At 51.4% G+C, this 71,073-nt stretch overlaps 1 protein-coding gene across 1 annotated transcript; it reads left to right on the top strand.

The window, feature by feature from the left end:
- Positions 1-22,503: 22,503 nt before the first annotated feature.
- On the top strand, positions 22,504-49,501 carry LOC135564260 (uncharacterized). The gene is made up of 14 exons (XM_065008524.1): positions 22,504-22,549; positions 40,102-40,344; positions 40,450-40,717; positions 40,841-41,003; positions 41,118-41,200; positions 41,386-41,537; positions 41,755-41,822; positions 41,989-42,184; positions 42,287-42,586; positions 45,028-45,207; positions 45,335-45,510; positions 46,069-46,173; positions 47,029-47,094; positions 49,223-49,501. The coding sequence occupies exons 1-14, from the start codon at positions 22,504-22,506 to the stop codon at positions 49,499-49,501; spliced, it is 2,325 nt and encodes a 774-aa protein (XP_064864596.1).
- Positions 49,502-71,073: the final 21,572 nt, after the last annotated feature.

Genomic DNA, 71,073 nt, shown 5'->3' on the forward strand with positions numbered 1-71,073 from the left:
TATGGTGTTGAACGCTGAGCTGTAGTCAATGAATAGCATTCTCACATAGGTGTTCCTTTTGTCCAGGTGTGAAAGGGCAGTGTGGAGTGCAATAGAGATTGCATCATCTGTGGATCTGTTTGGGCGGTATGCAAATTGGAGTGGGTCTAGTGTTTCTGGGATAATGGTGTTGATGTGAACCATTACCAGCATTTCAAAGCACCTCATGGCTACGGACGTGAGTGCTACGGGTCTGTAGTCATTTAGGCAGGTTGCCTTTGTGTTCTTGGGCACAGGGACTATGGTGGTCTGTTTGAAACATGTTGGTAATACAGACTCAATCAGGGACATGTTGAAAATGTCAGTGAAGACACCTGCCAGTTGGTCAGCACATGCCCGGAGCACACGTCCTGGTAATCCGTCTGGCCCTGCAGCCTTGTGTATGTTGACCTGTTTAAAGGTCCTACTCTTGTCGGCTACGGAGAGCGTGATCACACAGTCGTCCGGAACAACTGATGCTCTCATGCATGCCTCAGTGTTGCTTGCCTCGAAGCGGGTATAGAAGTGATTTAGCTTGTCTGGTAGGCTCGTGTCACTGGGCAGCTCGCGGCTGTGCTTCCTATTGTAGTCTGTAATAGTTTGCAAGCCCTGCCACATCCGACGAGCATCGGAGCCAGTGTAGTATGATTCAATCTTAGCCCTGTATTGACACTTTGCCAGTTTTATGGTTTGTCGCAGGGCATAGCTGGATTTCTTATAAGCTTCCGGGTTAGAGTCCCGCACATTGAAAGCAGCAGCTCTACCCTTTAGCTCAGTGCGAATTTAGCCTGTAATCCATGGCTTCTGGTTGGGGTATGTACGTACAGTCACTGTGGGGACGACGTCCTCGATGCACTTATTGATAAAGCCAGTAACTGATGTGGTGTACTCCTCAATGCCATCGGAAGAATCCTGGAACATGTTCCAGTCTCTGATAGCAAAGCAATCCTGTAGTTTAGCATCTGCTTCATCTGACCACTTTTTTATAGACCGAGCCACTGGTGCTTCCTGCTTTAATTCATGCTTGCAAGTAGGAATCAGGAGGATAGAGTTGTGGTCGGATTTACCAAATGGAGGGTGAGGGAGAGCTTTGTACGCGTCTCTGTGTGTGGAGTACAGGTGATCTAGAATGTTTTTCCCTCTGGTTGCACATTTAACATGTTGATAGAGATTTGGTAGAACTGATTTAAAGTTTCCCTGCATTAAAGTCTCCGGCCACTAGGAGCACTCTGGGTAAGTGGTTTCCTTTTTGCTTATTTCAGCTGACTGAGTGTGGTCTTAGTACCAGCATCTGTCTGTGGTGGTAAATAAACAGCCACGAAAAGTATAGCTGAGAACTCTCTAGGCAAGTAGTGTGGCCTGCAATTTATCACAATATACTCTATTTCAAGCGAGCAAAATCTAGAGACTTAGATTTCGTGCACCAGCTGTTGTTTACAAATATGCACAGACCGCCCCCCTCATCTTACGACTTGTGCTGTTCTATCCTGCCGGTGCAGTGTGTATCCTTCTAGCTGAATATCCATGTCGTCATTCAGCCACGATTCTGTGAAACATAGGATATTACCGTTTTTGATGTCCCGTTGGTAGGATATTCGTGATTGTACCTCGTCTAATTTATTGTACAATGATTGCACGTTGACGAGAAATATTGACGGTTTCCTACTCGCCTTCTGCGGGTCCTGACGTGGCATCCGGCTCTTCGTCCTCTGTACCTGCATCGCTTCCTCTTGCGAATAACTGGGATGTCGACCCTGCCGGGTGTTTGGAGAATATCATGTGAGTCTTGCTTGTTGTTGAAAGTCTTTGTCTAATCCGAGGTGAGTGATCGCTGTCCTGATATCCAGAAGCTCTTTGTCTAATCCGAAGTGAGTGATCGCTGTCCTGATATCCAGAAGCTCTTTGTCTAATCCGAGGTGAGTGATCGCTGTCCTGATATCCAGAGCTCTTTGTCTAATCCGAGGTGAGTGATCGCTGTCCTGATATCCAGAAGCTCTTTGTCTAATCCGAGGTGAGTGATCGCTGTCCTGATATCCAGAAGCTCTTTTCTGCCGTAAGATACGGTTTCAGAAACATTACGCACAAAATAGGTTACAAATAACGCAAAACAAAACACATAATAGCACAATTAGTTGGGCGCCCATAAAACTGCTGCCATTTCTTCCGGCTCCATTTTAGAACAGAGTCAGAGTTACTAGTCAGAGTTACTAGCCATAGTTACTAGTCAGTGTTACTAGTCAGTGTTACTAGTCAGAGTTACTAGTCAGAGTTACTAGTCAGAGTTACCAGTCAGTTATCAGTCAGTTACCAGTCAGAGTTACCAGTCAGATAACAGTCAGAGTTACTAGTCAGAGTTACTAGTCAGAGTTACCAGTCAGTAATCAGTCAGAGTTACCAGTCAGAGTTACCAGTCAGTGTTACCAGTCAGTGTTACCAGTCAGTGTTACCAGTCAGTGTTACTAGTCAGAGTTACCAGTCAGTGTTACTAGTCAGAGTTACCAGTCAGAGTTACCAGTCAGAGTTACCAGTCAGTGTTAGCAGTCAGAGTTACCAGTCAGTTACCAGTCAGAGTTACCAGTCAGTTACCAGTCAGAGTTACCAGTCAGGGTTACTAGTCAGAGTAACCAGTCAGAGTTACCAGTCAGTGTTACCAGTCAGTGTTACCAGTCAGAGTTACCAGTCAGTTACCAGTCAGAGTTACCAGTCAGTGTTACCAGTCAGAGTTACTAGTCAGAGTTACTAGTCAGAGTTACCAGTCAGTAATCAGTCAGAGTTACCAGTCAGAGTTACCAGTCAGTGTTACCAGTCAGTGTTACTAGTCAGAGTTACCAGTCAGTGTTACTAGTCAGAGTTACCAGTCAGAGTTACCAGTCAGTGTTAGCAGTCAGAGTTACCAGTCAGTTACCAGTCAGAGTTACCAGTCAGTTACCAGTCAGAGTTACCAGTCAGGGTTACTAGTCAGAGTAACCAGTCAGAGTTACCAGTCAGTGTTACCAGTCAGTGTTACCAGTCAGAGTTACCAGTCAGTTACCAGTCAGAGTTACCAGTCAGTGTTACCAGTCAGAGTTACTAGTCAGTGTTACTAGTCAGAGTTACCAGTCAGTTACCAGTCAGAGTTACCAGTCAGTTACCAGTCAGTGTTACCAGTCAGTTACCAGTCAGAGTTACCAGTCAGTAATCAGTCAGAGTTACCAGTCAGTGTTACGTGTCAGTAATCAGTCAGAGTTACCAGTCAGTGTTACCAGTCAGAGTTACCAGTCAGTAATCAGTCAGAGTTAACAGTCAGTTATCAGTCAGAGTTACCAGTCAGTTACCAGTCAGTGTTACCAGTCAGTTACCAGTCAGAGTTACCAGTCAGTTACCAGTCAGTTACCAGTCAGAGTTACCAGTCAGTGTTACTAGTCAGTGTTACCAGTCAGAGTTACCAGTCAGAGTTACCAGTCAGTGTTACTAGTCAGTTACCAGTCAGTTACCAGTCAGTTACCAGTCAGTAATCAGTCAGAGTTACCAGTCAGGAACCAGTCAGTCAGTGTTACCAGTCAGAGTTACCAGTCAGTAATCAGTCAGTCAGTCAGTGTTACGTGTCAGTAATCAGTCAGAGTTACCAGTCAGTGTTACCAGTCAGAGTTACCAGTCAGTAATCAGTCAGAGTTAACAGTCAGTTATCAGTCAGAGTTACCAGTCAGTTACCAGTCAGTGTTACCAGTCAGAGTTACCAGTCAGTTACCAGTCAGTTACCAGTCAGAGTTACCAGTCAGTTACCAGTCAGTTACCAGTCAGAGTTACCAGTCAGTGTTACCAGTCAGAGTTACCAGTCAGTTACCAGTCAGAGTTACCAGTCAGTGTTACTAGTCAGTTACCAGTCAGTTACCAGTCAGTAATCAGTCAGAGTTACCAGTCAGTAATCAGTCAGAGTTACCAGTCAGTGTTACCAGTCAGTTACCAGTCAGTTACCAGTCAGAGTTACCAGTCAGTGTTACCAGTCAGAGTTACCAGTCAGTTACCAGTCAGAGTTACCAGTCAGTGTTACTAGTCAGTTACCAGTCAGTTACCAGTCAGTAATCAGTCAGAGTTACCAGTCAGTTATCAGTCAGAGTTACCAGTCAGTTACCAGTCAGTGTTACCAGTCAGAGTTACCAGTCAGAGTTACCAGTCAGTGTTACCAGTCAGTTACCAGTCAGAGTTACCAGTCAGTTACCAGTCAGAGTTACCAGTCAGTGTTACTAGTCAGTTACCAGTCAGTTACCAGTCAGAGTTACCAGTCAGTAATCAGTCAGAGTTACCAGTCAGTGTTACCAGTCGGAGTTACCAGTCAGTAATCAGTCAGAGTTACCAGTCAGAGTTACCAGTCAGAGTTACCAGTCAGTGTTACTAGTCAGAGTTACCATTCAGAGTTACCAGTCAGTTACTAGTCAGAGTTACCAGTCAGAGTTACCAGTCAGTGTTACTAGTCAGTTACCAGTCAGTTACCAGTCAGTTACCAGTCAGTTACCAGTCAGTATTCAGTCAGAGTTACCAGTCAGTGTTACCAGTCAGAGTTACCAGTCAGTAATCAGTCAGAGTTACCAGTCAGTTATCAGTCAGAGTTACCAGTCAGTTACCAGTCAGTGTTACCAGTCAGAGTTACCAGTCAGAGTTACCAGTCAGTTACCAGTCAGTGTTACCAGTCAGTGTTACCAGTCAGTGTTACCAGTCAGTTACCAGTCAGAGTTACCAGTCAGTTACCAGACAGAGATACCAGTCAGTGTTACTAGTCAGTGTTACCAGTCAGAGTTACCAGTCAGTTACCAGTCAGAGTTACCAGTCAGTGTTACCAGTCAGTTACCAGTCAGAGTTACCAGTCAGTAATCAGTCAGAGTTACCAGTCAGTGTTAGCAGTCGGAGTTACCAGTCAGTAATCAGTCAGAGTTACCAGTCAGTGTTACCAGTCGGAGTTACCAGTCAGTAATCAGTCAGAGTTACCAGTCAGTAATCAGTCAGATTTACCAGTCAGTAATCAGTCAGAGTTACCAGTCAGTGTTACCAGTCAGAGTTACCAGTCAGTAATCAGTCAGATTTACCAGTCAGTGTTACGTGTCAGTAATCAGTCAGAGTTACCAGTCAGTGTTACCAGTCAGAGTTACCAGTCAGTAATCAGTCAGAGTTAACAGTCAGTTATCAGTCAGAGTTACCAGTCAGTTACCAGTCAGTGTTACCAGTCAGAGTTACCAGTCAGTTACCAGTTAGTGTTACCAGTCAGTTACCAGTCAGTTACCAATCAGAGTTACCAGTCAGTGTTACTAGTCAGTTACCAGTCAGTTACCAGTCAGTTACCAGTCAGTAATCAGTCAGTGTTACCAGTCAGAGTTACCAGTCAGTAATCAGTCAGAGTTACCAGTCAGAGTTACCAGTCAGAGTTACCAGTCAGTGTTACTAGTCAGAGTTACCATTCAGAGTTACCAGTCAGTTACTAGTCAGAGTTACCAGTCAGAGTTACCAGTCAGTGTTACTAGTCAGTTACCAGTCAGTTACCAGTCAGTTACGAGTCAGTTACCAGTCAGTATTCGGTCAGAGTTACCAGGCAGTGTTACCAGTCAGTTACCAGTCAGAGTTACCAGTCAGTGTTACTAGTCAGAGTTACCAGTCAGTGTTACCAGTCAGGGTTACCAGTCAGAGTTACCAGTCAGAGTTACCAGTCAGATACCAGTCAGAGTTACTAGTCAGAGTTACTAGTCAGAGTTACCAGTCAGTAATCAGTCAGTGTTACCAGTCAGTTACCAGTCAGAGTTACCAGTCAGTTACCAGTCAGTAATCAGTGTTACCAGTCAGTAGTAATCAGTCAGAGTTACCAGTCAGAGTTACTAGTCAGAGTTACCAGTCAGTAATCAGTCAGTGTTACCAGTCAGTTACCAGTCAGAGTTACCAGTCAGTTACCAGTCAGTAATCAGTCAGAGTTAACAGTCAGTTATCAGTCAGAGTTACCAGTCAGTTACCAGTCAGTGTTACCAGTCAGAGTTACCAGTCAGTTACCAGTCAGTGTTACCAGTCAGTTACCAGTCAGAGTTACCAGTCAGTTACCAGTCAGTTACCAGTCAGAGTTACCAGTCAGTGTTACTAGTCAGTTACCAGTCAGTTACCAGTCAGTTACCAGTCAGTAATCAGTCAGAGTTACCAGTCAGTGTTACCAGTCAGAGTTACCAGTCAGTAATCAGTCAGAGTTACCAGTCAGTTATCAGTCAGAGTTACCAGTCAGTGTTACCAGTCAGAGTTACCAGTCAGAGTTACCAGTCAGTTACCAGTCAGTGTTACCAGTCAGTGTTACCAGTCAGTTACCAGTCAGAGTTACCAGTCAGTTACCAGTCAGTTACCAGTCAGTTACCAGTCAGTGTTACCAGTCAGTGTTACCAGTCAGTTACCAGTCAGAGTTACCAGTCAGTTACCAGTCAGTTACCAGTCAGAGTTACCAGTCAGAGTTACCAGTCAGAGTTACCAGTCAGTGTTACTAGTCAGAGTTACCATTCAGAGTTACCAGTCAGTTACTAGTCAGAGTTACCAGTCAGAGTTACCAGTCAGTGTTACTAGTCAGTTACCAGTCAGTTACCAGTCAGTTACCAGTCAGTTACCAGTCAGTATTCAGTCAGAGTTACCAGTCAGTAATCAGTCAGAGTTACCCGTCAGTGTTACCAGTCAGAGTTACCAGTCAGTAATCAGTCAGAGTTACCAGTCAGTTATCAGTCAGAGTTACCAGTCAGTTACCAGTCAGTGTTACCAGTCAGAGTTACCAGTCAGAGTTACCAGTCAGTTACCAGTCAGTGTTACCAGTCAGTGTTACCAGTCAGTTACCAGTCAGTGTTACCAGTCAGTGTTACCAGTCAGTTACCAGTCAGAGTTACCAGTCAGTAATCAGTCAGAGTTACCAGTCAGTAATCAGTCAGAGTTACCAGTCAGAGTTACCAGTCAGAGTTACCAGTCAGTGTTACTAGTCAGAGTTACCATTCAGAGTTACCAGTCAGTTACTAGTCAGAGTTACCAGTCAGAGTTACCAGTCAGTGTTACTAGTCAGTTACCAGTCAGTTACCAGTCAGTTACCAGTCAGTTACCAGTCAGTATTCAGTCAGAGTTACCAGTCATTAATCAGTCAGAGTTACCAGTCAGTGTTACCAGTCAGAGTTACCAGTCAGTAATCAGTCAGAGTTACCAGTCAGTTATCAGTCAGAGTTACCAGTCAGTTACCAGTCAGTGTTACCAGTCAGAGTTACCAGTCAGAGTTACCAGTCAGTTACCAGTCAGTGTTACCAGTCAGTTACCAGTCAGTGTTACCAGTCAGTGTTACCAGTCAGAGTTACCAGTCAGAGTTACCAGTCAGTTACCAGTCAGTTACCAGTCAGAGATACCAGTCAGTGTTACGTGTTAGTAATCAGTCAGAGTTACCAGTCAGTGTTACCAGTCAGAGTTACCAGTCAGTAATCAGTCAGAGTTAACAGTCAGTTATCAGTCAGAGTTACCAGTCAGTTACCAGTCAGTGTTACCAGTCAGAGTTACCAGTCAGTTACCAGTCAGTGTTACCAGTCAGTTACCAGTCAGAGTTACCAGTCAGTGTTACTAGTCAGTTACCAGTCAGTTACCAGTCAGTTACCAGTCAGTAATCAATCAGAGTTACCAGTCAGTAATCAGTCAGAGTTACCAGTCAGTAATCAGTCAGATTTACCAGTCAGTGTTACGTGTCAGTAATCAGTCAGAGTTACCAGTCAGTGTTACCAGTCAGAGTTACCAGTCAGTAATCAGTCAGAGTTAACAGTCAGTTATCAGTCAGAGTTACCAGTCAGTTACCAGTCAGTGTTACCAGTCAGAGTTACCAGTCAGTTACCAGTTAGTGTTACCAGTCAGTTACCAGTCAGTTACCAATCAGAGTTACCAGTCAGTGTTACTAGTCATTTACCAGTCAGTAATCAGTCAGTGTTACCAGTCAGAGTTACCAGTCAGTAATCAGTCAGAGTTACCAGTCAGTTATCAGTCAGAGTTACCAGTCAGTGTTAGCAGTCAGAGTTACCAGTCAGAGTTACCAGTCAGTTACCAGTCAGTGTTACCAGTCAGTGTTACCAGTCAGTTACCAGTCAGAGTTACCAGTCAGTGTTACTAGTCAGAGTTACCATTCAGAGTTACCAGTCAGTTACTAGTCAGAGTTACCAGTCAGAGTTACCAGTCAGTGTTACTAGTCAGTTACCAGTCAGTTACCAGTCAGAGTTACTAGTCAGAGTTACCATTCAGAGTTAACAGTCAGTTATCAGTCAGAGTTACCAGTCAGTTACCAGTCAGTGTTACCAGTCAGAGTTACCAGTCAGTTACCAGTCAGTGTTACCAGTCAGTTACCAGTCAGAGTTACCAGTCAGTGTTACTAGTCAGTTACCAGTCAGTTACCAGTCAGTTACCAGTCAGTAATCAATCAGAGTTACCAGTCAGTAATCAGTCAGAGTTACCAGTCAGTGTTACCAGTCAGAGTTACCAGTCAGTAATCAGTCAGAGTTACCAGTCAGTAATCAGTCAGATTTACCAGTCAGTGTTACGTGTCAGTAATCAGTCAGAGTTACCAGTCAGTGTTACCAGTCAGAGTTACCAGTCAGTAATCAGTCAGAGTTAACAGTCAGTTATCAGTCAGAGTTACCAGTCAGTTACCAGTCAGTGTTACCAGTCAGAGTTACCAGTCAGTTACCAGTTAGTGTTACCAGTCAGTTACCAGTCAGTTACCAATCAGAGTTACCAGTCAGTGTTACTAGTCAGTTACCAGTCAGTTACCAGTCAGTAATCAGTCAGTTCAGTTACCAGTCAGTAATCAGTCAAGTTACCAGTCAGTTATCAGTCAGAGTTACCAGTCAGTGTTACCAGTCAGTGTTAATCAGTCAGTGTTACCAGTCAGAGTTATCAGTCAGAGTTATCAGTCAGAGTTACCAGTCAGTGTTAGCAGTCAGAGTTACCAGTCAGAGTTACCAGTCAGTTACCAGTCAGTGTTACCAGTCAGTGTTACCAGTCAGTTACCAGTCAGAGTTACCAGTCAGTAATCAGTCGGAGTTACCAGTCAGTAATCAGTCAGAGTTACCAGTCAGAGTTACCAGTCAGAGTTACCAGTCAGTGTTACTAGTCAGAGTTACCATTCAGAGTTACCAGTCAGTTACTAGTCAGAGTTACCAGTCAGAGTTACCAGTCAGTGTTACTAGTCAGTTACCAGTCAGTTACCAGTCAGTTACCAGTCAGTTACCAGTCAGTATTCAGTCAGAGTTACCAGTCAGTAATCAGTCAGAGGTACCAGTCAGTGTTACCAGTCAGAGTTACCAGTCAGTAATCAGTCAGAGTTACCAGTCAGTTATCAGTCAGAGTTACCAGTCAGTTACCAGTCAGTGTTACCAGTCAGAGTTACCAGTCAGAGTTACCAGTCAGTTACCAGTCAGTTACCAGTCAGTGTTACCAGTCAGTTACCAGTCAGTGTTACCAGTCAGTGTTACCAGTCAGAGTTACCAGTCAGTTACCAGTCAGTGTTACCAGTCAGTTACCAGTCAGAGTTACCAGTCAGAGTTACCAGTCAGTTACCAGTCAGTTACCAGTCAGAGATACCAGTCAGTGTTACGTGTTAGTAATCAGTCAGAGTTACCAGTCAGTGTTACCAGTCAGAGTTACCAGTCAGTGTTAATAGTCACAGTTACTAGTCAGTGTTACCAGTCAGTGTTACCAGTCAGTTATCAGTCAGAGTTACCAGTCAGTGTTACCAGTCAGTGTTACCAGTCAGTCATCAGTCAGTGTTACCAGTCAGAGTTACCAGTCAGAGTTATCAGTCAGAGTTACCAGTCAGTGTTACTAGTCAGAGTTACCAGTCAGTGTTACTAGTCAGAGTTACCAGTCAGTTACCAGTCAGTGTTACTAGTCAGTGTTACTAGTCAGTGTTACCAGTCAGTATTACCAGTCAGTGTTACCAGTCAGAGTTACCAGTCAGTGTTACTAGTCAGAGTTACTAGTCAGTGTTACTAGTCAGAGTTACCAGTCAATTACCAGTCAGTGTTACTAGTCAGTGTTACTAGTCAGTGTTACTAGTCAGTGTTACCAGTCAGTGCTACCAGTCAGTGTTACCAGTCAGTTACCAGTCAGTGTTACTAGTCAGTGTTACTAGTCAGTGTTACCAGTCAGTTACCAGTCAGTGTTACTAGTCAGAGTTACTAGTCAGTGTTACCAGTCAGTTATCAGTCAGTTATTAGTCAGTGTTACTAGTCAGAGTTACTAGTCAGTGTTACTAGTCAGTGTTACTAGTCAGTGTTACCAGTCAGTTATCAGTCAGTTATCAGTCAGTGTTACTAGTCAGAGTTACTAGTCAGAGTTACTAGTCAGTGTTACTAGTCAGTGTTACCAGTCAGTGTTACCAGTCAGAGTTACCAGTCAGTTACCAGTCAGTGTTACTAGTCTGTGTTACTAGTCAGTGTTACCAGTCAGTGTTACCAGTCAGTTACCAGTCAGTGTTACTAGTCAGAGTTACTAGTCAGTGTTACTAGTCAGTTATCAGTCAGTTACCAGTCAGAGTTACCAGTCAGTGTTACCAGTCAATGTTACTAGTCAGAGTTACCAGTCAGAGTTATCAGTCAGAGTTACCAGTCAGAGTTACCAGTCAGAGTTATCAGTCAGAGTTACCAGTCAGTGTTACTAGTCAGAGTTACCAGTCAGTGTTACTAGTCAGAGTTACTAGTCAGTGTTACTAGTCAGAGTTACCAGTCAGCTACCAGTCAGTATTACTAGTCAGTGTTACTAGTCAGTGTTACTAGTCAGTGTTACCAGTCAGAGTTACCAGTCAGAGTTACCAGTCAGTTACCAGTCAGTATTACTAGTCAGTGTTACTAGTCAGTGTTACCAGTCAGTGTTACCAGTCAGTTGCCAGTCAGAGTTACTAGTCAGTGTTACTAGTCAGTTATCAGTCAGTTACCAGTCAGAGTTACCAGTCAGTTACCAGTCAGTGTTACCAGTCAGTTACCAGTCAGTGTTACTAGTCAGTGTTACTAGTCAGAGTTACCAGTCAGAGTTACCAGTCAGAGTTATCAGTCAGAGTTACCAGTCAGTGTTACCAGTCAGTGTTACCAGTCAGTGTTACCAGTCAGAGTTACCAGTCAGTTACCAGTCAGTGTTACTAGTCAGAGTTACTTGTCAGTGTTATCAGTCAGAGTTACCAGTCAGTTATCAGTTAGAGTTACCAGTCAGTTACCAGTCAGTGTTACTAGTCAGTGTTACTAGTCAGTGTTACTAGTCAGTGTTACCAGTCAGTGTTACCAGTCAGTGTTACCAGTCAGAGTTACCAGTCAGAGTTACCAGTCCGTGTTACTAGTCAGTGTTATCAGTCAGTTATCAGTCAGAGTTACTAGTCAGTGTTACTAGTCAGTGTTACTAGTCAGTGTTACCAGTCTGTTATCAGTCAGTTATCAGTCAGAGTTACTAGTCAGTGTTACTAGTCAGTGTTACCAGTCAGTTATCAGTCAGTTATCAGTCAGAGTTACTAGTCAGTGTTACTAGTCAGTGTTACTAGTCAGTGTTACCAGTCATTTACCAGTCAGTGTTACTAGTCAGTGTTACTAGTCAGTGTTACTAGTCAGTGTTACCAGTCAGTTATCAGTCAGTTACCAGTCAGAGTTACCAGTCAGTTACCAGTCAGTGTTACTAGTCAGTGTTACTAGTCAGTGTTACCAGTTAGTTTTACTAGTCAGTGTTACTAGTCAGTGTTACCAGTCAGTGTTACCAGTCAGAGTTACCAGTCAGTTACCAGTCAGTGTTACTAGTCAGTGTTACTAGTCAGTGTTACTAGTCAGTGTTACCAGTCAGTGTTACTAGTCAGTTACCAGTCAGAGTTACTAGTCAGTGTTACTAGTCAGTGTTACCAGTCAGTGTTACCAGTCAGAGTTACCAGTCAGTTACCAGTCAGTGTTACTAGTCAGTGTTACTAGTCAGTGTTACCAGTCAGTGTTACTAGTCAGTGTTACTAGTCAGTGTTACCAGTCAGTGTTACCAGTCAGTTACCATTCAGTGTTACTAGTCAGTGTTACTAGTCAGTGTTACCAGTCAGTGTTACCAGTCAGTTACCATTCAGTGTTACTAGTCAGTGTTACTAGTCAGTGTTACAAGTCAGTGTTACCAGTCAGTGTTACCAGTCAGTTATCAGTCAGAGTTACCAGTCAGTTATCAGTCAGTTACCAGTCAGAGTTACCAGTCAGTGTTACTAGTCAGAGTTACTAATCAGTGTTACCAGTCAGTGTTACCAGTCAGTGTTACCAGTCAGTTATCAGTCAGTTATCAGTTAGAGTTATCAGTCAGTGTTACCAGTCAGTGTTACCAGTCAGTTATCAGTCAGTTACTAGTCAGTGTTACCAGTCAGTGTTACCAGTCAGTTATCAGTCAGTTATCAGTCAGAGTTATCAGTCAGTTATCAGTCAGAGTTACCAGTCAGTAATCAGTCACTCCTAATGAGACAACAGCACAGGACACTGTGCTGTACTGCTTTCCTTTCTCTTGTTACAGGTGCTCTGCTTCTATCTCTAGAATTATACAACAGGTTGCTGTTTAGACAACACACACATTACTGAAGCATTGCCAGCTACATGGCCACCTTTCTAAAATAGAAACACCTATCATACTGTACACTGAGTCTGATGTAAGAACAGAGGGAGAGGAGGAGAGAGAGGAATGGAGAAGGAGTAGGAGAGAGGGCAGGAGGGAGGGAAGGAAGGAAGGAGGAAAGGGAGAGAGGGAGAGAGGGAGAGAGAGAAAGGGAGTGAGGGAGGGAGGGAGTGGGAGAGGGAGAGAGTGGGAGAGGGAGAGAGGAAGTGAGGGAGAGAGAGAAAGGGAGTGAGGGAGGGAGGGAGTGGGAGAGTGAGAGTAAGATAGGGGGAGGGAGTGGGAGAGGGAGAGAGAGGGACAGAGCGGCAGACAATCCCTGGCGTGCCATTGGCTGCGGAAGGCATAGCAGGTGTCCTATCCCGTGTCGGGTGATCTGAGTTTAGCAGGGATTAGGGAGGTGAGGCTGGGTGTTCCTGGGGAGATCCCCTCACACCAGGCCATGGATTAGCTCTCTCCCTGGGCTGAGATCTGGCATGGCTCCCTGGTCCTGCTACCATCATAATGTGATCAGTGCAGACAAAAATGACGAGATCTGACGTAAGACAATGCCGTAGCCTCAAATTGCTCCACACGAGGCTGCACCAAAGAGTCATGACATATTTTATTTGACTTAGCTAGGCAAGTCAGTTACGAACAAATTCTTATTTTCAATGACAGCCTAGGAACAATGGGTTAACTGCCTTGTTCAGGGGCAGAACAACAGATTTTTACCTTGTCAGCTCAGGGATTTGATATTGCAACCTTCTGGTTACTGGTCCAACACTCTAACCACTAGGCTACCTGCCACCCAGATAAAGCATCACAATAAGCAGTATAATGTGAAAAACAGAACACTGTCAGAGAGAGAAGCTGGTATCCAAATGGTGATTTCATAAAGGATTTTTATTTATTTAAATAGGCAAGTCAATTAAGAACAAATTCTTATTTACAACAACAGTCTACCCCGGGCCAATTGTGCGCCACCCTACGGGACTCCCAATCACAGTCGGATGTGATGCAGCCTGGATTCGAACCAGGGACTGCAGTTACACTTCTCCCACTAAGATGCAGTGCCTTAGACCACTGCGCCACTCAGGAGCTCAATAAAACAGGGATTTAAAACCAGTGTCTCCAATAAGCGCAAGGCCATTAACTTCCAGTAAGAATGTGTAATATAAAACTAGCGATCACAGAGGATGAGAGAAGAGACTGGGAGGGACAAGGGAGAAACTGAAAGGAGAAAGAAGGGAAGAAAAGAAAGAAAGAAAGTGTTGGCTTTAGTTTAACATTCTCCAAAAGTTGGACTGAAATGTCACTTTTACCTCACATAACCTCAATCTTCGAGCAAATGTTTTCGACACATCATCTTTGTGACTTACTGCCCTGCAAGACTGTTGAGACTCCAGCTCACACCTTAATGCAGCAACACACACACACCTTCAAATTCCCACACACATTGTCACACACACACACACACACCATCATCAACAGATAAACCGCTGCAAACATGACACACACACATATTTGGTGACTCACACACACACACACACACACACACACACACACACACACACATATATTTGGTGACACACACACACACACACACACACACCACCCTTGTGGGCAAATTTTCTCGCCTATCTATTCCCACTCACGTGTCTCTCCCCTCTGTCTCGATCTGCCCTGTCTCAGACCAGCCTAGCCCTCCAATCACACGCCCTGAACCAACTCTCTCCCAGCCAATCGCTGCCTAGTTGCTAGGTTAGAGGACCATCTATATCCTGTCCATGCTATTTGCTGAACGTCAATCTTACAGTCTAAACAAAAGATTACGTGACACAAACAAAAACAAACAGAGTTGGGCGGGCGCCACTAAAATAAGATAGGAGTGTGGTTCTCACACTAATGAAAGATTATTGATGTTACATTATAAATAGCTCTGTGGCATCCATTGTTTTCTCTCACATGCCAGGGGAGCTGCATGAGCACACTGTACGAACTGCAAAGACAGATAGACAGACAGGAGGCAGACAGACAGACAGACAGACTGACGAACAGAAGACAGTGGCCACAGGGTGGCGCTCTTAGTGTAGTGGGAAGTACGGCGATTCGACTGTAAGATACTCTCTCTGTGTGAGATCCACGGAGACACAGATACTCACTGAACCTTAATGCACAGTATACACACAAACACACAACATTATACAGTGTCCTGAACAAGTATTTTGACGCTGTCATTTAATTTAGAAATGCATTTTTTGTTTATCTTAAAAATATATAATTTTTCTTCCACTTTGACATTACAGAGTATTTTGTGTAGATTGTTGACAAAAATATGACAAGTAAATCAATTTGAATCCCACTTTGTAACACAATAAAATGTGAAGAAATCCAAGGGGTCTGAATACTTTTGCAAGATACTGTATACCCTGGAACATGCTGGTCATAGTGGAAGGATGTGAGCTAAGCAACAAACAATATTTCAAAAGTAAACGCCCTGAGGGTACTGGTTCCCATCTCCACCCACAGTCCAACCCGGCGTAACACTGACATTTGTACAATATGTTACGTTTGGGATGGTAGGTATTCATTTGTAGTAGTCCAACATCCATTTTTTATGATATGTTACAAATTACTAGGGGCTAGAGTTTGGGGTTAAGTTTAGGGCTAAGGTTAGGTTTAAGGTTAAGAGTTAGGTTAAAGGGTTAAGGTTAAGGGAAGGGTTAGCTAACATGCTAAGCAGTTGCAAAGTTGGTAATTATCTAAAATGCCAATGTTGTCCGTGATAAGATTCAAACAGGCAACTTTTGGGTTGCTAGAAGTTCGCATTATACACCTAACCATCCACCCCGACCAACCAACCTCCTTTCGTTTTTTCCTTAAGTAACTTTCTGTCTCATGAAACCATACCGAACATAACATATCATATTAATTTGAGTGTTCCGGATTTTCTTTTACTGTGTTACGTGTACTATGAGACCGGTCTGCACCGTGCTTCTACACCTGCATTGCTTGTTGTTTGGGGTTTTAGGCTGGGTTTCTGTACAGCACTTTGAGATATCAGCTGATGTAAGAAGGGCTATATAAATCAATTTGATTTGATTTGCACAGTCAACTCTGCTCAGAGCCAACGCAGCTCGACACCACCACTAGTGAAATAGAGGAAGAGGAAAACATACAACACTCTAATATCTGGTACTGCTCTCTCCTTTCCCCCTCCTTTCGTTTTGTTTCGTTGCATTTTCTTCCCTCTCCTCCCCACCCTTTCTCTCATCTCCTTCTCCTCTCCCTCTCCTGTCTCTGAGTTCCCAGCTCAGCGGGGGCGCTACAGGTGTCCTCGCCGTGCCCCCTGACTGTAGCTGATTCTGACAGGATGAAATATGAAAGGCAGAAATATATTTCCTCTGATGTTGTTTTTTTCATGGCCTCTCTCTCCCGCACTGGGCACATACAGGGGGGAGAGGGGGGATAGAGGGACCCCCCCCCCCCACACATAGCCGTGGATGCAGGGTTCCGTGGTTGAAAGGCTTGGTGGTAGCAGCAGGTGCCGTGGGGTCCGCCAGCACCGGGACAGGGGTCGCGGTGAACGGGAGTTCAGTCTTTTGAAGATGTGCCTGGTTTGTCGTGGAATTCTGAAGTTCAGACTGAGTAGTGTACAAATGAGTGAATCCCTGGTTCTCTACTGGCTGTGTGTTGGTAGCGGGGAGAACAGATCGATAGAAGCCTAGGACAGATACAAACCATGACAGACTGACCAGACGGCATCATATGACTTGGACTGAGGACATAGGAAATCACCCTAGACTTCCCTTTGTAAACAACAGAGTGAGGCCTCACTGTTTATCATGTGGACTAATCGTCTACACCACTTGAGCCTCTATTCAATCTGGATCACTAAAGCATTACAGATTGCACAATGTAAATGTTAAGGTCATTTCGGATTGAGCCGACATACACAGAATTTACCGCAGTGTTTCCCAACTCCACAGTCCTCCAGGAGGAAAATACCTGATTCAACATGTCGAGGGCTTGGTGATTAGCTGACACGTTGACTCAGGTGTGTGCTGTTGGGGGCACTGGAGGAGCTGTTAAACCCTGATTTACTGTGAATGCAGTCTCCAATAACGCCGCGGGAACATTGCCTTTAACGTTCAATCACGCTGTAAAGCTGAACTTCAATACGATATGGCTTGAATACAGCCCTTGGTTGGATATAATAGAATTGTTTTTGGTGAGTTGGAGATTGCGTTGTTGTTGTTTTTTTATGTATGAAATGTGCTATAAAAATATCTAACTTCCTGATCATTCTTAAAAACAAGAAGAAGAGAGAGCTCTCTATCCCCCTGCTGTCTGTTAATGAATCAGCTGAAAATGTGACAGCTTTATCTTAGCTTATGGCCCCTGAGACAATGTGTAATGTACACTGACGCCTCGTTATGTGTGGTTACTCACAGCTCCCATTGTTTCAATTCAGTGTCTCCTCAGGAAAGATGCACTTCCCATCTCATTCAGCAACAGAGAATAAATGGGAGAAGCACACAATGCCCGCATCTGGGATCTATTGTGAGTGAACACACTTGCTATTTTAGTGCGGCACGCAGACAACACAAAGGGTGTCCTGTTGCGTTGTGCCTCTCTGGCCAATTATCATATTGGTGAACATTCCCAACCACCGGGATGTAAATTACCCCGTGTAAAAACGTCATTACTGCCCTTCCAAGTCACTGCATGGTTTTACTGTTAATTAAAATTCCATTTACGGGACACGGGGAGAGAAAGAAATCTGCTGTTTCAACACTTTGGGACATATAATGGATGCTTTATGAAATGAAGGAATGAAAAGAACCCAAAAAAAACATACAAGTGGGATGTGGGATGGATATGGAAGCTGTTGGCCATTGCTGGGAAATTTTTAAGAGTTGCTGTAAGGCAGCTTCATATGCTGTTGGCAGGAGTTTACAGTCCTATATTTCACACTTAGGAACTGGCTTCCTCCCTCCCTCCCTCCCTCCCTCCCTCCCTCCCTCCCTCCCTTCCTTCCTTCCTTCCTTCCTTCCTTCCTTCCTTCCTTCCTTCCTTCCTTCCTTCCTTCCTTCCTTCCTTCCTTCCTTCCACTCTTCGTCCCCATACCCCCTCCTCCCCCTCTTCTGCCTCCCGCTCCTCCTCCCCCTCCACCTCCCCCTCTTCCTCCTCCTCTTCTTCCCCCTCTAAATCAGGCATCAAACAGGTTTTAGAGGGACCTGTCCTTTAGGGGGCGACAGCAATATAATCAATGAATGGGAATCAATTAAAAAAGATGCATGGCTGGCCAGGACTAGAGGAGGTATATGGGTTTCTAAGTACTGCAGTATTACTCCCTTTGTCCCTGTAAAAAAATGGCTAGTTGGGGGCTGAACGGCGTTGACCACCTCCTCCCTCTGCTCAGGCCATGTGGTTCCCTCTCGACTGTCGCTCCATCTGTTGGAGCCTTGAAACAACAAAACGTTCAACTCTTGCCGAAAATTGTAGCCCAGATCTACTCTGTCATATAGCCTGGCTGTTTTATTTGATTCCTTGTTTGTTTTATTTGATTCTTGTTCTTGTTTCAAGCGCTTTGAGATTATTTCTGTAATGAAAAGCGCTCAAGATGTTGAATAAATTATCATTATTACTGGTCTACTGCATGTGTGAGCCAACATGGCTGCAACGCATGGCTAGGTTTATATGTGCCGGAGAGAGGTGTGTGTGTGTGTGTGTGTGTGTGTGTCGGTGGCACGTTAATTAGGGAGGACGGGTTAATAGCAATGTCTGGAACGGAGTAAATAGAATGGTATCCAACACATGGTTTCTATGGTTTCTATGGTTTCCATGTGCTTTGATGCCATTCCATTCACTCCATTCCTGACATTGTTATGAGCCGTCCTCCCCTCAGCAGCCTCCTGGTACTGTGTGTGCAAACCATAAAGACTTTCTTTTTGTCCAACCTTGATTGTATAAGGGCAGTTCAATTGAATTTTCTGTGAACTTTCTACTCTATATTGGGCCACATGTTTTCATTTAAACACACAGTTATTGTGTCTGTAATTGCTACTGAATAATTAGTTTGTGGTAACAGAAAAGCAATACAGTACCCTGCAGCAAGGTCATAAAGCTGTGGTTTAGGGTGTTGGATACTGCCAAACCATTAACCCTTTAGGAACCTTGTGTACGCACGCTAGACATACTATTGCAAAGGGAACAGTGGAGAATTGAATATGTCCTTTGCAAAAGAGTGCCACATAGCGAACTGTGGACTCCAAGAGGTCACTGGTTCACATGTCTCGAAGGACCAGGTAACATAGTATTATTCACTGATTGAGGGACTTTGAGAGAGGTAATGTTTTTGTACATCAATCATAAGTTCTACTGCGCTTTGTATCGTTTGAATAGTTTTTTTCTTTACCATACCCTAATTATAAAGTTGCAACTCGATTTAGTGGAGTAGCCTAGTGGGTAATGTCTTTGAATGTGCTTGAATCAACCATCTGCAGGAATAAAGTTGTGTTTTTTGCTGATTTCAGACGTTTTACATTGACCTCTCAATAACCCTCATTATTTCACACCCTTGACAGACCTGAGACAGGCAGACAAACCTCCCGTGTACCCAGTCAAACACAGAGCCCTTAACTCCACTGTCAGTTATATCAGATGTGACTTTGGGAAGGGGTGAAAGTCTGGTTCAGTGAGTCTACTACTCTCCTACATGAAAGTGTGAAACTCGTAATCGTTCAATTGGGTTAGTGAAGTCGGTTGGGCAGGGCAGGGGGGGGGGGGCTACGGTCTCGTTGTCGGCCATTCGTCTCAAAACGGATCTCTTATCAAAGACACACACCAGTCTGGAGCTCAGTATCTGTCTGTCATAGCAACCATCATCTGACAGTTTTTAATTATCCCCTCAGAGACCAGAGTGTGTGTGTGTATGTATGTATGTATGTATGTATGTATGTATGTGTGTGTGTGTGTGTGTGTGTGTGTGTGTGTGTGTGTGTGTGTGTGTGTGTGTGTGTGTGTGTAACCTCATTAGATATTGCAGCAGGGACTTGGATAACCTCTCGTCTCCCTTCCTTTCCCCCGTCCTCTGTCACTTATTTCTCTCTCTTTCTCAAATCAGTTATTTTTCGAAAATTTGACAAACGCAGGAGTCAAACTCCGGTCACCAGTGCTGCTGTGTTTGGTATTGGCAGGGGCTGTGAGCAGACTGAGAGCGTATCAAATCCAGTATTTTCATCTTCACACATTTGACATAAGGCGAGCAGCATGTTTCCTGTTGAATGTGGGTTCATACTGAGGCCACAGAGATAATGATAGAGGAACTCTGAGTGTCGACAAGTAGTTCTTTCTGAGTCCTGTGGGTTGCTGGGAGGTTGTGTACTATATTATTAGTTGCCTGGATGACGCTACCTGTAGACTCATGAATATCAACATCAACAAAATAACAAATCTAACATGAAATCTTAGCGTCCTCAGTGCAACACGAGCACCAGAGAAGAAGTTTGGACTAAAAAAAACATTGGTGAACTATGTGTAGTAATGCCTGTTCAGGGGAATTGAACCACTATGTGTAGTAATGCCTGTTCAGGGGAATTGAACCACTATGTGTAGTAATGCCTGTTCAGGGAAATTGAACCACTATGTGTAGTAATGCCTGTTCAGGGGAATTGAACCACTATGTGTAGTAATGCCTGTTCAGGGGAATTGAACCACTATGTGTAGTAATGCCTGTTCAGGGGAACCACTATTGAATGCCTGTTCACTATGTGTAGTAATGCCTGTTCAGGGGAATTGAACCACTATGTGTAGTAATGCCTGTTCAGGGGAATTGAACCACTATGTGTAGTAATGCCTGTTCAGGGGAATTGAACCACTATGTGTAGTAATGCCTGTTCAGGGGAATTGAACCACTATGTGTAGTAATGCCTGTTCAGGGGAATTGAACCACTATGTGTAGTAATGCCTGTTCAGGGGAATTGAACCACTATGTGTAGTAAGCTCTATCTCTCTTCAACAGCACATTATCCTTACGCTTGCCTTGACTATAGTGCAGCCAGAGCCACATTCCTGCTTTGTGTGCGTATATTATCGTAAAGTAAATAGCAATAAGGCCCGAGGGGGTATGATACAGTGCCTTCGGAAAGTATTCGGACTCCTTGACTTTTTCCACATTTTGTTAAGTTATAGGCTTATTCTATAATTGATTTTTTTTAAATAAATTCCCCTCATTAATCTACACACAAAACCCCATAATGACAAAGCAAAAACGAGGTCTAGAAATGTTTGCAAATGTATACAAATAAAAAACTGAAATATCACATTTACATAAGTATTCAGACCCTTTACTCAGTACGTTGTTGAAGCATCTTCGGCAGCGATTACAGCATCGAGTCTTCTTGGGTATCATGCTACAAGCTTGGCACACCTGTATTTGGGGAGTTTCTCCCATTCTTCTCTGCAGATCCTCTCAAGCTCTATCAGGTTAGATGGGGAGCGTTGCTGCACAGCTATTTTCAGGTCTCTCCAGAGATGTTCGATCGGGTTCAAGTCCGGGTTCTGGCTGGGCCACTCAAAAACATTCAGAGACTTGTCCCGAAGCAACTCCTGCATTGCTTGGCTGTGTGCTTAGGGTCGTTGACCTGTTGGAAGGTGAACCTTCGCCCTAGTCTGAGGTCCTGAGTGCATCAAGGATCTCTCTGTACTTTGCACCAATCGTCTTTGCCTCGATCCTGACTAGTCTCCCAGTCCCTGCCGCCAAAAAGAATCCCCACAGGATGATGCAATCACCATGCTTCACCGTAGAGGTGGTGCCAGGTTTACTCCAAAAGTGACACTTGGCATTCAGGCCAAAGAGTTCAATCTTGGTTTCATCAGACCAGACAATCTTGGTTCCTTTTGCCAAACTCCAAGCGGCTGTCATGTGTATTTTACTGAGAAGTGGCTCCGTCTGGACACTCTACTATAAAGTCCTGATTGGTGGAGTGCTGCAGAAATGGCCGTCCTCCTGGAAGGTTCTCCTATCTCCACAGAGGAACTTTGGGGCTCTGTCAGAATGACCATCGGGTTCTTGACCAAGGCCCTTCTCCCCGATTGCTCAGTTTGGCCGGGTGGCCTGCTCTAGGAGAGTCTTGGTGATTCCAAACTTCCTCCATTTAAGAATGATGGAGGTCACTGTGTTCTTGGGGACCTTCAATGCTGCATAAATGTTTTGGTTTCCTTCACCACATCTGTGCCTCGACACAGTCCTGTCTCGGATCTCAACGGACAATTCCTTCGACCTAATGGCTTGGTTTTAGCTCTGACATGCACTGTCAACTGTGGGACAGGTGTGTGCATTTCTAAATCATTTAAGTCATTTAGCAGACGCTCTTATCCAGAGCGACTTACAAATTCAAAAATCATGTCCAATCAATTGAATTTACACAGGTGTACTCCAATCATGTTGTAGAAACATCTCAAGTATGATCAATGGAAACAGGATGCACCTGAGCTCAATGTGAGTCTCATAGCAAAAGGTCTGAATACTTATGTAATTAAGGTTTAATTCTTTGTTTTTAATACTTTTGCAAAAATTTCTAAAAACCTATTTTCCACTTTGTCTAAATACTTTCCGAAGGCACTGTATGTGGCCAATATGTATATGGCCAAGTTTACAAGCATTTCACTACACTCTCAATAAATCAAATCAAATAAATATGTTTTGTCACATGCACATGGTTAGCAGATGTTAATGCGAGTGTAGCGAAATGCTTGTGCTTCTATTTCCAACCATGCAGTAATATCTAACAAGTAATCTAACCTAACAATTTCACAACAACTAACTTATACACACAAGTGTAAAGGAATGAATAGGAATATGTACATATAAATGAGCGACGAGCGATGGCCGATGAGCGATGGCCGGATGAGCGATGGCCGAACGGCATAGGCAAGATGAAGTAGATGGTGTAGAGTACAGTATATACATATGAGATGAGTAATGTAGGGTATGTAAACATTATATAAAGTGGCATTGTTTAAAGTGGCTAGTGATACATTTAATTACATCAAGATGGCAAGATGCAGTATAGTAACTATCCTTAACTTTTTTGTTTTATAGACTGGATGGTTCGAACCCTGAATGCTGATTGGCTGAAAGCCATGGTATACCACGGGTATGACATAGCGTACAGTATATACATATGAGATGAGTAATGTAGGGTATGTAAACATTATATAAAGTGGCTAGTGATGAATTGATTACATCAATTTTTACATTATTAAAGTGGCTGGAGTTGAGTCAGTATGTTGGCAGCAGCCACTCAATGTTAGTGATGGCTGTTTAGCAGTCTGATGGCCTTGAGATAGAAGCTGTTTTTCAGGCTCTCGGTCCCAGCTTTGATACACCTGTACTGACCTCGCCTTCTGGATGATAGCGGGGTGAACAAGCAGTGGCTCGGGTGGTTGTTGTCCTTGATGATCTTTTTGGCCTTCCTGTGACATCGGGTGCTGTAGGTGTCCTGGAGGGCAGGTAGTTTGCACCCGGTGATGCGTTGTGCAGACCTCACTACCCTCTGGAGAGCCTTCCGGTTATGGGCGGAGCAGCTGCCATACCAGACGGTGATACAGCCTGACAGGATGCTCTCGATTGTGCATCTGTAAAAGTTTGTGAGTGTTTTTGGTGACAAGCCAAATTTCTTCAGCCTCCTGAGGTGCTGCTGCGCCTTCTTCACCACGCTGTCTGTGTGGGTGGACCATTTCAGTTTGTCCATGATGTGTACGGCGAGGAACTTAAAACTTTCCACCTTCTCCACTACTGTCCCATCGATGTGGATAGGGGGCTGCTCCCTCTGCTGTTTCCTGAAGTCCATGATCATCTCCTTTGTTTTGTTGACATTGAGTGTGAGGTTATTTTCCTGACACCACACTCCGAGGGCCCCCACCTCCTCCCTGTAGGCTGTCTCGTCGTTGTTGGTAATCAAGCCTACCACTGTAGTGTCGTCTGCAAACTTGATGATTGAGTTGGAGGCGTGCATGGCCACGCAGTCATGGGTGAACAGGGAGTACAGGAGAGGGCTGAGAACGCACCCTTGTGGGGCCCCAGTGTTGAAGATCAGCGGGGTGGAGATGTTGTTACCTACCCTCACCACCTGGGGTTAGCCCGTCAGGAAGTCCAGGACCCAGTTGCACAGGGCGGGGTTAAGACCCAGGGTCTCGAGCTTAATGACGAGTTTGGAGGGTACTATGGTGTTACATGCTGAGCTGTAGTCGATGAACATTCTTACATAGGTATTCCTCTTGTCCAGATGGGTTAGGGCAGTGTGCAGTGGGATTGCGTCGTCTGTGGACCTATTGGGGCGGTAAGCAAATTGGAGTGGGTCTAGGGTGTCAGGTAGGGTGGAGGTGATATGGTCCTTGACTAGTCTCTCAAAGCACTTCATGATGACGGAAGTCGTTTAGCGGGAGGAGGGAATAGCTACACTGTTTGTATTCAGTCATCTGCTAACCATGTGTATGTTACCAATAAAAATGATTTGATTTGATTTACCATTGCTAAGGGCTGTTCTTATGTACAAAGAAACGCGGAGTGCCTGGATACAGCCCTCGGCCATGGTATATTAGCCATATACCACAAACCCTCAAGGTGCCTTATTGCTATTATAAACTGGATACCAACGTAATTGGAGCAGTGAGCTTCTCACCTGAACCAAACTATACAGGAGCTTCTCACCTAACCCAAACTATACAGGAGCTTCTCATCTAAACCAAACTATACAGGAGCTTTTCATCTAAACCAAACTATACAGGAGCTTCTCATCTAAACCAAACTATACAGGAGCTTCTCATCTAAACCAAACTATACAGGAGCTTCTCACCTGAACCATTGTGCATAGTGTTGCTCATTTGACTAATGGAAATGTGCTCAATTTGGCTAACAGAACAAATGCTTTCTACAGCTATTAAGGTAATAAAGGTAATTATTGCAGGAATATGTGGTATTAGAAAGCCATTGCCTTTATACTGTACCACTCAGAAGGACGTGTCCCACACTACCTACGGAGGTAGCTTGGGAAAGAGATTTAGATCTAGATTTTAGATTTATATCTAGATTTATATCTAGTCTCTTAACGCTACATATGTGTCTTGAAACTAGTTTAGTGTAAAGAAACCCTAAGGTGTGGGACTGGTAGAAAAACCAATTCAGTGTCAAGTCTCGGTCATGGTACCTTCCCAATTGAACCAAATAATTATCATAAATCCTCTTCCAATTATAAATACAATTGATTGTTAAACCCAGTAGGTGATGGACAAATCCCCCTGTGGTCCTCTTAATCATCAAATCATTACGTTACGGATCAATGGAAACTCCATTTTTACGAACTCATTCAATAAGAGCAGGGTGAATGTGTTGTGTGTGTACGTGCTTGTGCAAGTGTGTATCCCACTATGCACGTGTGATAGCAGAATGTGTGGAAGAAGCAGTGAGTTTGTGGCAGCAACAATAACGAGCCATAAGGATTCAACACCACTACCAATGTCTAGCAAGTAGAACCACAGCATCCATTTTCGCCAAACGGCACAGCAGACATAGACTACCACAGTAGAGAGGTAACAGTGTGTAACACAGGAGCGTTGCTAGGATTTGAAGACATTGGAGGCTTAGCCCAAAGAGATGAACATTGAAAGATCAGATCTTTTTCAGGTAACTTGCACCTTCCCACCTGCCATAGTAGACACTGCCAGTACTCAATTATAGTTGCTACTGTGGGTCTCTCTACTCTCTAACACAAACATCTACAATGTATTGCCAAAAACCTTCATACCAACTTCAAACATAAACTGTGACCTGTCCAATGAGCCAAACTGATTAAAACCTCTTGAAGCTAGGGGGCACTATTTCTATGTTTGGAAAAATAACATTCCCAAAGTAAATGGCCTATTTCCCAGGACCAGATGCTAGAATATGCATATAATTGACAGATTAGGATAGGAAACTCTCTAAAGTTTCCAAAACTGTCAAAATATTGTCTGTGAGTATAACAGAATTGATATTGCAGGCGAAATCCTGAGAAAAATCAAACCAGGAAGTGGCTTCTATTTTGAAAACTCCATGTTCCATAGCCTCCCATTGCTCCATTTAAAGGGATATCAACCAGATTCCTTTTCCCATCGCTTCCTGAAGGTGTCAACAGTCTTCAGACATAGTTTCAGGCCTTTATTTTGAAAAATGAGCCAGAAAGATAACATCGCGTCACATGAGCTTTGCTCGCGCAACAGAATTTGGACAGCTATTGTTTTTCCCTCTCCTACCGATAAAGACATTTGCGGTTGATAAATTATCGATTATATTTTAAAAACAATCTGAGGATTGATTATAAAAAACGTTTGACATATTTCTGTGGACATTACGGATATTATTTGTAATTTGTCTGCGTTGTTGTGACCGCTCTTTCCTGTGGATTTCTAAACATAATGCGCCAAACAAACGGAGGTATTTTGGAGATAAAAATAATATTTATGGAACAAAGGGAACATTTTTTGTGTAACTGGGAGTCTCATGAGTGAAAACATCCGAAGATCATCAAAGGTAAACGATTAATTTGATTGCTTTTCTGATTTTCGTGACCAAGCTACCTGATGCTAAGTGTACTTAATCTTTTGTCATGCGATTGATAAATTCACACAAGCACTTGGATTGCTTTCGCTGTAAAGCATAATTTCAAAATCTGAGACGACAGGTGGATTAACAAAAGGCTAAACTTTGTATTGCTATATTGCACTTGTGATTTCATGAATATGAATATTTTTGTAATATTATTTGACTGTGGCGCTATGCTTTTCAGCGGTTGCTGATGACAATTATCCCGCTTAAGGGATGGGTAGCGTCAAGAAGTTTTAAAGAATCCCACAGTACCCAAACACCCTTACCCTCTCTCTCACACACACACACCGTGTAGTAATTAGAATCCATAGAGCAACTTTAAGTGAAAGTCTGCTGTGTGCTCACCCCTCCTCTGCCTCTCTCCATCACGTTCTCTGTGTCGTCCGTTGTTGTCTCTCATCTGCCCTCTTCTTTTGCTGTCTCTTACAGTGGTGTAAAGTACTTATGTAAAAATACTTTAAAGTACTATTTTGGGTGGGAATCTGTACTTTACTGTTTATATTTTTGCAAACTTTTACTTTACTACATTCATAAAGAAAATAATGTATTTTTTTACTCCATACATTTTCCCTGACACCCAAAAGTACTCGTTACATTTGATAGGAAAATGGTCCAATTCACACACTTATCAAGAGAACATCCCTGGTCATCCCTACTGCCTCTGATCTGGCGGACTCAATAAACACAAATGCTTTCTTTGTAAATTATGTCTGAGTGTTGGAATGTGCCTCTGGCTATCCATCAATAAAAAATAAAAATTAAATTGTGCCGTCTGCTTTGCAAAAAAGGAATTTGAAATGGTTTATATTTCTACTTTTGATACTTAAGTATATTTAAAACCAAATACTTTTAGACATTTACTCAAGTAGTATTTTACTGGGTGACTTTCACTTTTACTTGAATCATTTTCGATTAGGGTATCTTTACTTTTACTCAAGTATGACAATTGAATACTTTCCGCCTCTCCCATCCTGTCCTGGTTGTAAAAAGTGTAAAAGTAAATAGTACACAGTAATTTCACAGGTTTTTTTCACCTCACGTGCAAATTCTTTGTAAGCTATGTTTTACTTTTTCACTGTGTGTATTTCACCTGTTTATAATTTGTGCAAATAAATAAAACGAATTAGAATCTATAAAGCAGCTTGAAGTGAACCAGTCTGTCTACCAGTCTACCAGTCACTTTCTCTGTGTATTGTCTGCTGCCGGCCCTGTCTTGTCTGTTGCTGTCTGTGTCTTGTCTGTTGCTGTCTGTGTCTTGTCTGCTGCTGTCTGTGTCTTGTCTTGTCTGTGTCTTGTCTGATGCTGTCTGTGTCTTGTCTGTTGCTGTCTGTTGCTGTCTGTGTCTTGTCTGTGTCATGTCTGTTGCTGCCTGTGTCTTGTCTGTTGCTGCCTGTGTCTTGTCTGTTGCTGCCTGTGTCTTGTCTGTTGCTGTCTGTGTCATGTCTGTTGCTGCCTGTGTCATGTCTGTTGCTGCCTGTGTCTTGTCTGTTGCTGCCTGTGTCTTGTCTGTTGCTGTCTCAGGTTCTTGTTTGTTACTGTTTCCTTTCTCTATCCTCTTCTGTTATGTTCTGGCCTGTTATGTTCTTCTGGTGTCTCTCTTCATCATATCCTATTCTGTTACTGTGTCTGTGTCTTGTCTGGTGTCTCTCTCCATCACCTGCCCTTCTGTTACTGTCTCTGTGTCTTGTCTGGTGTCTCTCTCCATCATATCCTACTCTTCTGTTACTGTGTCTGTGTCTTGTCTGGTGTCTCTCTCCATCACCTACCCTTCTGTTACTGTCTCTGTGTCTTGTCTGGTGTCTCCATCATATCCTACTCTTCTGTTACTGTCTCTGTGTCTTGTCTGGTGTCTCCATCATATCCTACTCTTCTGTTACTGTGTCTGTGTCTTGTCTGGTGTCTCTCTCCATCATATCCTACTCTTCTGTTACTGTCTCTATGTCTTGTCTGGTGTCTCCATCATATCCTACTCTTCTGTTACTGTCTCTGTGTCTTGTCTGGTGTCTCCATCATATCCTACTCTTCTGTTACTGTGTCTGTGTCTTGTCTGGTGTCTCTCCATCATATTCTACTCTTCTGTTACTGTGTCTGTGTCTTGTCTGGTGTCTCCATCATATCCTACTCTTCTGTTACTGTGTCTGTGTCTTGTCTGGTGTCTCTCCATCATATTCTACTCTTCTGTTACTGTGTCTGTGTCTTGTCTGGTGTCTCTCCATCATATTCTACTCTTCTGTTACTGTGTCTGTGTCTTGTCTGGTGTCTCTCCATCATATTCTACTCTTCTGTTACTGTGTCTGTGTCTTGTCTGGTGTCTCTCCATCATATCCTACTCTTCTGTTACTGTGTCTGTGTCTTGTCTGGTGTCTCTCTCCATCATATCCTACTCTTCTGTTACTGTCTCTGTGTCTTGTCTGGTGTCTCTCTCCATCATATCCTACTCTTCTGTTACTGTCTCTATGTCTTGTCTGGTGTCTCCATCATATCCTACTCTTCTGTTACTGTCTCTGTGTCTTGTCTGGTGTCTCCATCATATCCTACTCCTCTGTTACTGTGTCTGTGTCTTGTCTGGTGTCTCCATCATATCCTACTCTTCTGTCACTGTCTCTATGTCTTGTCTGGTGTCTCCATCATATCCTACTCTTCTGTTACTGTCTCTGTGTCTTGTCTCTCCATCATATCCTACTCCTCTGTTACTGTGTCTGTGTCTTGTCTGGTGTCTCTCTCCATCATATCCTACTCTTCTATTACTGTCTCTGTGTCTTGTCTGGTGTCTCTCTCCATCATATCCTACTCTTCTGTTACTATCTCTGTGTCTTGTCTGGTGTCTCCATCATGTCCTACTCTTCTGTTACTGTCTCTGTGTCTTGTCTGGTGTCTCTCTCCATCATATCCTACTCTTCTGTTACTGTGTCTATGTCTTGTCTGGCGTCTCTCTCCATCATATCCTACTCTTCTGTTACTGTCTCTGTGTCTTGTCTGGTGTCTCTCTCCATCATATCCTACTCTTCTGTTACTATCTCTGTGTCTTGTCTGGTGTCTCTCTCCATCATATCCTACTCTTCTGTTACTGTCTCTGTGTCTTGTCTGGTGTCTCCATCATATCCTACTCTTCTGTTACTGTCTCTGTGTCTTGTCTGGTGTCTCCATCATATCCTACTCTTCTGTTACTATCTCTGTGTCTTGTCTGGTGTCTCCATCATATCCTACTCTTCTGTTACTGTGTCTGTGTCTTGTCTGGTGTCTCTCCATCATATTCTACTATTCTGTTACTGTGTCTGTGTCTTGTCTGGTGTCTCTCCATCATATCCTACTCTTCTGTTACTGTCTCTGTGTCTTGTCTGGTGTCTCCATCATATCCTACTCTTCTGTCACTGTCTCTATGTCTTGTCTGGTGTCTCCATCATATCCTACTCTTCTGTTACTGTCTCTGTGTCTTGTCTGGTGTCTCCATCATATCCTACTCTTCTGTTACTGTCTCTGTGTCTTGTCTCTCCATCATATCCTACTCCTCTGTTACTGTGTCTGTGTCTTGTCTGGTGTCTCTCTCCATCATATCCTACTCTTCTATTACTGTCTCTGTACTCTTCTGTTACTGTGTCTGTGTCTTGTCTGGTGTCTCCATCATATCCTACTCTTCTGTTACTGTCTCTGTGTCTGGTTTCTCTCTCCATCATATCCTACTCTTCTGTTACTGTGTCTGTGTCTTGTCTGGTGTCTCTCTCCATCATATCCTACTCTTCTATTACTGTCTCTGTGTCTTGTCTGGTGTCTCCATCATATCCTACTCTTCTGTTACTGTCTCTGTGTCTGGTTTCTCTCTCCATCATATCCTACTCTTCTGTTACTGTGTCTGTGTCTTGTCTGGTGTCTCTCTCCATCATATCCTACTCTTCTGTTACTGTGTCTATGTCTTGTCTGGTGTCTCTCTCCATCATATCCTACTCTTCTGTTACTGTCTCTGTGTCTTGTCTGGTGTCTCTCTCCATCATATCCTACTCTTCTGTTACTATCTCTGTGTCTTGTCTGGTGTCTCTCTCCATCATATCCTACTCTTCTGTTACTGTCTCTGTGTCTTGTCTGGTGTCTCCATCATATCCTACTCTTCTGTTACTGTCTCTGTGTCTTGTCTGGTGTCTCCATCATATTCTACTCTTCTGTTACTATCTCTGTGTCTTGTCTGGTGTCTCCATCATATCCTACTCTTCTGTTACTGTCTCTGTGTCTTGTCTCTCCATCATATCCTACTCCTCTGTTACTGTCTCTGTGTCTTGTCTGGTGTCTCTCCATCATATCCTACTCTTCTGTTACTGTCTCTGTGTCTTGTCTGGTGTCTCTATCCATCATATCCTACCCTTCTGTTACTGTCTCTGTGTCTTGTCCGGTCTCTCTAGTTTTGCAATCCAAAACGGTCAAGGGGATACTGTGGTAGCTTAACTTGATGAAATAACATTTGAGAACACATAGCTTAAGGGTCTATGTAATTAATGTAATTTAGTCACTTCTAACAGCTAATGTGCGGTGTTTAGATGACATAACATTTGAGAACACATAGCTTAAGGGCCTATGTATTTTTTATGTTTTGTTCACCATTCAATCTAACCACAAAGCTGTCCATCTTTCCCCCTCTCTGTCTGGCTGTCTCCCCTTTCCAAAGCTGTCCATCTTTCCCCCTCTCTGTCTGGCTGTCTCCCCTTTCCAAAGCTGTCCATCTTTCCCCCTCTCTGTCTGGCTGTCTCCCCTTTCCAAAGCTGTCCATCTTTCCCCCTCTCTGTCTGGCTGTCTCCCCTTTCCAAAGCTGTCCATCTTTCCCCTTCTCTATCTGGCTGTCTCCCCTTTCCAAAGCTGTCCATCTTTCCCCCTTTCTGTCTGGCTGTCTCCCCTTTCCAAAGCTGGCCATCTTTCCCCCTCTCTGTCTGGCTGTCTCCCCTTTCCAAAGCTGGCCATCTTTCCCCCTCTCTGTCTGTCTGTCTCCCCTTTCCAAAGCTGGCCATCTTTCCCCCTCTCTGTCTGGCTGTCTCCCCTTTCCAAAGCTGGCCATCTTTCCCCCTCTCTGTCTGGCTGTCTCCCCTTTCCAAAGCTGTCCATCTTTCCCCCTCTCTGTCTGGCTGTCTCCCCTTTCCAAAGCTGTCCATCTTTCCCCCTCTCTGTCTGGCTGTCTCCCCTTTCCAAAGCTGTCCATCTTTCCCCCTCTCTGTCTGGCTGTCTCCCCTTTCCAAAGCTGTCCATCTTTCCCCCTCTCTGTCTGGCTGTCTCCCCTTTCATTTACATTTACATTTAAGTCATTTAGCAGACGCTCTTATCCAGAGCGACTTACAAATTGGTGCATTCACCTTATGACCTCCAGTGGAACAGTAGTGCATCTAAATCTTTTCAGGGGAGGGGGTGAGAGGGATTACTTTATCCTATCCTAGGTATTCCTTAAAGAGGTGGGGTTTCAGGTGTCTCCGGAAGGTGGTGATTGACTCCGCTGTCCTGGCGTCGTGAGGGAGTTTGTTCCACCATTGGGGGCCAGAGCAGCGAACAGTTTTGACTGGGCTGAGCGGAACTGTACTTCCTCAGTGGTAGGGAGGCGAGCAGGCCAGAGGTGGATGAACGCAGTGCCCTTGTTTGGGTGTAGGGCCTGATCAGAGCCTGGAGGTACTGAGGTGCCGTTCCCCTCACAGCTCCGTAGGCAAGCACCATGGTCTTGTAGCGGATGCGAGCTTCAACTGGAAGCCAGTGGAGGGAGCGGAGGAGCGGGGTGACGTGAGAGAACTTGGGAAGGTTGAACACCAACGGGCTGTCCGGCGTTCTGGATGAGTTGTAGGGGTTTAATGGCACAGGCAGGGAGCCCAGCCAACAGCCTTAATCCAGACGGGAGATGACAAGTGCCTGGATTAGGACCTGCGCCGCTTCCTGTGTGAGGCAGGGTCGTACTCTGCGGATGTTGTAGAGCATGAACCTACAGGAACGGGCCACCGCCTTGATGTTAGTTGAGAACGACAGGGTGTTGTCCAGGATCACGCCAAGGTTCTTAGCGCTCTGGGAGGAGGACACAATGGAGTTGTCAACCGTGATGGCGAGATCATGGAACGGGCAGTCCTTCCCCGGGAGGAAGAGCAGCTCCGTCTTGCCGAGGTTCAGCTTGAGGTGGTGATCCGTCATCCACACGGATATGTCTGCCAGACATGCAGAGATGCGATTCACCACCTGGTCATCAGAAGGGGGAAAGGAGAAGATTAATTGTGTGTCGTCTGCATAGCAATGATAGGAGAGACCATGTGAGGTTATGACAGAGCCAAGTGACTTGGTGTATAGCGAGAATAGGAGAGGTTCTCGCTGGAAATAAACACTTGTCCTAATATCACAAAGTAATATATTACCTTTCCAAAGCTGTCCATCTTTCCCCCTCTCTGTCTGGCTGTCTCCCCTTTCCAAAGCTGTCCATCTTTCCCCCTCTCTGTCTGGCTGTCTCTCCTTTCCAAAGCTGGCCATCTTTCCCCCTCTCTGTCTGGCTGTCTCCCCTTTCCCCTACTAAGTTCAAGTTGAAGTTTGTTTATCTGTCATATACACATGATATACATTACATGGAGCACACTGTGGAATACAATGCTTACTTGCAGGTTCACCACTCAACAAAACAACAGCAATATAAAAGTAAGCAGCTAAGTGAATAAAAAGAGCAATACAAAATAAAAGCCCAATTGAATAATTTCACCAATTTCATAATGGGTCGTTAAAAAAAATATTTTTAACAAATAGTTACAAGGCCTATATGGAACTAACTGACATTTGCCAAGCATGTTTACCTGTAGAATATAATAGGTAAAAAGACCTCTATGATTGAATTCATTTTGTTAGTTCTACCACCTCATTGCCCATTTTAAACAGGGTTAAATATCTAGTTGTAGTAAAGTTCATCTTCAGTCCACAGGGGGCACTGTGTCACTGTCAGAAGATATGCCAGCCAACTAGCCAGCCAAGCTAGCTACAGAAATGAAACACATCAAATACACTCGCTGGAAATAAACACTTGTCCTAATATCACAAAGTAATATATTACCTTCTCAAGTAACTAATCACAACACTGACCATAACCCTTACCTAACCTTAGCCCTTACTGTTTAATTTTTCAACTTCAATCAGAGTTGAAACATCCCAAGGATCCTTTTAGAATGTCCCCTTCTGCAGTGCCTGCGCAGTATATTGTATTGTTTTGTACATTTTGTACTTAAAAAAAAAAAACGGATACTGCATAATGCAGGTGATGGGTGATTATGGACTCAATATCAGATTGAAAAAATGGTTATATATGTATATTTATTTCTTATTTTTATTGGACCATCAAAAGGTATATAATGCTCCGGATGCCCAGGCCTAATGACGCCACTGGTGTAAAGGACCAGAGATACTATTGATCAGCAGCCTTACTGGAGCTGCCTTAACGACTCGTGTTTTCTCCTTTATTTAATGGTTCAGTAAACCATTCCCCATCCACCTCATCAACCACACACTGTGGCTAGCAGACTCACAACGCAAGCACACATGCACGCACACAATCATGCCTGTGTTACACAAAAGCATTGCACATCCTTAGAGGCAGGTAAGCAGTAGATGAAAAGTGAGATCCATTCTTCCCACTGTAGGCTTCATCTCCCCTGCACAGAGGTCTTAAGTGAGCTTTAGTGGCAAAGGGGTCCTCTGTGTGCTTCATGAGTGTTGGTGAGCCAGGCCTGTCAGTCTGTCATACACTCGGCTCCTCCTCAGCGTGGCTCTCTAGAGGAACCTGGATGGCTGAGCAGAGAGGCCAAAAACTGACACTCACAATCTCTCTCTCTCTCCTTCTATCGCTTTCTCTTCCCAGCTAACAATTGTTCCCACAACTTTAAATAACGTTCCCTTAAGAGTCTCATTAGGTCATTACCTAATGTTTTCATAGGAAGGTTCCAGTGATGTGTAAGTTTTTTTCCCAAGAGACCATTCCCTTCATGTCAAACAGAACTCACCCAGAACATAGTTACCGTATTCTATTCATGTTCTTGACATATTTCATGGGAATGTTGTAAGAACGTTTGTGTCCAGTTTTCTGTGGGTTAGGAGAATATTCCATCAACGTCCCTCCAAATATACACAGAACATGGTTGCTATGTTCTCAGAACACAAGATATAAATGTCCTAGACACATTAAATGAGAACCTTGTTGCCAAGCCAATCAAGGCCCTGATTGGTGAATCACTGACAGCTCCTTCGGCAAGATCAGGGATACTCACACACAGGGATCCTTAACATAGTGTTTTCCACTGACATATTTGACATAATTACATTGTGCATGTTCATATATACTGTATTTTATTACGTCGTCACCTGGGATTTGAACTCACAACCTCTTGGTTCACATTATTCCTATCTACCTGATACTCTACCATGTCCATGTCAGGTATCAGATAATCTGACTATTCGTATCATTGATTTGATTTACTTATTTCAGCAATTTAATAGCTTTCTGTCTAGTTGTCTAATGTTGGTGGGGCATATTAACCTGTTTTAATGATACTCCTGAATCACTATGATCAACAAAAATAGTTATTTTCTTGCTGTACTTTTAACAGAGCTGAGATTTACTTCAAAGTTAATTCACCCTATCGCTTACACCTATCAAGTTGTTTCAGAACTACACAAGTGTCTAAGGTGGAGGAATAGGGTTTGTCCTGGACAGGTCATAACTACACTATACTGGTCCAAAAGGTATATGCCCTGGACAGGGATTAACTGCACTATACTGGCCCAAAAGGCACACACCCTGGACAGGGCCTAACTACACTATACTGGCCCAAAAGGTACATGCCCTGGACAGGTCATAACTACACTATACTGGCCCAAAAGGTACATGCCCTGGACAGGTCATAACTGCACCATACTGGCCCAAAAGGCACACACCCTGGACAGGACCTAACTACAGTGTACTGGCCCAAAAGGCACACACCCTGAACAGGGCCTAACTACCGTATACTGGCCCAAAAGGCACACACCCTGGACAGGGCCTAACTACCGTATACTGGCCCAAAAGGCACACACCCTGAACAGGGCCTAACTACCGTATACTGGCCCAAAAGGCACACACCCTGGACAGGGCCTAACTACCGTATACTGGCCCAAAAGGCACACACCCTGGACAGGGCCTAACTACCGTATACTGGCCCAAAAGGCACACACCCTGGACAGGGCCTAACTACCGTATACTGGCCCAAAAGGCACACACCCTGAACAGGGCCTAACTACCGTATACTGGCCCAAAAGGCACACACCCTGGACAGGGCCTAACTACCGTGTACTGGCCCAAAAGGCACACACCCTGGACAGGGCCTAACTACCGTGTACTGGCCCAAAAGGCACATGCCCCAGAGATATCCCTTATAGGGACAGTAGATAGGGTGTTTGTCACTTTGCTGGTGGACTGCATTCGAGACGCGCTAGACGTTCTTAGCAATATATGTTGTTGTTGTTTTGAATTGCATTTATCAGACATTTCAAACATTTATATGGACATCATGTTGGAATACTTGGATATATTATTTATGTATCTTTGTTTATTATCATAATTTGTATCGATTTCTCCTCTTTCAAGCATTTCTGGTACTTTGGCTACCTGCCTTGTGCCTTTGACCTCAAGATGCTTTTTCAGGTTTGATATGGTGTTTCTGGACTGAGAGATCAAAGCTGCCTCTGCGGAGTTTACGTTTCACTAAAACGTTGTTCTCTTTCTCCTCGATTAACTCAAAATACTGGGAGCATTTCCACAAGGAAAATGTTAAGCGGGGTAACAACACAGCTGCCATCTTTCTTTTAATTAGGAATGTTAAAGATTGAAATAGATTGACAAGAGCTGATGTTTTCTACATGTTATTGGTGGAGTGGATTGCAAAAAGATGGTAGAGAGTTCTCTGAAATGCTCAGCTATCTAGAGTTGTATCAATTTCCAATGAGAAACACATTTTAATTAGATCAGATAGGTGTGTTGTAACTGTTAACAAATAGTGGCATTAACATACACTAGAAAGTAGGGGGACTATCAGATAGGGACTCCTCTAGCAGGTATTGAACCCAGACCACCAGTAAAGTGATAAACACTGTCCCAATAAGGGATATATCTGGGCCATTTTATTTATTTTACGAGGCAAGTCAGTTAAGAACAAATTCTTATTTTCATGGAAGCCTAGGAACAGTGGGTTTAACTGCCTTGTTCATGGGCAGAATTACAGATTTTTACCTTGTCAGCTCGTGGATTTGATCTGGCAACTTTTCGGTAACTAGTCCAACGCTCTAACCACTAGGCTACCTGCCTCTAACCACTAGGCTACCTGTGCCTTTTGGGGCAGTATAGTGAGACCCTGCCCAGAAGAAACCCTTACCCCTCCTCCCTAGGCACCTGGGTAGATCTGAAACAACTTGACAGGCACTTCAAATCAATCTCAGCTCTGTTAAAAGTCAATCATTTGTTTTATTGATCATAGGGATTCAGGAGTAGTCGAGGCTCATCAGAGGAAGAGGGGGAGGACCATCCTCAATGAATTTCATAAAACATGTAAATAGTCAAACTTTAAAAAGGTAACCTTTTTAGATAAAACTACACTAAGTATATTCACGTCACAAAATAATTGATTAGAACGCACTGTTTTGCTTACGAAGGTCTATAGTAGCCTCAGCAGCACTCTGTATGGTAGCACCATAGTTGTCACACCCTGACCTTAGAGCTTTTTATGTCTCTATTTTGGTTTGGTCAGGGTGTGATTTGGGTGGGCATTCTATGTTCTTTTTTCTGTGTTTTTGTATTTCTTTGTTTATGCCGGGTATGGTTCTCAATCAGGGACAGCTGTCTATCGTTGTCTCTGATTGGGAACCATACTTAGGTAGCTTTTTCCCACCTATGTTTTGTGGGCAGTTATTTTCTGTTTAGTGTTTTCTGCACCTGACAGGACTGTTTCGGTTTCGTTGATGTCTCTTTGTTATTTTGTTATAGTGTTCAGTTACAATTAAAAGGCATGAACACTTACCACTCTGCGCTATGGTCCAATTCCTCTTCTTCAGACGACGACTCCCATTATCAAATCAAATCAAATCAAATTTATTTATATAGCCCTTCGTACATCAGCTGATATCTCAAAGTGCTGTACAGAAACCCAGCCTAAAACCCCAAACAGCAAGCAATGCAGGTGTAGAAGCAGGGTGGCTAGGAAAAACTCCCTAGAAAGGCCAAAACCTAGGAAGAAACCTAGAGAGGAACCAGGCTATGTGGGGTGGCCAGTCCTCTTCTGGCTGTGCCGGGTGGAGATTATAAATGTTCATAAATGACCAGCAAGGCAGAACAGTTGAAACTGGAGCAGCAGCACAGTCAGGTGGAAGTTGAAACTGGAGCAGCAGCATGGCCAGGTGGACTGGGGACAGCAAGGAGTCATCATGTCAGGTAGTCCTGGGGCATGGTCCTAGGGCTCAGGTCAGTTGAAACTGGAACAGCAGCATGGCCAGGTGGACTGGGGACAGCAAGGAGTCATCATGTCAGGTAGTCCTGGGGCATGGTCCTAGGGCTCAGGTCCTCCGAGAGAGAGAAAGAAAGACAGAAGGAGAGAATTAGAGAACGCACACTTAGATTCACACAGGACACCGAATAGGACAGGAGAAGTACTCCAGATATAACAAACTGACCCTAGCCCCCCGACACATAAACTAATGCAGCATAAATACTGGAGGCACAATAGTGCAGCCTGATGACAGCTTCTGTCCTCCTCTGGGTACATTGACTTCAATACAAAACCTAGGAGGCTCATAGTTCTCAGAAATTATGATACCTGCACGGTGTTGGGCTGTAAGCACAACCCCCACCTGTGGACGCCGGGCCCTCATACCACCCTCATGGAGTCTGTTTCTGACCGTTTGAGCAGACACATGCACATTTGTGGCCTGCTGGAGGTCATTTTGCAGGGCTCTGGCAGTGCTCCTCCTGCTCCTCCTTGCACAAAGGCGGAGGTAGCGGTCCTGCTGCTGGGTTGTTGCCCTCCTATGGCCTCCTCCACGTCTCCTGATGTAATGGCGTGTCTCCTGATAGCGCCTCCATGCTCTGGACACTACGCTGACAGACACAGCAAACCTTCTTGCCACAGCTCGCATTGATGTGCCATCCTGGATGAGCTGCACTACCTGAGCCACTTGTGTGGGTTGTAGACTCCGTCTCATGCTACGACTAGAGTGAAAGCACCACCAGCATTCAAAAGTGACCAAAACATCAGCCAGGAAGCATAGGAACTGAGAAGTGGTCTGTGGTCACCACCTGCAGAACCACTCCTTTATTGGGGGTGTCTTGCTAAATTGCCTATAATTTCCACCTGTTGTCTATTCCATTTGCACAACAACATGTGAAATTTATTGTCAATCAGTGTTGCTTCCTAAGTGACAGTTTGATTTCACAGAAGTGTGATTGACTTGGAGTTACATTGTGTTGTTTAAGTGTTCCCTATATTTGTTTGAGCAGTGTATATATATATATATATTTGTAATAATGACAATTACAACAATACTGAATGAAAAATGAACACTTTTATTTTAACTTAATATAATACATAAAATCTGTTTAGTCTCAAGTAAATAATGAAACATGTTCAATTTGGTTAAAATAATGCAAAAACAAAGTGTTGGAGAAGAAAGTAAAAGTGCAAATATGTGCCATGTAAGAAAGCTAACGTTTAAGTTCCTTGCCCAGAACATGAGAACATATGAAAGCTGGTGGTTCCTTTTAACACGAGTCTTCAATATTCCCAGGTAAGAAGTTTTAGGTTGTAGTTATTATAGGAATTATGACATGTCGACTATTTCTCTCTATACCATTTGTATTTCATATACCTTTGACTATTGGATGTTCTTACAGGCACTTTAGTATTGCCAGTGCCTCAAGCAAACGCAGTAAAGTGCTGTTTGAATGAATGCGTATGAGCATGCTGCTGCCTACCACCGCTCAGTCAGACTGCTCTATCAAATATCAAATCATAGACTTAATTATAATATAATGAACACAGAAATATGAGGCTTTGGTCATTAATATCCAGAAACAAATCCAGAAACTATCATTTCGAAAACAAAACGTTTATTCTTTCAGTGAAATACGGAACCGTTCTGTATTTTATCTAACGGGTGGCAGCCCTAAGTCTAAATATTGCTGTTACATTGCACAACCTTCAAAGTTATGTCATAATTATGTACAATTCTGGCAAATTAATTCTGGTATTTGTTAGGAAGACATTATCTTCACACAGTTCGCAACGAGCCAGGTGGCCCAAACTGTTGCATATACCCTGACTCTGATTGCACTGAACGCAAGAGAAGTGACACAATTTCCCTAGTTAATATTGGCTGCGAACATGAATTTCTTTTAACTAAATATGCAGGGTATATCAATATCATCAACCATGTGTAGTTAACTAGTGATTATGTGAAGATTGATTGTTTTTTATTAGATAAGTTTAATGCTAGCTAGCAACTTACCTTGCTCCTTGCAGCCACAGATACTTTTGACGCTGCACTCGCGTAACAGGTGGTCAGCCTGCCACGCATTCTCCTCCTGGATTGCAATGTAATTGGCCTTAATCGGCGTCCAAAAAGGCTGATTACTGATTGTTATGAAAACTTGAAATCGGCCCTAATTAATCGTCCATGTTAATCGGTCGACCTCTACCCCTTGGTGTTCCACCTTCCCAAGTTCTCCCTTACTCTATACTGCTTTCCTACGGAGCAGCAAGGAAACTACCTACAGTATGCTCAAACCCTACAGACCCAAGCACCTCTGGTCTCTGCGCCCCCCCACCCCTACGAAGGTCTCTGCACCCCCCACCCCTACGAAGGTCTCTTGTCCCCCACCCCCACGAAGGCCTCTTGCCCTCCCACCCCCTACGAAGGTCTCTTGCCCCCCACCCCTACGATGGTCTCTTGCCCTCTCACCCCTACGAAGGTCTCTTACCCTCCCACCCCTACTGAAGGTCTCTTACCCTCCCACCCCTACGAAGGTCTCTTACCCTCCCACCCCTACGAAGGTCTCTTGCCCTCCCACCCCTACGAAGGTCTCTTGTCTCCCCCCACCCCTACGAAGGTCTCTTGTCCCCCACCCCACGAAGGTCTCTTGTCCCCCACCCCTACGAAGGTCTCTTGTCCTCCCCCCCTCGAAGGTCTCTTGTCCCCCACCCCTCGAAGGTCTCTTGTCCCCCCACCCCGACGGTCTCTTGTCCCCTCCACACCCCTACGAAGGTCTCTTGTCCCCCACCCCCCTCTGAGAAAGGTCTCTTGCCCTCCCACCCCTACGATGGTCTCTTGTCCCCCACCCCTCGAGGTCTCTTGCCCCCACCCCTACGAATGGTCTCTTGTCCCCCCACCCCTACTTGAAGGTCTCTTGTCCCCCACCCCTACGAAGGTCTCTTGTCCCCCACCCCTACGAAGGTCTGTTGTCCCCCACCCCCCCACGAAGGTCTCTTGTCCTCCCACTCCCTCGAAGGTCGCTTGCCCCCACCCCCTGACGAAGGTCTCTGTCCCTCCCACCCCTCGATTCTCTTGCCCCCCAAGGGTCTCTTGTCCTCCCACCCACGAAGGTCTCTTGCCCCCCCACCCCTACGAAGGTCTCTTGTCCCCCTCCCACCCCCCACGATGGTCTCTTGTCCCCCACCCCTACGAAGGTCTCTTGTCCCCCACCCCTACGAAGGGTCTCTTGTCCCCCACCCCTACGAAGGTATCTTGTCTCCCACCCCTACGAAGGTCTCTTGTCTTGTCTTTGTCCCCCACCCCTACGAAGGTCTCTTGTCCCCCACCCCTCTGAAGGTCTCTTGTCCCCCACCCCTCGAAGGTCTCTTGTCCCCCCACCCCCTATGGTCTCTTGTCCCCCACCCCCGATGGTCTCTTGTCCCCCACCCCTACGGGTCTCTTATGGTCTCTTGCCCCCCCTACAGCCACCCCTACGAAGGTCTCTTGTCTCCCCACCCCTACGAAGGTCTCTTGTCCCCCACCCCGATGGTCTCTTGTCCCCCACCCCTACTGAAGGTCTCTTGTCCCCCCACCCCTATGGTATCTTACCCCCCACCCCTACGAAGGTCTCTTGTCCCCCACCCCCGAAGGTCTCTTGTCCCCCACACCTATGGTATCTTGTCCCCCCACCCCTACGAAGGTCTCTTGTCCCCACCCCTACGAAGGTCTCTTGCCCTCCCCCTACTGAGGTCTCTTGCCCCCCCAGCCCTACGATGGTCTCTTGTCCCCCACCCCTACGAAGGTCTCTTGTCCCCCACCCCTATGGTCTCTTGTCCCCCCACCCCTCGAAGGTCTCTTGTCCCCCCACCCCTACGAAGGTCTCTTGTCCCCCACCCCTACGAAGGTCTCTTTGTCCCCCCCCCCCTCGAAGGTCTCTTGTCCCCCACCCCTATGGTCTCTTGTCCCCCACCCCTACGAAGGTCTCTTGTCCCCCCACCTCTTGTCCCCCACCCCGCCAGGCTTGTCCCCCACTCCCTATGGTCTTTGTCCCCCACCCTATGGTCTCTTGTCCCCCACCCCTACGAAGGTCTTGTCCCCCCCCCTATGGTCTCTTGTCCCCCCACCCCTAAGGTCTCTTGTCCCCCACCCCTATGGTCTCTTGTCCCCCCACCCCTATGGTCTCTTGTCCCCCACCCCTACGAAGGTCTCTTGTCCCCCCCCACCCCTATGGTCTCTTGCCCCCCACCCCTCAGAAGGTCTCTTGTCTCCCCCCCTACGAGGTCTCTTGTCCCCCACCCCTATTGAAGGTCTCTTGTCCCCCCCGATGGTCTCCCCCCACCCCTATGGTCTCTTGTCCCCCCACCCCTACATGGTCTCTTGTCCCCCCACCCTACGGTCTCTTGCCCTCCCACCCCTACGATGGTCTCTGTACCCCCCACCCCTACGAAGGTCTCTTGTCCCCCACCCCTCTGAAGGTCTCTTGTCCCCCACCCCTACGAAGGTCTCTTGTCCCCCCACCCCTATGGTCTCTTGTCCCCCACCCCTACGAAGGTCTCTTGCCCTCCCACCCCTATGGTATCTTACCCTCCCACCCCTACGAAGGTCTCTTGTCCCCCCACCCCTATGGTCTCTTGTCCCCCCACCCCTACGAAGGTCTCTTGTCCCCCCACCCCTATGGTCTCCCTCCCACCCCTACCAAGGTCTCTTGTCCCCAGCCCTCACTTGATGGTCTCTTGTCCCCCACCCCTACGAAGGTCTCTTGTCCCCCACACCCCTGGTCTCTTGTCCCCCACCCCATGGTCTCTTGTCCCCGGCCCACCCTGAAGGTCTTGTCCCCCACCCCTACTGAAGGTCTCTTGTCCCCCCCCCCTCACGAAGGTCTCTTGTCCCCCCACCCCTATGGTCTCTTGTCCCCCACCCCCTTGGTCTCTTGTCCCCCACCCCTACGATGGTCTACCCCCCCCACCCCTACGAGGTCTCTTGTCCCCCCACCCCTATGGTCTCTTGTCCCCCCACCCCTACGAAGGTCTCTTGTCCCCCCACCCCTATGGTCTCTTGTCCCCCCACCCCTACGAAGGTCTCTTGTCCCCCCACCCCTACGAAGGTCTCTTGTCCCCCACCCCTATGGTCTCTTGTCCCCCCCCCAGGTCTCTTGTCCCCACCCCTACGAAGGTCTCTTGTCCCCACCCCTACGAAGGTCTCTTGTCCCCCACCCCTACTGAAGGTCTCTTGTCCCCACCCCCACGAAGGTCTCTTGTCCCCCCACCCCTATGGTCTCTTGTCCCCCACCCCTACGAAGGTCTCTTGTCCCCCCACCCCTATGGTCTCTTGTCCCCCCACCCCTACGAAGGTCTCTTGTCCCCCCACCCCTACGAAGGTCTCTTGTCCCCCACCCCACGAAGGTCTCTTGTCCCCACCCCTATGGTCTCTTGTCCCCCACCCCTACGATGGTCTCTTGTCCCCCACCCCTACGAAGGTCTCTTGTCCCCCACCCCTATGGTCTCTTGTCCCCCACCCCACCCCTATGGTCTCTTGTCCCCCACCCCTACGAAGGTCTCTTGTCCCCCACCCCTACGAAGGTCTCTTGTCCCCCACCCCTACGAAGGTCTCTTGTCCCCCACCCCTACGAAGGTCTCTTGTCCCCCCACCCCTATGGTCTCTTGTCCCCCACCCCTACGATGGTCTCTTGTCCCCCACCCCTATGGTCTCTTGTCCCCCACCCCTATGGTCTCTTGTCCCCCCACCCCTACGAAGGTATCTTGTCCTCCCACCCCACGAAGGTCTCTTGTCCCCCCCACCCCTATGGTCTCTTGTCCCCCACCCCCTACGAAGGTCTCTTGTCCCCCCACCCCTACGAAGGTCTCTTGTCCCCCACCCTATGGTCTCTTGTCCCCCCCACCCCTACGAAGGTCTCTTGTCTCCCCACCCCTACGAAGGTCTCTTGTCCCCCCACCCCTATGGTCTCTTGTCCCCCACCCCTACGATGGTCTCTTGTCCCCCCACCCCTATGGTCTCTTGTCCCCCACCCCTATGGTCTCTTGTCCCCCACCCCTAGCCGATGGTCTCTTGTCCCCCACCCCTACATGGTCTCTTGTCCCCCACCCCTACGATGGTCTCTTGTCCCCCCACCCCTACGAAGGTCTCTTGTCCCCCACCCCTACGAAGGTCTCTTGTCCCCCCACCTATGGTCCTTGTACGAAGGTCTCTTGTCCCCCCACCCCTCCCCACTATGGTCTCTTGTCCCCCCACCCCTACGAAGGTCTCTTGTCCCCCACCCCTACGAAGGTCTCTTGTCCCCCACCCCTATGAAGGTCTCTTGTCCCCCCACCCCTATGGTCTCCCCCCCACCCCTACGAAGGTCTCTTGTCCCCCCACCCCCATGGTCTCTTGTCCCCCCACCCCTACGAAGGTCTCTCTTGCCCCCCCACCCCTACGAAGGTCTCTTGTCCCCCCACCCCTACGAAGGTCTCTTGTCCCCCACCCCTACGAAGGTCTCTTGTCCCCCACCCCTACGAAGGTCTCTTGTCCCCACCCCTACGAAGGTCTCTTGTCCCCCACCCCTATGGTCTCTTGTCCCCCACCCCTACGAAGGTCTCTTGTCCCCCACCCCTACGAGGTCTCTTGTCCCCCACCCCTACGAAGGTCTCTTGTCCCCCACCCCTACGAAGGTCTCTTGTCCCCCACCCCTACGATGGTCTCTTGTCCCCCACCCCTATGGTCTCTTGTCCCCCACCCCTACGGTCTCTTGTCCCCCACCCCTATGTCTCTTGTCTCTTGTCTCCCCCCCCACCCCTCACGATGGTCTCTTGTCCCCCACCCCTACGATGGTCTCTTGTCCCCCCACCCCTATGGTCTCTTGTCCCCCACCCCTACGAAGGTCTCTTGTCCCCCACCCCTACGAAGGTCTCTTGTCCCCCACCCCTATGGTCTCTTGTCCCCCACCCCTACGAAGGTCTCTTGTCCCCCACCCCTATGGTCTCTTGTCCCCCACCCCTACGAAGGTCTCTTGTCCCCCCCACCCCTACGAAGGTCTCTTGTCCCCCCCCCCCTGAAGGTCTCTTGTCCCCCACCCCTACGATGGTCTCTTGTCCCCCCACCCTACGAAGGTCTCTTGTCCCCCCACCCCTACGATGGTCTCTTGTCCCCCCACCCCCTACGAAGGTCTCTTGTCCCCCCACCCCTACGAAGGTCTCTTGTCCCCCCACCCCTCACGAAGGTCTCTTGTCCCCCACCACCTATGGTCTCTTGTCCCCCACCCCTACGAAGGTCTCTTGTCCCCCACCCCTACGAAGGTCTCTTGCCCCCCACCCCCTATGGTCTCTTGTCCCCCACCCCTACGAAGGTCTCTTGTCCCCCCACCCCTACGATGGTATCTTGTCCTCCCACCCCTACGAAGGTCTCTTGTCCCCCACCCCACGGTCTCTTGCCCTCCCACCCCTACGAAGGTCTCTTGTCCCCCCACCCCTACGAAGGTCTCTTGTCCCCCACCCCTATGGTCTCTTGTCCCCCACCCCTACTAAGGTCTCTTGTCCCCCCACCCTACGAAGGTCTCTTGTCCCCCACCCCTATGAAGGTCTCTTGTCCCCCACCCCTACGAAGGTCTCTTGTCCCCCCACCCCTACGATGGTCTCTTGTCCCCCACCCCTATGGTCTTTGTCCCCACCCTACGAAGGTCTCTTGTCCCCCACCCCTACGATGGTCTCTTGTCCCCCCACCCCTACGAAGGTCTCTTGCCCCCACCCCTACGTGGTCTCTTGTCCCCCACCCCCACGAAGGTCTCTTGTCCCCCACCCCTACGAAGGTCTCTTGTCCCCCACCCCTACGAAGGTCTCTTGTCCCCCCACCCCTATGGTCTCTTGTCCCCCCACCCCTACGAAGGTCTCTTGCCCTCCCACCCCACGATGGTCTCTTGTCCCCCCACCCCTATGGTCTCTTGTCCCCCACCCCTACGAAGGTCTCTTGTCCCCCACCCCTACGAAGGTCTCTTGTCCCCCCACCCCTATGGTCTCTTGTCCCCCACCCCTACGAAGGTCTCTTGTCCCCCCACCCCTATGGTATCCCCCACCCCTACGAAGGTCTCTTGTCCCCCACCCCTACGAAGGTCTCTTGTCCCCCACCCCTATGGTCTCTTTACCCCCACCCCTACGAAGGTCTCTTGTCCCCCCACCCCTACGAAGGTCTCTTGTCCCCCCACCCCTACGATGGTCTCTTGTCCCCCACCCCTACGAAGGTCTCTTGTCCCCCCACCACCCCTATGGTCTCTTGTCCCCCACCCCTAAGGTCTCTTGTCCCCCCACCCCTACGAAGGTCTCTTGTCCCCCACCCCTACGAAGGTCTCTTACCCCCACCCCTACGAAGGTCTCTTGCCCTCCCACCCCTACGAAGGTCTCTTGCCCCGCCAGCCCTACGATGGTCTCTTGTCCCCCACCCCTACGAAGGTCTCTTGTCCCCCACCCCTATGGTCTCTTGTCCCCCCCCCACCCTGTCGAAGGTCTCTTGTCCCCCCCACCCCTACGAAGTCTCTTGTCTCTTGTCCCCCACCCCTACGAAGGTCTCTTGTCCCCCACCCCTATGGTCTCTTGTCCCTCCCACCCCTACGAAGGTCTCTTGTCCCCCCACCCCTACGAAGGTCTCTTGTCCCCACCCCTATGGTCTCTTGTCCCCCACCCCTACGATGGTCTCTTGTCCCCCACCCCTATGGTCTCTTGTCTATGGTCTTGTCCCCCACCCCTATGGTCTCTTGTCCTCCCACCCCTACGAAGGTCTCTTGTCCCCCCACCCCTATGGTCTCTTGTCCCCCACCCCCGTGGTCTCTTGTCCCCCACCCTACGAAGGTCTTGTCCCCCACCCCTACGATGGTCTCTTGTCCCCCACCCCTACGATGGTCTCTTGTCCCCCACCCCTACGATGGTATCTTGTCCCCCACCCCTACGAAGGTCTCTTGTCCCCCCACCCTATGAAGGTCTCTTGTCCTCCCACCCCCTACGAAGGTCTCTTGTCCCCCACCCCTATGGTCTTTGCCCCCCACCCCTACGAAGGTCTCTTGTCCCCCACCCCTACGATGGTCTCTTGTCCCCCCACCCCTATGGTCTCTTGTCCCCCACACCCCTATGGTCTCTTGTCCCCCACCCCTATGGTCTTGTCCCCCACCCTACGAAGGTCTCCCTTCTTGTCCCCCACCCCTACGAAGGTCTCTTGTCCCCCACCCCTACGAAGGTCTCTTGTCCCCCACCCCTATGGTCTTGTCCCCCCACCCCTATGGTCTCTTGTCCCCCCACTTGTCCCCCACGAAGGTCTTTCTCTACGAAGGTCTTGTCCCCCACCCCTACGAAGGTCTCTTGTCCCCCACCCCTACGAAGGTCTCTTGTCCCCCACCCCTATGGTCTCTTGTCTCCCCACCCCTACGAGGTCTCTTGTCCCCCCACCCCTATGGTCTCTTGTCCCCCACCCTACGAAGGTCTCTTGTCCCCCACCCCTACGATGGTCTCTTGTACCCCCCCACCCCTATGGTCTCTTGTCCCCCACCCCTCTACGAAGGTCTCTTGTCTCCCACCCCTATGGTCTCTTGTCCCCCCCCCTATGGTCTCTTGTCCCCCACCCTACGATGGTCTCTTGTCCCCCCACCCCTATGGTCTCTTGTCCCCCACCCCTACGATGGTCTCTTGTCCCCCACCCCTACGAAGGTCTCTTGTCCCCCACCCTATGGTATCTTGTCCCCCACCCCTACGATGGTCTCTTGTCCCCCCACCCCTAATTAAGGTCTTTGTCCCCCCCCCCACGATGGTCTCTTGTCCCCCCCACCTTGTACGATGGTCTCTTGTCCCCCCCCCACCCCTACGGTCTCTTGTCCCCCCACCCCTACGAAGGTCTCTTGTCCCCCACCCCTACGAAGGTCTCTTGCCCCCCCACCCCTACGATGGTCTCTTGTCCCCCACCCCTACGAAGGTCTCTTGTCCCCCCACCCCTATGGTCTCTTGTCCCCCACCCCTACGAAGGTCTCTTGTCCCCCACCCTACGATGGTCTCTTGTCCCCCCACCCCTACGAAGGTCTCTTGTCCCCCACCCCTATGAAGTCTCTTGTCCCCCACCCCTACGAAGGTCTTGTCCCCCACCCCTATGGTCTCTTGTCCCCCACCCCTATGGTCTCTTGTCCCCCACCCCTACGAATGGTCTCTTGTCCCCCCACCCCTACGATGGTCTCTTGTCCCCCACCCCTACGATGGTCTCTTGTCCCCCACCCCTATGGTCTCTTGTCCCCCACCCCTACCCCGATGGTCTCTTGTCCCCCCACCCCTACAGAAGGTCTCTTTGTCCCCACCCTATGGTCTCTTGTCTCCCACCCCTACGAAGGTCTCTTGTCCCCCACCCCTCGATGGTCTCTTGTCCCCCCTATGGTCTCTTGTCCCCCCCCCTATGGTCTCTTGTCCCCCCACCCCTACGATGGTCTCTTGTCCCCCACCCCTACGAAGGTCTCTTGCCCCCCACCCCTACGAATGGTCTCTTGTCCCCACCCCTACGAAGGTCTCTTGTCCCCCTACGAGGTCTCTTGTCCCCGATGGTCTCTTGTCCCCCCACCCCTATGGTCTCTTGTCCCCCACCCCTACGAAGGTCTCTTGTCCCCCACCCCTATGGTCTCTTGTCCCCCACCCCTATGGTCTCTTGTCCCCACCCCTATGGTCTCTTGTCCCCCCACCCTACGAAGGTCTCTTGTCCCCCCACCCCTACGAAGGTCTCTTGTCCCCCACCCTATGGTCTCTTGTCCCCCACCCCTATGGTCTCTTGTCCCCCACCCCGATGGTCTCTTGTCCCCCCACCCCTATGGTCTCTTGTCCCCCACCCCTACGATGGTCTCTTGTCCCCCCCACCCCTACGAAGGTCTCTTGTCCCCCACCCCTACGAAGGTCTCTTGTCCCCCCACCCTACGATGGTCTCTTGTCCCCCACCCTATGGTCTCTTGTCCCCCCCACCCTACGATGGTCTTGTCCCCCCCCCTATGGTCTCTTGTCCCCACCCCTATGGTCTCTTGTCCCCCCACCCCTACGAAGGTATCTTGTCCCCCCACCCCTATGGTCTCTTGTCCCCCACCCCTACGAAGGTCTCTTGTCCTCCCACCCCTACGATGGTCTCTTGTCCCCCACCCCCGAAGGTCTCTTGTCCCCCACCCCTATGGTCTCTTGTCCCCCACCCCTACGAAGGTCTCTTGCCCTCCCACCCCTACGATGGTCTCTTGTCCCCCACCCCTACGAAGGTCTCTTGTCCCCCACCCCTATGGTCTCTTGTCCCCCCTCTACGAAAGTCTCTTGTCCCCCCACCCTATGGTCTCTTGTCCCCCACCCTACGATGGTCTCTTGTCCCCCACCCCTATGGTATCTTACCCCCACCCCTACGAAGGTCTCTTGTCCACCCACCCCTACGAAGGTCTCTTGTCCCCCACACCTATGGTATCTTGTCCCCCACCCCTATGGTCTCTTGTCCCCACCCCTGAAGGTCTCTTGTCCTCCCACCCCTACGAAGGTCTCTTGCCCTGCCAGCCCTACGATGGTCTCTTGTCCCCCACCCCTACGAAGGTCTCTTGTCCCCCACCCCTATGGTCTCTTGTCCCCCCACCCCTACGAAGGTCTCTTGTCCCCCACCCCTACGAAGGTCTTTGTCCCCCACCCCTACGGTCTCTTGTCCTCCCACCCCTACGAAGGTCTCTTGCCCCCCAGCCCTACGATGGTCTCTTGTCCCCCACCCCTACGAAGGTCTCTTGTCCCCCACCCCTAAGGTCTCTTGTCCCCCCACCCCTACGAAGGTCTTGTCCCCCCCACCCCTATGGTCTCTTGTCCCCACCCTATGAAGGTCTCTTGTCCCCCACCCCTACGAAGGTCTCTTGTCCCCCCACCCCTACGATGGTCTCTTGTCCCCCACCCCTACGGAAGGTCTCTTGTCCCCCACCCTACGAAGGTCTCTTGTCCCCCACCCCTACGAAGGTCTCTTGTCCTCCCACCCCTACGAAGGTCTCTTGTCCCGCCAGCCCCTACGATGGTCTCTTGTCCCCCCACCCCTACGAAGGTCTCTTGTCCCCCACCCCTATGGTCTCTTGTCCCCCACCCCTACGAAGGTCTCTTGTCTCCCCACCCTACGAAGGTCTCTTGTCCCCCCACCCCTATGGTCTCTTGTCCCCCACCCCTACGATGGTCTCTTGTCCCCCACCCCTATGGTCTCTTGTCCCCCACCCCTATGGTCTCTTGTCCCCCACCCCTACGATGGTATCTTACCCTCCCACCCCTACAAAGGTCTCTTGTCCCCCACCCCACGAAGGTCTTTGCCCCCCACCCCTACGAAGGTCTCTTGTCCCCCACCCCTATGGTCTCTTGTCCCCCACCCTATGGTCTCTTGTCCCCCCACCCTACGAAGGTCTCTTGTCCCCACCCCTACGAAGGTCTCTTGTCCCCCACCCCTATGGTCTCTTGTCCCCCACCCCTACGATGGTCTCTTGTCCCCCCACCCCTATGGTCTCTTGTCCCCCACCCCTATGGTCCCCCCACCCCTACGATGGTATCTTACCCTCCCACCCCTACGAAGGTCTCTTGTCCCCCACCCCTACGAAGGTCTCTTGTCCTCCCACCCCTACGAAGGTCTCTTTGTCCCCCACCCCTATGGTCTCTTTGTCCCCCACCCCTATGGTCTCTTGTCCCCCACCCCTTTGAAGGTCTCTTGTCCCCACCCTATGGTCTCTTGTCCCCCCACCCCTACGAAGGTCTCTTGTCCCCCACCCCTACGAAGGTCTCTTGTCCCCCCCCCTACGAAGGTCTCTTGTCCCCCCACCCCTATGGTCTCTTGTCCCCCACCCCTACGAAGGTCTCTTGTCCCCCACCCCTATGGTCTTGTCCCCCACCCCTACGAAGGTCTCTTGTCTCCCCACCCCTATGAAGGTCTCTTGTCCCCCACCCCTATGGTCTCTTGTCCCCCACCCCTACGATGGTCTTGTCCTCCCACCCCTACGAAGGTCTCTTGTCCCCCACCCCCCCTATGGTCTCTTGTCCCCCACCCCTACGAAGGTCTCTTGTCCCCCACCCCTACGAAGGTCTCTTGTCCCCCACCCCTTGAAGGTCTCTTGTCCCCCACCCCTACGAAGGTCTCTTGTCCCCCACCCCTACGATGGTCTCTTGTCCCCCACCCCTATGGTCTCTTGTCCCCCACCCCTATGGTCTCTTGTCCCCCCACCCCTACGATGGTATCTTAACCCCCACCCCTACGAAGGTCTCTTGTCCCCCCAGCCATACGAATGGTCTCTTGTCCCCACCCCCTACGAAGGTCTCTTGTCCCCCACCCCTACGAAGGTCTCTTGTCTCCCCACCCCTACGAAGGTCTCTTGTCCCCCACCCCTATGGTCTCTTGTCCCCCCACCCCTACGAAGGTCTCTTGTCCCCCACCCCTATGGTCTCTTGTCCCCCACCCCTACGAAGGTCTCTTGTCTCCCCACCCCTACGAAGGTCTTGTCCCCCACCCTATGGTCTCTTGTCCCCCACCCCTACGATGGTCTCTTGTCCCCCACCCTATGGTCTCTTGTCCCCCACCCCTATGGTCTCTTGTCCCCCCACCCCTATGGTCTCTTTGTCCCCCACCCCTACGAAGGTATCTTGTCCTCCCACCCCTACGAAGGTCTCTTGTCCCCACCCCTACGAAGGTCTCTTGTCCCCCACCCCTATGGTCTTGTCCCCCACCCCTACGAAGGTCTCTTGTCTCCCCACCCTACTAGGTCTTTCCCCCCAATGGTCTCTTGTCCCCCCACCCCTACGATGGTCTCTTGTCCCCCACCCCTATGGTCTCTTGTCCCCCACCCCTATGGTCTCTTGTCCCCCACCCCTACGATGGTATCTTTCCTCCCACCCCTACGAAGGTCTCTTGTCCCCCCACCCCTACGAAGGTCTCTTGTCTCCCCACCCCTACGAAGGTCTCTTGTCCCCCCACCCCTATGGTCTCTTGTCCCCCCACCCCTACGAAGGTCTCTTGTCCCCCCACCCCTACGAAGGTCTCTTGTCCCCCACCCTACGAAGGTCTCTTGTCCCCCACCCCTACCTCTTGTCCCCACCCCTACGAAGGTCTCTTGTCCCCCACCCCTACGAAGGTCTCTTGTCCCCCACCCCTACGAAGGTCTCTTGTCCCCCCACCCCTACGAAGGTCTCTTGTCCCCCCCACCCCTACGAAGGTCTCTTGTCCCCCACCCCTATGGTCTCTTGTCCCCACCCCTACGAAGGTCTCTTGTCCCCCACCCCTACGATGGTCTCTTGTCCCCCACCCCTATGGTCTCTTGTCCCCCACCCCTACGATGGTCTCTTGTCCCCCCACCCCTATGGTCTTGTCCCCCACCCTATGGTCTCTTGTCCCCCCACCCCTACGATGGTATCTTCCCTCCCACCCCTACGAAGGTCTCTTGTCCCCCACCCCTACGAAGGTCTCTTGTCCTCCCACCCCTACGAAGGTCTCTTGTCCCCCACCCCTATGGTCTCTTGTCCCCCACCCCTATGGTCTCTTGTCCCCCACCCCTACGAAGGTCTCTTGTCCCCCACCCCTATGGTCTCTTGTCCCCCACCCCTACGAAGGTCTCTTGTCCCCCACCCCTACGAAGGTCTCTTGTCCCCCACCCCTACGAAGGTCTCTTGTCCCCCACCCCTACGAAGGTCTCTTGTCCCCCCACCCCTACGAAGGTCTCTTGTCCCCCCCACCCCTACGAAGGTCTCTTGTCCCCCACCCCATGGTCTCTTGTCCCCCCACCCCTACGAAGGTCTCTTGTCTCCCCACCCCTATGAAGGTCTCTTGTCCCCCCACCCCTATGGTCTCTTGTCCCCCACCCCTACGATGGTCTCTTACCCTCCCACCCCTACGAAGGTCTCTTGTCCCCCACCCCTACGAAGGTCTCTTGTCCCCCCACCCCTATGGTCTCTTGTCCCCCACCCCTACGAAGGTCTCTTGTCCCCCCCACCCCTACGAAGGTCTCTTGTCCCCCCCACCCCTATGAAGGTCTCTTGTCCCCCACCCCTACGAAGGTCTCTTGTCCCCCCACCCCTACGAAGGTCTCTTGTCCCCCACCCCTATGGTCTCCCCCCACCCCTACGAAGGTCTCTTGTCCCCCACCCCTACGATGGTCTCTTAACCTCCCACCCCTACGAAGGTCTCTTGTCCCCCAGCCATACGAATGTCTCTTGTCCCCACCCCTACGAAGGTCTCTTGTCCCCCACCCCTATGAAGGTCTCTTGTCTCCCACCCCTACGAAGGTCTCTTGTCCCCCACCCCTATGGTCTCTTGTCCCCCACCCCTACGAAGGTCTCTTGTCCCCCACCCCTATGGTCTCTTGTCCCCCCCACCCCTACGAAGGTCTCTTGTCCCCCCACCCCTACGAAGGTGTCTTGTCCCCCCACCCCTATGGTCTCTTGTCCCCCACCCCTACGATGGTCTCTTGTCCCCCACCCCTATGGTCTCTTGTCCCCCACCCCTATGGTCTCTTGTCCCCCCACCCCTACGATGGTATCTTACCCTCCCACCCCTACAAAGGTCTCTTGTCCCCCCACCCCTACGAAGGTGTCCTCCCACCCCTACGAAGGTCTCTTGTCCCCCCCACCCCTACGAAGGTCTCTTGTCCCCCCACCCCTATGGTCTCTTGTCCCCCACCCCTACGAAGGTCTCTTGTCTCCCCACCCCTACGAAGGTCTCTTGTCCCCCACCCCTATGGTCTCTTGTCCCCCACCCCTACGATGGTCTCTTGTCCCCCACCCCTATGGTCTCTTGTCCCCCACCCCTATGGTCTCTTGTCCCCCCACCCCTACGATGGTATCTTACCCTCCCACCCCTACGAAGGTCTCTTGTCCCCCCACCCCTACGAAGGTCTCTTGCCCTCCCACCCCTACGAAGGTCTCTTGTCCCCCACCCCTATGGTCTCTTTTCCCCCACCCCTACGAAGGTCTCTTGTCCCCCACCCCTACGAAGGTCTCTTGTCCCCCCACCCCTACGAAGGTCTCTTGTCCCCCCACCCCTACGAAGGTCTCTTGTCCCCCACCCCTACGAAGGTCTCTTGTCCCCCCACCCCTACGAAGGTCTCTTGTCCCCCACCCCTATGGTCTCTTGTCCCCCCACCCTACGAAGGTCTCTTGTCCCCCCACCCCTACGAAGGTCTCTTGTCCCCCACCCCTACGAAGGTCTTGTCCCCCCACCCCTATGGTCTCTTGTCCCCCACCCCTACGAAGGTCTCTTGTCCCCCACCCCTACGAAGGTCTCTTGTCCCCCCACCCCCTATGGTCTCTTGTCCCCCACCCCTACGATGGTATCTTACCCTCCCACCCCTACGAAGGTCTCTTGTCCCCCCCACCCCGAAGGTCTCTTGTCCCCCCACCCCCGATGGTCTCTTGTCCCCCACCCCTATGGTCTCTTGTCCCCCCACCCCTACGAAGGTCTCTTGTCCCCCACCCCTATGAAGGTCTCTTGTCCCCCACCCCTACGAAGGTCTCTTGTCCCCCACCCCTACGAAGGTCTCTTGTCCCCCACCCCTATGGTCTCTTGTCCCCCACCCCTACGAAGGTCTCTTGCCCTCCCACCCCCGATGGTATCTTAACCCTCCCACCCCTACGAAGGTCTCTTGTCCCCCGCCAGCCATACGAATGTCTCTTGTCTCCCACCCCTACGAAGGTCTCTTGTCCCCCCACCCCTACGAAGGTCTCTTGTCCCCCCACCCCTACGAAGGTCTCTTGTCCCCCACCCCTATGGTCTCTTGTCCCCCACCCCTACGAAGGTCTCTTGTCTCCCCACCCCTACGAAGGTCTCTTGTCCCCCCACCCCTATGGTCTCTTGTCCCCCACCCCTACGATGGTCTCTTGTCCCCCCCACCCCTATGGTCTCTTGTCCCCCACCCCTATGGTCTCTTGTCCCCCACCCCTACGATGGTATCTTACCTCCCACCCCTACAAAGGTCTCTTGTCCCCCCACCCCTACGAAGGTCTCTTGTCCCCCCACCCCTACGAAGGTCTCTTGTCCCCCCACCCCTACGAAGGTCTCTTGTCCCCCACCCCTATGGTCTCTTGTCCCCCACCCCACGAAGGTCTCTTGTCTCCCCACCCCTACGAAGGTCTCTTGTCCCCCACCCCTATGGTCTCTTGTCCCCCCACCCCTACGATGGTATCTTGTCCTCCCCCCTACGAAGGTCTCTTGTCCCCCCACCCCTACGAAGGTCTCTTGTCCCCCACCCCTATGGTCTCTTGTCCCCCACCCCTACGAAGGTCTCTTGTCCCCCCACCCCTACGAAGGTCTCTTGTCCCCCACCCCTGAAGGTCTCTTGTCCCCCACCCCTACGAAGGTCTCTTGTCCCCACCCCTACGAAGGTCTCTTGTCCCCCACCCCTATGGTCTCTTGTCCCCCACCCCTACGAAGGTCTCTTGCCCTCCCACCCCTACGATGGTATCTTGTCCCCCACCCCTACGAAGGTCTCTTTGTCCCCCCAGCCATCGAATGTCTTGTCCCCCACCCCTACGAAGGTCTCTTGTCCCCCACCCCTATGGTCTCTTGTCTCCCCACCCCTACGAAGGTCTCTTGTCCCCCACCCCTATGGTCTCTTGTCCCCCACCCCTATGAAGGTCTCTTGTCCCCCCACCCCTACGAAGGTCTCTTGTCCCCCACCCTATGGTCTCTTGTCCCCACCCCTACGATGGTCTCTTGTCCCCCACCCCTATGGTCTCTTGTCCCCCACCCCTATGGTCTCTTGTCCCCCACCCCTACGATGGTATCTTGTCCTCCCACCCCTACAAAGGTCTCTTGTCCCCCACCCCTATGGTCTCTTGTCCCCCACCCCTACGAAAAGGTCTCTTGTCCCCCACCCCTACGAAGGTCTCTTGTCCCCCACCCCTATGGTCTCTTGTCCCCCACCCCTACGATGGTCTCTTGTCCCCCACCCCTATGGTCTCTTGTCCCCCCACCCCTATGGTCTCTTGTCCCCCACCCCTACGATGGTATCTGTACCCTCCCACCCCTACGAAGGTCTCTTGTCCCCCACCCCTACGAAGGTCTCTTGTCCTCCCACCCCTACGAAGGTCTCTTGTCCCCCACCCCTATGGTCTCTTGTCCCCCACCCCTACGAAGGTCTCTTGTCCCCCACCCCTACGAAGGTCTCTTGTCCCCCACCCCTATGGTCTCTTGTCCCCCCCACCCCTATGGTCTCTGTCCCCACCCCTATGGTCTCTTGTCCCCCACCCCTACGATGGTCACTCCTCCCACCCCTATGGTCTCTTGTCCCCCCACCCCTACGAAGGTCTCTTGTCCCCCACCCCTATGGTCTTGTCCCCCCACCCTACGAAGGTCTCTTGTCCCCCCACCCCTATGGTCTCTTGTCCCCCACCCCTACGAAGGTCTCTTGTCCCCCACCCCTATGGTCTCTTGTCCCCCCACCCCTACGAAGGTCTCTTGTCCCCCACCCCTATGGTCTCTTGTCCCCCACCCCTACGAAGGTCTCTTGTCCCCCCACCCCTATGGTCTCTTGTCCCCCACCCCTATGGTCTCTTGTCTCCCCACCCCTACGAAGGTCTCTTGTCCCCCACCCCTATGGTCTCTTGTCCCCCACCCCTACGATGGTATCTTGTCCCCCACCCCTATGGTCTCTTGTCCCCCCACCCCTATGGTCTCTTGTCCCCCACCCCTATGGTCTCTTGTCTATGGTCTTTGTCCCCCACCCCTACGAAGGTCTCTTGTCCCCCACCCCTATGGTCTCTTGTCCCCCACCCTACGAAGGTCTCTTGTCCCCCACCCCTATGGTCTCTTGTCCCCCACCCCTACGAAGGTCTCTTGTCCCCCACCCCTATGGTCTCTTGTCCCCCCCCCTACGAAGGTCTCTTGTCCCCCACACCTATGGTCTCTTGTCCCCCACCCCTATGGTCTCTTGTCCCCACCCCTACGAAGGTCTCTTGTCCCCCACCCCTATGGTCTCTTGTCCCCCACCCTACGATGGTATCTTGTCCCTCCCACCCCTACGAAGGTCTCTTGTCCCCCACCCCTATGGTCTCTTGTCCCCCACCCCTATGGTCTCTTGTCCCCCACCCCTACGAAGGTCTCTTGTCCCCCCACCCCTACGAAGGTCTCTTGTCCCCCACCCCTATGGTCTCTTGTCCCCCCACCCTACGATGGTCTCTTGTCCCCCACCCCTATGGTCTCTTGTCCCCCACCCCTATGGTCTCTTGTCCCCCACCCCTACGAAGGTCTCTTGTCCCCCACCCCTATGGTCTCTTGTCCCCCACCCCTACGATGGTCTCTTGTCCTCCCACCCCTATGGTCTCTTGTCCCCCCACCCCTACGAAGGTCTCTTGTCCCCCCACCCCTATGGTCTCTTGTCCCCCACCCCTATGGTCTCTTGTCCCCCACCCCTACGAAGGTCTCTTGTCCCCCCACCCCTATGGTCTCTTGTCCCCCACCCTACGATGGTCTCTTGGTCTTTGCCCTCCCACCCCTATGAAGGTCTCTTGTCCCCCACCCCTATGGTCTCTTGTCCCCCCCCTACGATGGTCTCTTACCCTCCCACCCCGATGGTCTCTTTTGCCCCCCACCCCTATGGTCTCCCCCACCCCTACGAAGGTCTCTTGTCCCCCCACCCCTATGGTCTCTTTGTCCCCCACCCCTACGATGGTCTCTTGTCCTCCCACCCCTACGAAGGTCTCTTGTCCCCCACCCCTATGGTCTCTTGTCCCCCCCCCCTACGAAGGTCTCTTTGTCCCCCACCCCCTACGAAGGTCTCTTGTCCCCACCCCTACGAAGGTCTCTTGTCCCCCCACCCCTATGGTCTCTTGTCCCCCACCCCTACGAAGGTCTCTTGTCCCCCCACCCCTATGGTCTCTTGTCCCCCACCCCTACGAAGGTCTCTTGTCCCCCACCCCTATGGTCTCTTGTCCCCCACCCCTATGGTCTCTTGTCCCCCACCCCTATGGTCTCTTGTCTCCCCACCCCTACGAAGGTCTCTTGTCCCCCACCCCTATGGTCTCTTGTCCCCCACCCCTACGATGGTATCTTCCTCCCACCCCTATGGTCTCTTGTCCCCCACCCCTACGAAGGTCTCTTGCCCCCCCACCCCTGTGGTCTCTTGTCCCCCACCCCTATGGTCTCTTGTCCCCCACCCCTATGGTCTCTTGTCCCCCACCCCCGATGGTATCTTGTCCTCCCACCCCTATGGTCTCTTGTCCCCCACCCCTACGAAGGTCTCTTGTCCCCCACCCCTATGGTCTCTTGTCCCCCCACCCCTACGAAGGTCTCTTGTCCCCCCCACCCCTATGGTCTCTTGTCTCCCACCCCTACGAAGGTCTCTTGTCCCCCACCCCTATGGTCTCTTGTCCCCCCACCCCTATGGTCTCTTGTCCCCCACCCCTATGGTCTCTTGTCCCCCACCCCTACGAAGGTCTCTTTGTCCCCCACCCCTATGGTCTCTTGTCCCCCACCCCTATGGTCTCTTGTCTCCCACCCCTACGAAGGTCTCTTGTCCCCCACCCCTATGGTCTCTTGTTACGATCCTCCCACCCCCCACCCCTATGGTCTCTTGTCCCCCACCCCTACGAAGGTCTCTTGTCCCCCACCCCTATGGTCTCTTGTCCCCCACCCTATGGTCTCTTGTCCCCCACCCCTACGAAGGTCTCTTGTCCCCCCCCCCTCTTGTCGAAGGTCTCTTGTCCCCCACCCCTATGGTCTCTTGTCCCCCCCCCTACGAAGGTCTCTTGTCCCCCCACCCCTATGGTCTCTTGTCCCCCACCCCTACGAAGGTCTCTTGTCCCCCCACCCCTATGGTCTTTGTCCCCCACCCCTATGGTCTCTTGTCCCCCCCCCTACGAAGGTCTCTTGTCCCCCCCCCTATGGTCTCTTGTCCCCCACCCCTACGATGGTATCTTGTCCCCCCACCCCTACGAAGGTCTCTTGTCCCCCACCCCTATGGTCTCTTGTCCCCCACCCCCTTGTCTCCCCACCCCTACGAAGGTCTCTTGTCCCCACCCCTACGAAGGTCTCTTGTCCCCCACCCCTATGGTCTCTTGTCCCCCCACCCCTACGATGGTCTCTTACCCCCCACCCCTACGAAGGTCTCTTGTCCCCCCACCCCTACGAAGGTCTCTTGTCCCCCACCCCTATGGTCTCTTGTCCCCCACCCCTATGGTCTCTTGTCCCCCACCCCTACGATGGTCTCTTGTCCTCCCACCCCTATGGTCTCTTGTCCCCCCACCCCTACGAAGGTCTCTTGTCCCCCACCCCTATAGTCTCTTGTCCCCCACCCTATGGTCTCTTGTCCCCCACCCCTACGAAGGTCTCTTGTCCCCCACCCCTATGGTCTCTTGTCCCCCACCCCTACGATGGTATCTTCTCTTGTCCCCCACCCCTACGGGTCTCTTGTCCCCCACCCCTACGAAGGTCTCTTGTCCCCACCCCTACGAAGGTCTCTTGTCCCCCACCCCTATGGTCTCTTGTCCCCCCACCCCTACGAAGGTCTCTTGTCCCCCACCCCTATGGTCTCTTGTCCCCACCCCTACGAAGGTCTCTTGTCCCCCCACCCCTATGGTCTCTTGTCCCCCACCCCTACGATGGTCTCTTGTCCCCCACCCCTATGGTCTCTTGTCCCCCACCCCTATGGTCTCTTGTCCCCCACCCCTATGGTCTCTTGTCCCCCACCCCTACGAAGGTCTCTTGTCCCCCACCCCTATGGTCTCTTGTCCCCCACCCCTACGATGGTATTACCCTCCCACCCCTATGGTCTCTTGTCCCCCACCCCTACGAAGGTCTCTTGTCCCCCACCCCTATGGTCTCTTGTCCCCCACCCCTATGGTCTCTTGTCTCCCCACCCCTACGAAGGTCTCTTGTCCCCCACCCCTATGGTCTCTTGTCCCCCACCCCTACGAGGGTCTCTTGTCCCCCACCCCTATGGTCTCTTGTCCCCCACCCTACGAAGGTCTCTTGTCCCCCACCCCTATGGTCTCTTGTCCCCACCCCTACGAAGGTCTCTTGTCCCCCACCCCTATGGTATCTTGTCCCCCACCCCTACGAAGGTCTCTTGTCCCCCACCCCTATGGTCTCTTGTCCCCCACCCCTAAGGTCTCTTGTCCCCCACCCCTATGGTCTCTTGTCCCCCACCCTATGGTCTCTTGTCCCCCCACCCCTACGAAGGTCTCTTGTCCCCCACCCCTATGGTCTCTTGTCCCCCACCCCCGATGGTATCTACCCTCCCACCCCTATGGTCTCTTGTCCCCCACCCCTACGAAGGTCTCTTGTCCCCCACCCCTATGGTCTCTTGTCCCCCACCCCTATGGTCTCTTGTCCCCACCCCTATGGTCTCTTGTCCCCCACCCCTACGAAGGTCTCTTGTCCCCCCACCCCTATGGTCTCTTGTCCCCCACCCCTACGAAGGTCTCTTGTCCCCCCACCCCTATGGTCTCTTGTCCCCCACCCCTACGAAGGTCTCTTGTCCCCCACCCCTACGAAGGTCTCTTGTCCCCCACCCCTATGGTCTCTTGTCCCCCACCCCTACGAAGGTCTCTTGTCCCCCACCCCTATGGTCTCTTGTCCCCCCCCCCTACGATGGTCTCTTGTCCCCCACCCCTACGAAGGTCTCTTGTCCCCACCCCTACGATGGTCTCTTGTCCCCCACCCCTACGAAGGTCTCTTGTCCCCCACCCCTACGAAGGTCTCTTGTCTCCCACCCCTACGATGGTCTCTTGTCCCCCACCCCTATGGTCTCTTGTCCCCCACCCCTACGAAGGTCTCTTGTCCCCCACCCCTATGGTCTCTTGTCCCCCACCCCTATGGTCTCTTGTCCCCCACCCCTATGGTCTCTTGTCCCCACCCCTACGAAGGTCTCTTGTCCCCCCACCCCTATGGTCTCTTGTCCCCACCCCCGATGGTATCTTGTCCCCCACCCCTATGGTCTCTTGTCCCCCACCCCTACGAAGGTCTCTTGTCCCCCACCCCTACGAAGGTCTCTTGTCCCCCACCCCTACGAAGGTCTCTTGTCCCCCCACCCCTATGGTCTCTTGTCCCCCACCCCTACGAAGGTCTCTTGTCCCCCACCCCCTATGGTCTCTTGTCCCCCCACCCCTACGAAGGTCTCTTGTCCCCCACCCCTACGAAGGTCTCTTGTCCCCCACCCTATGGTCTCTTGTCCCCCACCCCTACGAAGGTCTCTTGTCCCCCCACCCCTATGGTCTCTTGTCCCCCACCCCTACGAAGGTCTCTTGTCCTCCCACCCCTATGGTCTCTTGTCCCCCACCCCTACGAAGGTCTCTTGTCCCCCACCCCTATGGTCTCTTGTCCCCCACCCCTATGGTCTCTTGTCCCCCACCCCTACGAAGGTCTCTTGTCCCCCCACCCCTACGAAGGTCTCTTGTCCCCCACCCCTATGGTCTCTTGTCCCCCACCCCTACGAAGGTCTCTTGTCCCCCCCACCCCTACAAAGGTCTCTTGTCCCCCACCCCTACAAAGGTCTCTTGTCCCCACCCCTACGAAGGGTCTTGTCCCCCACCCCTATGGTCTCTTGTCCCCCACCCCTACGAAGGTCTCTTGTCCCCCACCCCTATGGTCTCTTGTCCCCCACCCCTATGGTCTCTTGTCCCCCACCCCTATGGTCTCTTGTCCCCCACCCCTATGGTCTCTTGTCCCCCACCCCTACGAAGGTCTCTTGTCCCCCACCCCTATGGTCTCTTGTCCCCCACCCCTACGATGGTATCTTACCCCCCACCCCTACGATGGTATCTTGTCCCCCACCCCTATGGTCTCTTGTCCCCCACCCCTACGAAGGTCTCTTGTCCCCCACCCCTATGGTCTCTTGTCCCCCACCCCTATGGTCTCTTGTCCCCCACCCCTACGAAGGTCTCTTGTCCCCCCACCCCTACGAAGGTCTCTTGTCCCCCCACCCCTATGGTCTCTTGTCCCCCACCCCTACGAAGGTCTCTTGTCCCCCCACCCCTATGGTCTCTTGTCCCCCCCACCCCTACGAAGGTCTCTTGTCCCCCCACCCCTATGGTCTCTTGTCCCCCACCCCTACGAAGGTCTCTTGTCCCCCCACCCCTATGGTATCTTGTCCCCCACCCCTACGAAGGTCTCTTGTCCCCCCACCCCTATGGTCTCTTGTCCCCCACCCCTATGGTCTCTTGTCCCCCACCCCTACGAAGGTCTCTTGTCCCCCACCCCTATGGTCTCTTGTCCCCCACCCCTACGATGGTCTCTTGTCCTCCCACCCCTATGGTCTCTTGTCCCCCACCCCTACGAAGGTCTCTTGTCCCCCACCCCTATGGTCTCTTGTCCCCACCCCTATGGTCTCTTGTCTCCCCACCCCTACGAAGGTCTCTTGTCCCCCACCCCTATGGTCTCTTGTCCCCCACCCCTACGATGGTCTCTTGTCCTCCCACCCCTATGGTCTCTTTCCCCCACCCCTATGAAGGTCTCTTGTCCCCCACCCCTATGGTCTCTTGTACCCCCCCACCCCTACGATGGTATCTTACCCTCCCACCCCTACGAAGGTCTCTTGTCCCCCACCCCCTATGGTCTCTTGCCCCCCACCCCTACGAAGGTCTCTTGTCCCCCCACCCCTATGGTCTCTTGTCCCCCACCACTACGATGGTCTCTTGTCCCCCCACCCCTATGGTCTCTTGTCCCCCACCCCTATGGTCTCTTGTCCCCCACCCCCTACGAAGGTCTCTTGTCCCCCACCCCTACGAAGGTCTCTTGTCCCCCACCCCTACGAATGGTCTCTTGTCCCCCACCCCTATGGTCTCTTGTCCCCCACCCCTACGAAGGTCTCTTGTCCCCCCACCCCTATGGTCTCTTGTCCCCCACCCTATGGTCTCTTGTCCCCCACCCCTATGGTCTCTTGTCTCCCCACCCCTACGAAGGTCTCTTGTCCCCCCACCCCTATGGTCTCTTGTCCCCCACCCCTACGATGGTCTCTTACCCTCCCACCCCTATGGTCTCTTGTCCCCCACCCCTACGAAGGTCTCTTGTCCCCACCCCTGTGGTCTCTTGTCCCCCACCCCTATGGTCTCTTGTCCCCCCCCACCCCTATGGTCTCTTGTCCCCCCCCATGGTATCCCTCCCACCCCTATGGTCTCTTGTCCCCCCACCCCTACGAAGGTCTCTTGTCCCCCACCCCTATGGTCTCTTGTCCCCCACCCCTATGGTCTCTTGTCCCCCCACCCCTACGATGGTCTCTTGTCCCCCCACCCCTATGGTCTCTTGTCCCCCACCCCTACGAAGGTCTCTTGTCCCCCACCCCTATGGTCTCTTGTCCCCCCCCCCTATGGTCTCTTGTCCCCCACCCCTATGGTCTCTTGTCCCCCACCCCTACGATGGTATCTTTCCTCCCACCCCTACGAAGGTCTCTTGTCCCCACCCCTACGAAGGTCTCTTGTCCCCACCCCTATGGTCTCTTGTCCCCCACCCCTATGGTCTCTTGTCCCCCACCCCTACGATGGTATCTTACCCTCCCACCCCTATGGTCTCTTGTCCCCCACCCCTACGAAGGTCTCTTGTCCCCCACCCCTATGGTCTCTTGTCCCCACCCCTATGGTCTCTTGTCTCCCCACCCCTACGAAGGTCTCTTGTCCCCCACCCCTATGGTCTCTTGTCCCCCCACCCCTACGATGGTATCTTGTCCCCTCCCACCCCTATGGTCTCTTGTCCCCCCACCCCTACGAAGGTCTCTTGTCCCCCACCCCTACGAAGGTCTCTTGTCTCCCCACCCCTACTATGGTCTCTTGTCCCCCACCCCTATGGTCTCTTGTCCCCCACCCCTACGAAGGTCTCTTGTCCCCCACCCCTATGGTCTCTTGTCCCCCACCCCTACGAAGGTCTCTTGTCCCCCACCCCTACGAAGGTCTCTTGTCCCCCACCCCTATGGTCTCTTGTCCCCCACCCCTACGAAGGTCTCTTGTCCCCCACCCCTATGGTCTCTTGTCCCCCACCCCTATGGTCTCTTGTCCCCCACCCCTATGGTCTCTTGTCCCCCCACCCCTACGAAGGTCTCTTGTCCCCCACCCCTATGGTCTCTTGTCCCCCACCCCTACGATGGTATCTTGTCCTCCCACCCCTATGGTCTCTTGTCCCCCACCCCTACGAAGGTCTCTTGTCCCCCACCCCTATGGTCTCTTGTCCCCCCACCCCTATGGTCTCTTGTCCCCCACCCTATGGTCTCTTGTCCCCCACCCCTACGAAGGTCTCTTGTCCCCCACCCCTATGGTCTCTTGTCCCCCACCCCTACGAAGGTCTCTTGTCCCCCACCCCTACAAAGGTCTCTTCTCCCCACCCCTACGAAGGTCTCTTGTCCCCACCCCTATGGTCTCTTGTCCCCCACCCCTACGAAGGTCTCTTGTCCCCCACCCTATGGTCTCTTGTCCCCCACCCCTATGGTCTCTTGTCCCCCACCCCTATGGTCTCTTGTCCCCCACCCCACGAAGGTCTCTTGTCCCCCACCCCTATGGTCTCTTGTCCCCCCACCCCTATGGTCTCTTGTCCCCCACCCCTATGGTCTCTTGTCCTCCCCACCCCTACGAAGGTCTCTTGTCCCCCACCCCTATGGTCTCTTGTCCCCCACCCCTACGATGGTCTCTTACCTCCCACCCCTATGGTCTCTTGTCCCCCACCCCTACGAAGGTCTCTTGTCCCCCACCCCTATGGTCTCTTGTCCCCCACCCCTATGGTCTCTTGTCCCCCACCCCTACGAAGGTCTCTTGTCCCCCACCCCTATGGTCTCTTGTCCCCCCACCCCTATGGTCTCTTGTCCCCCACCCCTACGAAGGTCTCTTGTCCCCCACCCCTATGGTCTCTTGTCCCCCACCCCTACGAAGGTCTTGTCCCCCACCCCTATGGTCTCTTGTCCCCACCCCTACGAAGGTCTCTTTTTGTCCCCCACCCCTATGGTATCTTGTCCCCCACCCCTACGAAGGTCTTGTCCCCCCACCCCTATGGTCTCTTGTCCCCCACCCCTATGGTCTCTTGTCCCCCCACCCCTACGAAGGTCTCTTGTCCCCACCCCTATGGTCTCTTGTCCCCCCCCACCCCTACTATGGTCTCTTGTCCCCCACCCCTATGGTCTCTTGTCCCCCACCCCTGTCTTGTCCCCCACCCCTATGGTCTCTTGTCCCCCACCCCTACGAAGGTCTCTTGTCCCCCACCCCTATGGTCTCTTGTCCCCCACCCCTACGATGGTATCTTACCCCCCACCCCTATGGTCTCTTGTCCCCCACCCCTATGAAGGTCTCTTGTCCCCCACCCCTATGGTCTCTTGTCCCCCACCCCTACGATGGTATCTTGTCCCCACCCTACGAAGGTCTCTTGTCCCCCACCCCTATGGTCTCTTGTCTCCCACCCCTACGAAGGTCTTGTCCCCCACCCTATGGTCTTGTCCCCCACCACTTGGTATCTTACCCTCCCACCCCTACGAAGGTCTCTTGTCCCCCACCCCTATGGTCTCTTGTCCCCCACCCCTACGAAGGTCTCTTGTCCCCCACCCCTACGAAGGTCTCTTGTCTCCCCACCCCTACGAAGGTCTCTTGTCCCCCCCACCCCCTACGAAGGTCTCTTGTCCCCCACCCCTATGGTCTCTTGTCCCCCACCCCTACGAAGGTCTCTTGTCCCCCACCCCTATGGTCTCTTGTCCCCCACCCCTATGGTCTCTTGTCCCCCACCCCTATGGTCTCTTGTCTCCCCACCCCTATGGTCTCTTGTCCCCCACCCCTATGGTCTCTTGTCCCCCACCCCCGATGGTATCTTACCCTCCCACCCCTATGGTCTCTTGTCCCCCACCCCTACGAAGGTCTTCCCCCACCCCTATGGTCTCTTGTCCCCCACCCCTATGGTCTCTTGTCTCCCACCCCCATGGTCTCTTGTCCCCCACCCCTACGAAGGTCTCTTGTCCCCCCACCCCTATGGTCTCTTGTCCCCCACCCCTACTGAAGGTCTCTTGTCCCCCACCCCCCCTTTGTCCCCCATGGTCTCTTGTCTCCCCCCACCCCTATGGTCTCTTGTCCCCACCCCCTACGAAGGTCTCTTGTCCCCCCACCCCTATGGTCTCTTGTCCCCCACCCCTACGATGGTCTCTTGTCCCCCACCCCTATGGTCTCTTGTCCCCCACCCCTATGGTCTCTTGTCCCCCCACCCCTACGAAGGTCTCTTGTCCCCCCACCCCTATGGTCTCTTGTCCCCCACCCCTACGATGGTATCTTGTCCTCCCACCCCTACGAAGGTCTCTTGTCCCCCCACCCCTATGGTCTCTTGTCCTCCCACCCCTACGATGGTCTCTTGTCCCCCACCCCTATGGTCTCTTGTCCCCACCACCGATGGTATCTTGTCCTCCCACCCCTACGAAGGTCTCTTGTCCCCCCACCCCTATGGTCTCTTGTCCCCCACCCCTACGAAGGTCTCTTGTCCCCCCACCCCTACGAGGTCTCTTGTCCCCCACCCCTACGAATGTCTCTTGTCCCCCCACCCCTATGGTCTCTTGTCCCCCCCCACCCCTACGAAGGTCTCTTGTCCCCCCACCCCTATGGTCTCTTGTCCCCCCACCCCTACGAAGGTCTCTTGTCCCCCCACCCCTATGGTCTCTTGTCCCCCACCCCCTATGGTCTCTTGTCCCCCACCCCTATGGTCTCTTGTCCCCCACCCCTACGAAGGTCTCTTGTCCCCCACCCCTATGGTCTCTTGTCCCCCACCCCTACGATGGTATCTTACCCTCCCACCCCTATGGTCTCTTGTCCCCCACCCCTACGAAGGTCTCTTGTCCCCCACCCCTATGGTCTCTTGTCCCCCACCCCTATGGTCTCTTGTCCCCCACCCCTATGGTCTCTGTCTCCCCACCCCTACGAAGGTCTCTTGTCCCCCACCCCTACGAAGGTCTCTTGTCCCCCACCCCTATGGTCTCTTGTCCCCCACCCCTACGAAGGTCTCTTGTCCCCCCACCCCTATGGTCTCTTGTCCCCCACCCCTACGAAGGTCTCTTGTCCCCCCACCCCTATGGTCTCTTGTCCCCCCACCCCTACGAAGGTCTCTTGTCCCCCCACCCCTATGGTATCTTGTCCCCCACCCCTACGAAGGTCTCTTGTCCCCCCACCCCTATGGTCTCTTGTCCCCCCACCCCTATGGTCTCTTGTCCCCCACCCCTACGAAGGTCTCTTGTCCCCCCACCCCTATGGTCTCTTGTCCCCCACCCCTACGATGGTATCTTACCCTCCCACCCCTATGGTCTCTTGCCCTCCCACCCCTATGAAGGTCTCTTGTCCCCCCACCCCTATGGTCTCTTGTCCCCCCACCCCTACGATGGTATCTTACTCCTCCCACCCCTACGAAGGTCTCTTGTCCCCCCACCCCTATGGTCTCTTGCCCTCCCACCCCCTACGAAGGTCTCTTGTCCCCCACCCCTATGGTCTCTTGTCCCCCACCACTACGATGGTATCTTACCCCCCACCCCTACGAAGGTCTCTTGTCCCCCCACCCCTATGGTCTCTTGTCCCCCACCCCTACGAAGGTCTCTTGTCCCCCACCCCTACGAAGGTCTCTTGTCTCCCCACCCCTACGAATGTCTCTTGTCCCCCACCCCTATGGTCTCTTGTCCCCCACCCCTACGAAGGTCTCTTGTCCCCCCACCCCTATGGTCTCTTGTCCCCCACCCCTACGAAGGTCTCTTGTCCCCCACCCCTATGGTATCTTGTCCCCCACCCCTATGGTCTCTTGTCCCCCACCCCTATGGTCTCTTGTCTCCCCACCCCTACGAAGGTCTCTTGTCCCCCCACCCCTATGGTCTCTTGTCCCCCCACCCCTACGATGGTATCTTACCCTCCCACCCCTATGGTCTCTTGTCCCCCCACCCCTACGAAGGTCTCTTGTCCCCCACCCCTGTGGTCTCTTGTCCCCCCCACCCCTATGGTCTCCTGTCCCCCACCCCTATGGTCTCTTGTCCCCCCACCCCTACGATGGTCTTACCCTCCCACCCCTATGGTCTCTTGTCCCCCCACCCCTACGAAGGTCTCTTGTCCCCCACCCCTATGGTCTCTTGTCCCCCCACCCCTATGGTCTCTTGTCCCCCCACCCCTACGATGGTATCTTACCCCCCACCCCTATGGTCTCTTGTCCCCCCACCCCTACGAAGGTCTCTTGTCCCCCACCCCTATGGTCTCTTGTCCCCCACCCCTATGGTCTCTTGTCTCCCCACCCCTACGATGGTCTCTTGTCCCCCCACCCCTACGAAGGTCTCTTGTCCCCCACCCCTATGGTCTCTTGTCCCCCACCCCTACGAAGGTCTCTTGTCCCCCACCCCTATGGTCTCTTGTCCCCCACCCCTACGAAGGTCTCTTTTCTCCCCACCCCTATGGTCTCTTGCCCCCCACCCCTACGAAGGTCTCTTGTCCCCCCACCCCTATGGTATCTTGTCCCCCACCCCTACGAAGGTCTCTTGTCCCCCCACCCCTATGGTCTCTTGTCCCCCACCCCTATGGTCTCTTGTCCCCCACCCCTACGAAGGTCTCTTGTCCCCCCCACCCCTATGGTCTCTTGTCCCCCACCCCTACGATGGTCTCTTACCCTCCCACCCCTATGGTCTCTTGTCCCCCCACCCCTACGAAGGTCTCTTGTCCCCCACCCCTATGGTCTCTTGTCCACCCCTATGGTCTCTTGTCTCCCCACCCCTACGAAGGTCTCTTGTCCCCCCACCCCTATGGTCTCTTGTCCCCCCACCCCTACGATGGTATCTTACCCTCCCACCCCTATGGTCTCTTGCCCTCCCACCCCTATGAAGGTCTCTTGTCCCCCACCCCTATGGTCTCTTGTCCCCCACCCCTACGATGGTATCTTACCCTCCCACCCCTACGAAGGTCTCTTGCCCCCCACCCCTATGGTCTCTTGTCCCTCCCACCCCTACGAAGGTCTCTTGTCCCCCACCCCTATGGTCTCTTGTCCCCCCACCACTACGATGGTATCTTACCCTCCCCCCCCTACGAAGGTCTCTTGTCCCCCACCCCTATGGTCTCTTGTCCCCCACCCCCGAAGGTCTCTTGTCCCCCACCCCTACGAAGGTCTCTTGTCTCCCCACCCCTACGAATGTCTCTTGTCCCCCACCCCTATGGTCTCTTGTCCCCCACCCCTACGAAGGTCTCTTGTCCCCCACCCCTATGGTCTCTTGTCCCCCACCCCTACGAAGGTCTCTTGTCCCCCACCCCTATGGTCTCTTGTCCCCCCCACCCCTACGAAGGTCTCTTGTCCCCCACCCCTATGGTCTCCCCCACCCCTACGAAGGTCTCTTGTCCCCCACCCCTATGGTATCTTGTCCCCCACCCCTACGAAGGTCTCTTGTCCCCCCACCCCTATGGTCTCTTGTCCCCCCACCCCTATGGTCTCTTGTCTCCCCACCCCTACGAAGGTCTCTTGTCCCCCACCCCTATGGTCTCTTGTCCCCCACCCCTACGATGGTATCTTGTCCTCCCACCCCTATGGTCTCTTGTCCTCCCACCCGTATGAAGGTCTCTTGTCCCCCACCCCTATGGTCTCTTGTCCCCCACCCCTACGATGGTATCTTACCCTCCCACCCCTACGAAGGTCTCTTGCCCCCCACCCCTATGGTCTCTTGTCCTCCCACCCCTACGAAGGTCTCTTGTCCCCCCACCCCTATGGTCTCTTGTCCCCCCACCACTACGATGGTATCTTACCCTCCCACCCCTACGAAGGTCTCTTGTCCCCCCACCCCTATGGTCTCTTGTCCCCCACCCCCTACGAAGGTCTCTTGTCCCCCACCCCTACGAAGGTCTCTTGTCTCCCCACCCCTACGAATGTCTCTTGTCCCCCACCCCTATGGTCTCTTGTCCCCCCACCCCTACGAAGGTCTCTTGTCCCCCCACCCCTATGGTCTCTTGTCTCCCCACCCCTACGAAGGTCTCTTGTCCCCCCACCCCTATGGTCTCTTGTCCCCCCCCACCCCTACGATGGTATCTTACCCTCCCACCCCCTATGGTCTCTTGTCCCCCACCCCTACGAAGGTCTCTTGTCCCCCACCCCTGTGGTCTCTTGTCCCCCACCCCTATGGTCTCCTGTCCCCCCACCCCTATGGTCTCTTGTCCCCCACCCCTACGATGGTATCTTACCCTCCCACCCCTATGGTCTCTTGTCCCCCACCCCTACGAAGGTCTCTTGTCCCCCACCCCTATGGTCTCTTGTCCCCCACCCCTATGGTCTCCTGTCTCCCCACCCCTACGAAGGTCTCTTGTCCCCCACCCCTACGAAGGTCTCTTGTCCCCCACCCCTATGGTCTCTTGTCCCCCACCCCTACGAAGGTCTCTTGTCCCCCCACCCCTATGGTCTCTTGTCCCCCCACCCCTACGAAGGTCTCTTCTCCCCCACCCCTATGGTCTCTTGTCCCCCCACCCCTACGAAGGTCTCTTGTCCCCCACCCCTATGGTCTCTTGTCCCCCACCCCTATGGTCTCCTGTCTCCCCACCCCTACGAAGGTCTCTTGTCCCCCCACCCCTACGAAGGTCTCTTGTCCCCCACCCCTATGGTCTCTTGTCCCCCCACCCCTACGAAGGTCTCTTGTCCCCCACCCCTATGGTCTCTTGTCCCCCCACCCCTACGAAGGTCTCTTCTCCCCCACCCCTATGGTCTCTTGTCCCCCCACCCCTACGAAGGTCTCTTGTCCCCCCACCCCTATGGTATCTTGTCCCCCCACCCCTACGAAGGTCTCTTGTCCCCCACCCCTATGGTCTCTTGTCCCCCACCCCTATGGTCTCTTGTCTCCCCACCCCTACGAAGGTCTCTTGTCCCCCCACCCCTATGGTCTCTTGTCCCCCACCCCTACGATGGTATCTTACCCTCCCACCCCTATGGTCTCTTGTCCCCCACCCCTACGAAGGTCTCTTGTCCCCCACCCCTATGGTCTCTTGTCCCCCCCACCCCTATGGTCTCTTGTCTCCCCACCCCTACGAAGGTCTCTTGTCCCCCACCCCTATGGTCTCTTGTCCCCCACCCCTACGAAGGTCTCTTGTCCCCCACCCCTACGAAGGTCTCTTGTCTCCCACCCCTACGAATGTCTCTTGTCCCCCACCCCTATGGTCTCTTGTCCCCCCACCCCTACGAAGGTCTCTTGTCCCCCCACCCCTATGGTCTCTTGTCCCCCCACCCCTACGAAGGTCTCTTGTCCCCCCACCCCTATGGTATCTTGTCCCCCCCACCCCTATGGTCTCTTGTCCCCCACCCCTATGGTCTCTTGTCTCCCACCCCTACGAAGGTCTCTTGTCCCCCACCCCTATGGTCTCTTGTCCCCCACCCCTACGATGGTATCTTACCCTCCCACCCCTATGGTCTCTTGTCCCCCCACCCCTACGAAG

This window comes from Oncorhynchus nerka, linkage group LG24 (assembly GCF_034236695.1).
Source record: "Oncorhynchus nerka isolate Pitt River linkage group LG24, Oner_Uvic_2.0, whole genome shotgun sequence".
Lineage (NCBI taxonomy): Eukaryota > Metazoa > Chordata > Actinopteri > Salmoniformes > Salmonidae > Oncorhynchus > Oncorhynchus nerka.

Bases quoted from the DNA above. Each gene is read 5' to 3' on its own strand.
- LOC135564260 (XM_065008524.1), top strand. From the start codon at position 22,504: ATGGCCGATGAGCGATGGCCGGATGAGCGATGGCCGAACGGCATAG. The intron at 40,345-40,449 runs GTCTCTTGTCTC...CCCCCCTCGAAG, and splicing joins GCCCTCCCACCCCTACGAAG to GTCTCTTGTCCCCCACCCCT. The intron at 41,823-41,988 runs GTCTTGTCCCCC...CCCACCCCTCAG, and splicing joins TGTCCCCCACCCCTACGAAG to AAGGTCTCTTGTCTCCCCCC.